The following is a 72,089-nucleotide window of genomic DNA, read 5'->3' as shown; positions in this document are numbered from 1 at the left end:
CACCCATCGCTCCCATTCCGCCAGGTCAAATCAAAGATAGACCCGGAATCAGATTCATAATGTTATGGAGGCACATTGAACAGACAGAATTATGCATCATGAACTCCTACTTCCCCAACAACAACATACCGGCCCACTTGAACTCAATGTATCCCAGAATTACGTAACACAGAAGCGGCCTATTCATCTGGGGGGGGAGACCTCAATTGTGTACACGATCCAACACTGGACAGGTCCATACCCCATTCGAAAGGCCCACCGGCAGCAACAACAGCGCTGACCGCAATGATAGACAGGCTGGATCTGGCAGATGTATGGCGAGAAACACATCCAGCAACAAGAGGCTACTCATACTACGCGTCCCCGCATAATCTACACACAAGATTAGACTACATACTTATAGGCAGGGAACACTTACCCCAAGTGGAAAATGCCTGTAGATGCCCTGACGGACCCAGCCTTTAGAGAGGGATTACAAGAATATATAGACAACTACATAGAAGTTAACACGGGCAGCGTGGAACTCCGAAGTACAGAATGGGATGCTCTAAAAACAGTGATAAGGGGGGAAACCATTGCAAAGGCCGGAGGAATCAGGAAAATACTCAGGAAAGAATTAGACCAGGTGGAGAAGGAGATTGAAAGGCTGGAGGCCACCCCCACAGGCACTCAGCAGGGAGAAATTGAACTCCAGAAACTCAGGGAGAAGAATGCAACCGCTTGGAGCAGGCTAGAAAAGTTTGACTACTCTGCCAAAACAAACAGGGCACATGTAGAGGCAGACAGACCGGGTAGGCTACTGGCCTGCCTCATCCAAAAGGAACATCCCAGACACTCCACCACTACACTGCGGGACGAAGAGGGGAACACGGATCACATACAGCAGGACATAAATAACACCTTTAAATGCTTCTACGAGCACCTATACTCCCACAAAGAACAGGTTTCCCAAGAACAGATAATGGACACACTGGACGAGATAGGGCTCCCCAAGATGTCTCCGGAACAGGCCAACACACTAGAAACAGACATCACACCCGAAGACATAACGGAGGCCATTAGGTCCCTGGCCACGCGCAAGGCACCTGGCACAGACGGATTGCCCTCAGAATTTTATAAAGCTTATGAGCCCTCCCTGATGCCCCTTTTACATGAGGTATACCAGGAAGCATACGAGAGGGGGATACTACCTGAGAGCATGAGAGAAACACTGGTGGTCCCGATCCTCAAGCCCAATAAACCGGCGGACCGGTGTGACTCCTACCGCCAACTAGCGATGCTTAATTATGATGTGAAAATCTTAACCACAATATTAGCTAAGCGGCTGTCCAGAATTATAGGAGACATAATACACACTGACCAGTGCGGCTTTGTACCGGGCCGCAATACATCCATGAACTTGCGTAGGCTGCAACACATTATAACGCACACCGACAACGATAAGGACTCGTGTGCGCTACTATCCCTGGGTGCCATAAAGGCATTCGATTCCATATATTGGGAGTGGCTAGTGGCTGTACTCAAGGAATTTGGCTTTGGACTAGGGTTTATTAGATGAATAACAATACTATACACTAAGCCGAGAGCAAGGGTGAAATCTGGGAAACACGTGTCAGAGGCCTGGGGCATACAAAGGTGGACCAGGCAGGGATGCCCACTGTCCCCAATGTTGTACATACTGGGACTGGAGCCCATAGCCATTTACTTCAGAAAGCAATTTTTCGATGCCGGTATAAGGCTGGGAGGAATAGATCACGTCATCTCACTTTACGCAGATGATGTACTCATATACGTTAGGAACCCACAACACAATGTGCCCACCATGCTAGATGTTTTGGATAATTACTCCAGGGTCTCAGGAATTCAATTCAGCAAGCCAAAATCCTGACTGTTCCCCCTAGCGGCCCTGAGACATGAGGACATGGAGGCACTCCCGGCAGTGGGGATAAGATGGCAGACCACCTCGTTCCGATATCTCGGAATCCAAATAATGCACACCCCTGCACTGATGCACGAGCACAACACAAAAGCAGAACTCCCAGCTCTGCATAAATCAATGAACTTCTGGGTGAAACTCCCCCTGTCAATGATGGGACGGGCCTTAATAGTCAAGATGATTGTACTACCAAGGTTCTTGTACGGGTTCCAGAATGTGCATTACTATAATAACAAACCCTTCTTCCGACTGCTTGAGACTTAATAAAAGAGTTCCTATGGGGGAAAAACAGACACAGACTAGCGCTGTCGACGTTAGACCTATCACACAGCCAGGGAGGAATCCAACTTCTCGAATCTGGAAAAATATTACCTCGCAGCCCATCTAAGCTTTGTGACAAAATGGCTAGCCGATGAGCCCACATCCGAAACGCCCCTGCTGCAAGAAATGATCCTTCCGTACCAACTGGAAGAACTGGTCTGGACACCCTCACAACTATTGGGAAATGTACCCCCCCTAGCCGCCCTGGGGAAAAGGATATGGCACAGAATGAAAATGTTCACCCACTCACGGAACACCTATGCACCAGAAGTACCAATGCTCGCAGACCTTTGCAAAACGGCCACAGACCTGAAACAAATCGGATTATGGGAAAGAGAATGGGTCTACACCTGAGGAGACCTCTACGAAGAGGGCACCTTCAAAGAGTTTGCCTCACTACAAGAAATAGACGGCATACACACAGGCCAGTTCCTATGGTATCAAAGGGTTCGCACTACAGCACGACACAAATGGGATACGTGGCCTAAAGAACCGGACTCTGACCCATTCTTAACGATGCTATATAACCTGGGGGAGGGCAACAGACCAATATCCCAAATATATGGCCATTTGAGTGACATACCCAACCCCCGGAGCATGGAAATGAAAATCAAATGGGAAAGGGACATAGGCAGAGACATGACAGAGGGGGAGTGGAGCAGAGCGCTCACATTTCCCAAAGAAGTCTCAAGAAACCACAGATTCAGACAGATACAGCTGAACGTACTGCAACGAATTTACCTGACCCCACACTGAAGCCAAATTTAACAAGCAAGCTCAGCCGAACTGCATGGGGGAAGAGGCCAACCTGATACATATGCTGTGGGAATGCCCCAAAACAAGGTCGCTGTGGGGCAAAGTAAAACAGACGTGCGAGAAGGCAGGCATGACCAAATACAAATGGACACCAGAGGAGTGCCTATTAGGAATTTACCCCAGATTGGCCAAGCTTAAGCACACGGTACGACTCATGGACTTGGCATGCATGCTGGCCAAAAGAACCATTGCCATGTCCTGGAAAAAACCAGCGGGACCACAATACAAAATATGGCACAGTGAAACGGAGCGGTGGGTGTTAGCTGAGACCAAAACTTGGAAGGATTGCATCGCCAGATCCACTGATGAATCCAGCAGGGTGCTCGAGGCATGGAGAGAACTCACCAGACATATGTTCTACCCCTCTGACGATAAGCCCCCATGAACTAAAGGCCCCAGGCTAAGCATACCCGCAGGATAAAAAAGGGCAACCTAGGCGAGGCCACTGGAGATAAAGCTAGCCCTCTGAGGACATCCCCCTGCCCGCTTTAAACCGTCTGACTACCCCCCCCACCTCCTCCCAAGTCAAGAGACACGGAACTGTAAGAACAGAACATGGAGACAGTTGTTCTTTATAATAATGTTTAATGTTAAGTTAAAATGCATTGCGATCACATATGTGCACAGCACTTTTGAATGTCATGTAACTGATATCACTGAAAAATGCCAATAAACAAATTTAAAAATAAATACAAATGGGTTGGAGCAAAAATGCCTTTGAGTGTTTCCTGTCATTGAAACAATAAAGACACGATTTGAAACTCCCATCTGTCTGATTTTTCCTGCCTCTACCTGAAGGATGAGAATCCATGGATGCCTGATGAGGGGGGGGGAGGGTGAGGGCCCCCTGTACAACTCTCTTAATCAATTTTGCTGATTTCACAGCTGTCCTTACTTCAAAGTTCATTCACAGGTCTGCCTTTCTTTGCGTCTCATTCACATGCGTGTAGACTTCACTTGCGATATAATGTTGCCACTTCAACCTTTCTTTAACACACACCGGTCTCAGGTGGCTTGCCAACTCACCAGCTGTGTGCGTTTCTTTCTTGGTTTTACGACTTCCAATTCTCAAGTCAAGATTAGTACCACAGACATAGCCTCGTCTCCCCAACTCTGCCGTTCACCCAGGAGGGTCGCTGGCATCCTTGAAACACAATGCAGTTTTCGGGTGTGAGATCTGGCCTTCTCCACGTGTCTTTTGTGGCCTTTTGGAAGCAACAACCTCTAGTAGGGAACTCTTGGGGATTTTAACCGTCCACTCTGCTCCAGTAGGTTTGCCTTTGCCCCGAAAGTTCTACTTGTACTCGTGTTCTGCCTTGCTCAGTGTCTCTTATTTGTGTGAAGAGAGCTAATGGCTATCAGGTGTATGCACTTAAAGGCTAGTGCTTGACTTTGTCTGACCCAATTAGTGGGACATATCCAGTACGACATATGAGTGTTTGTGTCGTCACTCTCAGTCACCCTCTTCCTCAGCCCAATGTTTGTATAAAAAGGGAAGAGGGGATTTGGGACCTCGAGAATCCTAAAAAATAGGACGGGTTAGATTAACCAAAAAAGGGAGAATACCGCATCTCACCATTGATTGTCCCACCCCCAGCCCCCGAAGACCGCTCACCCATGTGATTCTCCCGCACTGGTCCACCCCCAGGGTCTGGATCCAAAGGCAATGGCCGTGCCCTAACCACCTGAGAGAGAGATACCCAGGGACTAATGGGTGAGACACCCTCTGAGTTCTCACACAACCTTCCCCTATGCGATGTAGCCACATCTGTTTCACAGGGAAACCAGGAAAGGAAATCGATGTTCCCTGAACTTTTCAGTGTTCCAAAGTGAAACAGTAGAGTTGCAGGTATAAGAACCATCGCAAAACTCGAGTGTTAGAGTCCTTTCGTTGACTTATCCATACTAAAGGTTAGTGGTTGGTGACAAGTGTGAACTTTCTCCCTAGAAGGTAGTACCTTAGATGGACAATTGCCCATTTGATGACAAGGGCCTCCAATTCCAACACTCACGTGGGCAGGGTTTATGACTAGTGGATAGGATGAGGTGTTCTTATCCATCGTAGATTTGTGATAAAGCTGCTCCTAGCCCTGTCAGGGAGGCATCAGGTTGTAACACAAATTCTTTTGAAAAGTCTACTACTGTTAGGATTGGGTTCTGACACAAGGTTTGTTTTAGGTTGTTATAACATGCATCATCCTCATCAGTCCACTGAATCTTCTGGGGTCCAGCATTTTCTCATAATAGTAGAAAGATGAAAAATATGGTATTCCCAAGTTTTACTATAAATGACCATCTCATCAAAACAGGCCCGCAGAAATCAGAGTATGGCTCTAATAACCTGTCCATAATTAATTGGAAAACGTGTGGGGCCCCATGCAGTCCCAAAGGGAGGACTTTGAATTAAAATGGTCCCATTGGTGTTGTGAAAGCGGTCTTTTCAAAATCAGGTCCATGTACAGGGACCTTGCAATATCCCTTGGTTAAATCTAGGGTTGGTAGGAATGTGAATTTCCCAGTTTATCTATTAACCTTCCCTTTGGGGAGCTCAAACAGAACTCACCTCAACAAAGGAGAATGGGGGTGCAAACTGTCCTTTTTATTTTAGTTTAGCTCTACATCAGTACAAAGCACAAAAACAAATTAACATCATATGTTCAATAAACAAAACTTTTCATGTAAATACAAATTATAAGGATTAAACATAACTCATTTTACTCTATTTTACTCCACTTAATGAAAAACGGACAACAATATGGACAATAGGGACAGACGTCCATTTAAATCTCTTCCAAAAAACCACTTCCCTCAAGTCCATGGAAAGTAAATACTAATAAGCTGCACTACAATTTAAAAGATCAACATTCTTCAGCATACTCATATTTAGCATTTTCGTATACTCAGCCAATTTCTTCCATAAGGCTCTCGCCAAGGTGTTAATTAGCATACACGTGTTGCGTAATCATAGAACAGCTATACAAATGGGTTGGAGGGGGCGTGGCCGGCGCGCATGGCGTAAAGACGAGACTTATAAAACAGGTAGTGGTGCCAGAATCAAGAGAGAAACTGAAGGATAAGGCAAGAGGTATCACATTAAATCATCAATTTCTTTTTATTATAAATTGAAGAAAAAAGTCATTTTATACATCTTTAATTAATTCATTTTTGTAAAAAGCATCCTAAATCACATGCATTCATACATTCATTCAGCTAATACAACTCTAAAAATAATGCATTTAAATTATCTTAAGGAAATGTGAGACAATGCAACAACAATCCCAAAAGTGAAAATAAAAAGATTATTTTGTTCATTCAAAAAGACAATTAGTATTGTCTAAAGCATTCGATTTGTATTTTTACGGATATAATTCATATGTAAAAGAGAATACAAATACATTTCCTGTATTAAATGGTTCACTTCAGACAGAAAATATCAACTATTAGTGCCCAGACTATTAGTGCCCATAAACATGAGTCTTCTTAATTGAACAGGCTTCTTATTAAATAGTTTCGACTTGATTGGTAATCTATGTCTTCCTCAGGATAGGGATGAACCTAACAACACTTCTAGAAGAAAAACAGGATAGAATAAAACAATTAAAATATAATAAAAATACACAATACCTAAATACCTTCGTTCTCTCAGTTGCTCTCTTTTAATAACAATAGTCCAAATGAGGGGAGAGGACAAATAAAATCTCACTCTACAACCCATTCAAAATTTGGCTAAATGAAGGGAGCTGACTCCTATTCATTTTGGCTCTACTGCCAGAGAAGCCGTATAGAGCCCGCAGGCCTTGCATGCACTCCGGACCTCCATCTCCCTCCAAGCATAAAAGGAAGATAGAAACAATTCACTACACAGGAAAAGAACAATAATTTTCCAAAAGTGGAACACTATAATTTCGTGTCACTGTGTTTCACCCAATCTAACACTCCACTCCCTCCATGTCTGCATTTAGGTATTGACTAGAATCATAACTGGAACCGATATAGAAAAAGGTTAGAAATGGTTGGATGGTCCTAAATCGACCAGCGTCTCTTCTGAATTCAAGGTACTGGGTCAGAAAGAGGTTTGCGTCATAACGCAGCACGTTCCTATATGCATAAACGATTTCTACAAAACAAAAATAGAAATGAGAATAAATATAAAGTGCCCATATATTTTTTTATATTTTTTATTCTTCGATTTTTGCATTGTGTTTGCCATTTTACTAAGAATGCTGAAAATCAAAAGTAACCAGTAGTTACATGCAGATCAAATGAGGGAGGAATTGACCTTTTGATTTTTTCTTCTTTTTGTAAGTTCCTGGCTGCATACGCGACATTTGTCCTTTGTTTGTGTCATTTGAGTTAGGCTTGTGGCATTGGTCCTTCGTTTGTGTCGTTGAGACTTCCGACACAAAAGAGGCACTAGCGTATCACGCTTGGTCTCCTCTACCAGCCGGAAGTCATCGCGGGCGGCGTCCTTTCTGTCTAGATTGTGTGAGGTAAGCATTTTGCGAGCAGAGATTATTTCATTGTAACATGGTCATGGTGGCATGCATGGAATTGCTTTCCGAAGTAACATTAGTATTACTTGGTTGACTTTGACTCTTCTAGGAAAATAGCCACGCATATAGAATAGTAACGGTCGCATTGAAGGCGACATGACCCGCTGGATGTCGTCAGTCTGTCTAAACGGTGTACACGGATGATATCTTGAAGAGCTGAAGATATTCATACGGTGTAAGAAGATCCGGTCTCGTCTTCATATAACGGCCTTTTCCTTTCTTTTCTTTTCTTTTCTTTTCTTTCATCTCTAATTCTTTCCTTTTGGGGCACAGCTATAGCCATTCTTCTAATAGAAAAGGCACTTAAAGTGATATACTGCCTTATATCTGTCTTTCAGAGAAAGAGCGAGTCTATTGCCTGAGGTTTATGAAATTGATGACAAACCTGGTGACCACAAGTAGAGACAGATTGTGTTTTTAATCTGCATAATCTATGTAAACAAAGCCAAGGAAACTTATCTGTTCGACACTGAGGTAACTCTGGCAATAGTTTTTCGCGGCACCGGCCGTGGCATCTTTTCCATCACAGCCTAATATATTTAAAGCCAGAGGCTGACCCAGTGGCTATATGGGCACTTTATATTTATTCTCATTTCTGTTTTTGTTTTGTAGAAATCGTTTATGCATATAGGAACGTGCTGCGTTATGACGCGAACCTCTTTCTGACCCAGTTCCTTGAATTCAGAAGAGACGCTGGTCGATTTAGGACCATCCAACCATTTCTAACCTTTTTCTATATGGGTTCCAGGTATGATTCTAGTCCATACCTAAATGCAGACATGGAGGGAGTGGAGTGTTAGATTGAGTGAAACACAGTGGCACGAAATTATAGTGTTCCACTTTTGGAAAATTATTGTTCTTTTCCTGTGTAGCGAATTGTTTCTATCTTCCTTTTATGCTTGGAGGGAGATGGAGGTCCGGAGTGCATGCAAGGCCTGCGGGCTCTATACGGCTTCTCTGGCAGTAGAGCCAAAATGAGTAGGAGTCTGCTCCCTTCATTTAGCCAAATTTTGAATGGGTTGTAGAGTGAGATTTTATTTGTCCTCTCCCCTCATTTGGACTATTGTTATTAAAAGAGAGCAACTGAGAGAACGAAGGTATTTAGGTATTTGTGTATTTTTATTATATTTTAATTGTTTTATTCTATCCTGTTTTTCTTCTAGAAGTGTTGTTAGGTTCATCCCTATCCTGATGAAGACATAGATTACCAATCAAGTCGAAACTATTTCATAAGAAGCCTGTTCAATTAAAAAGACTCATGTTTATGGGCACTAATAGTCTGGGCACTAATAGTTGATATTTTCTGTCTGGAGTGAACCATTTAATACGGGAAATGTATTTGTATTCTCTTTTACATATGAATTATATCCGTAAAAATACAAATCGAATGCTTTAGACAATACTAATTGTCTTTTTGAATGAACGAAATAATCTTTTTATTTTCACTTTTGGGATTGTTATTGCATTGTCTCACATTTCCTTAAGATCATTTAAATGCATTATTTTTAGAGTTGTATTAGCTGAATGAATGTATGAATGCATGTGATTTAGGATGCTTTTTACAAAAATGAATTAATTAAAGATGTATAAAATGACTTTTTTACTTCAATTTATAATAAAAAGAAATTGATGATTTAATGTGATACCTCTTGCCTTATCCTTCAGTTGCTCTCTTGATTCTGGCACCACTACCTGTTTTATATGTATTGCTTTACCTCCAGGTGCCAGATGTGGGAGGTTCCCACCATTTTTTGTTGGTTTACTAGGTGCAGCACTTTGCGGTGTGGGAAACATTAGTTTAGGTGGAGTCTTGGCTCAGTATTCTTGCGATACTTAGCAGTTTTTCCTCTTGGGCAGTGGAGTACAGTTGCTCCATTGCTTTTTTTCCACTGACCTTATACTGAAGCTCCACCATGTCTGCATTGGATTCAGTCTCTTTTAGTGAAGAGCAATTGGCAGAGATCACTAGGGTCCCGTCTTTCTTTGACAAATTACAGTTAGATAATGTCACGGGTGATTTTCTCAACATTTGTAGTGACAGCATTTTACGTCTTAAGAAAAAGAAGTGTAGAACGGAAATGCATAGTCACCTCCTTAAGAATATTATTCCCACAGGACTATTGGTCCGTAATGAGCCTTGTTTGTTCATAGACGATGTGGAATATAAAAATGCTTTCTCTGGAATAGGCACTAAGTGCAGCAGGGACTGGATGCTGCTCACTATAAATACAGCCTTGAAAAAAAGTACAGCAGTTGGAGAAGAGATCGAAAAGGCAGAAGCAGCCTTTAAGGCTGATACTACCATTATGAATATAAAAGAAAAACTAGAGACTATTGAAAATCTAGTTACTGACTTCATCAAAATCACTACAGCGAAAAAAATGGAAAAACGTATTAAAGATGTAAAACAATTTTCCAAAGAAACTGCATATCCGTACCTTAGTACGGACTACCAGGGCCTGGCCAATTTAAGGGACCCCGATAGTAAGATAGGAGGCATACCCCCTTGTAAGAAGGTTACTTTTTCAGATACCTCCTCTGATGAGGGAGACGGATATCAAAAAGGTAGGAGAGGTACTCAGCAAAATCAGAGACAACGGGGCAGAGGCATGCAAAGGGGAGGAAGACAAAATATCTTTTTTTAATACCCTCCCTATTTTTACCCGCAAGGGTTTGCCCCTCAGGGGCAGATGCAGCCTTATCCACCCCCAGAACTTCCTTTTCCTCCACCTCAGACAGGCCCTCCTCCGTTGGGAAACTGTAACGCTCACCTGATTCTCGCAGAGGCGCCGGTCTTGACTGGGCGACTACCGTATCTTCAAAAGTGATGTGTAGCACCCGGTTGGCTCTTTGGGCTGGACCTCTGTGCACTGTATGCCTGACTCGAAGAGTAAGATGTCTGCAGATAGAAAATATGGGATTAATGAACTGGGGTTATTGGGGTGTCCCTATCTCTTTCCCTTTTCTCCTCTCCTGTAGAACCCCAAAGGTTAACGCTCTCACCTTAGGTAAGTGAACGCCGAGCTCTCCATCTGCCTCGGGGCAGGGTGCTGTAACCAGTTTCTTCACTGGATAGGTAGCGCAGGCCTCTTGACTTCAGAGGACTGCTGTCCGTCGTTTACTTCACGAACGGTGAGTTCCGAATATTTCAAATGTCTTTAAAAGTCTTTTGTAATGCTGTCTCTTATTTTGCAGGGTTCCTGCGATGGCTGTTGACTGGCTGAAGTGAGTTGAGGATGGACCCGTATGCGGAATAGAAGCGCCTGGAAGCGCGTAAGTAAGTGCTTGTTGCTTCGTCACGATGCGCACTAACTGTCCTTTTATTTTGCAGGTACCAGTTCGGAGCTGCTGAAGGATGCCGGAATGCCCACTGAGTTCGGCGTGGATGGAGTAATGGCACGTGAGTATTTAACGTTACCCAATGTCTTTAAACGCACCTTCTTTTGTTTTACAGATGCGGGATGCAGCGCCGAAGGCCTCCGGAGCGTGCAAAGAGTTGGTAAGCTTTTGTCTTTCAGATGCCGGAATGCAGTGCGATGACCTCCGGAGCGCGTGAAGAGTAGGTAAGCCTTTGTCTTTCAGATGCAGGAATGCTGCGCGATGCGTTGATGACAGCCGATGGACCAGGTAAGAGATGAGCTGTCACTGAAGACCGTAGTGCTAACCTGTTCTTTCTTGTCTTTATAGATGTTGCTGAAGACCGGATTCAGGATGGTAAGCCTCTTTCCTTTAGGCCCAGGATCAGATGCAGAAGACACGATGAGCGTTCTGCTGCAGAGGATGCAGAATAACGCAAAGCAAGATTCATCCATCGGGTGTGGTTTAAATAGCCTCCTGTAGTGCTTAGGTGTCTCCTTCCACAGCCACGCCTAAGAAAAGAGTTCCTGCTTTCCAGAAGAGTTCCAGTGTTCTGAACCTAGGGAGTGGCTCCTGCCTCACCCAACAGGAAAAGTAGTCCCAAACAGAAGAGGATCAGGGGTTCAACTGGCAAGTAAGTAAGCAGCATGGTCTGCTGCAGGTAAGTCCACCCAAGCATTATGAGCCCGGCGCTTGCAGCGCTGGGACTGGGCATATTTATGAGCCTGGCGCCACTGGCGCCAGGACAGGGTCCAAAAGGTCCCAATTGGGACTGGCTGGCACTCGGAACCTGGGTTATGGGTCTGCTTCCAAGGGAGTTGGGTAAGTCCTGGCCTTTTGGAAGCAGAGATCATGACAGAAACTTATTCGAGACAAGAAGGAGGGTGTACAGAAGATAAGCCCTCCTTCTGCTGTATACAATTTGTCGGATAAGATTCTAACACCCAACGAAGTTTCTATACTAGAAAAAGATTTTTCTTTCATTCCAATGAAAGATCCCAGCAAAATGGAAGTAGAAGTTGAATTAAGGAGCCTGTGCCGCAAGATTAGGCTTAAAGACTTCTTTGGTAACATCCAGATTCCTCTTTTGGAACCTAGTCCCAATACACCTTTTAAACATCCTTCCAAATTTACTCCGTCATTGAATATGATTTCAAAAGAAACAGCCACCTTTGAGAAAGCGGTGCTCAGAGATTTTCATGCTATTTATGAGAGCAAGGATAAGAATAAGCCTGCTAAAAAATGCTTCAATTTTACCAAGCAAGATTGGGCAGTACTTAAGCAATTACAGTCGGATAGAACGATTGTGATAAAAAAAGCTGATAAGGGCGGAGAAGTCGTAGTCTGGGATGCCATGAAATATGACCAAGAAGTTATGCGACAGCTTGAAAATAAAGAGGTCTATGTTAAACTACAAGGAGATCCCTCGCTTAAGATCCAGAAGGAAATTGAAATATTGGGTAAAGACGCATTGGAAAGAGGGATTATCACTCAAAAAGAATTTAATTTCCTATTACCCACTAACACTCGGACCCCCCTTATCTATATGTTACCTAAGATACATAAAAGCATGAGCGTGCCTCCAGGCCGACCCATTGTGTCCTTGAGCGGTTCCATTTTGGAACCTATCAGCCAATACTTAGACTTTTTCCTAAAACCTTTGGCGAAGATCACCCCTACTTATCTTTCGGTCTCATGTAGGGGAGGATTGGTCCAAAAGACCCCCCTTGCCTACATCCCTTCCCCAGGTGAGGGCCATGGCTCATCGGGCGTCCCCTCATACCACCAGGGCCCAGGTGGTGGAGGGCTCACCTGCTGAAGACATTGCCCACACGTATTGAATTTAGCTAGGCCTCAGAAACCATCTTGTCTAATAAAGACGGTGTGAGCTCAGTGCACTGTAGCGCGGCCCCCACCCTCGGAGAGTTTCAATTATCCCTGTGGCCGCAGCTCCCTGGCAGATCCGCTGTGAGCCCGTTCCCACGAACAAGACGGACATGAGCTAGTGTAAGATACTAACACTGTAACATTTCACCTTCCGCAGTGTATCACTGCTCCCAGCATGACCCGGCCAGCGAGGCCGGGGTGAAAAAGAGAACTGTAAAACGGTCCTCGGATAAAAGCAAAAGTTCCTAAATACCAATGCCAAAACTACCTGCAATATGCGCATTTTCCTCACAACACCTCTTCTATTAAAGAAACCTGTAAAATGTATAAATATGGTAGAATGCATGCTTACATGACATTAGCAATGAAGAACCCACACCACTGCAGTTGTGTGCTAACAATAAAAAAGCGTTCCAGAGGACTATTCGTTATGTGTATCATTGAAAAGCTTACACCCCATGGTCCCGCGCCATAACCGGACTAATGCTGCTAGGGTGCAAGGAAAAGACAGATGTAACCACACAGAGGGCTCATGTGAAGGACGCGTGAGAATGCATCCTTCATGTGTGTATATCTAAATCCCTTATGTGCCACTACCGTCACGGATGGCAGCGAGTCATTTTCTTTGTGCTCCACCAACCTCACTACTACCTCACTTACTGTAAATGTATATGCATATAACTCAATGTTGCAGTTGTTAAAACATAGTGTACAAATAAACATGCTCAGACTGGCTATATTTGAGAGACATTTAGCAAAGTTAAAATGTATGTCTTCATATGATTCAAATGAGTATTGTATAGTAGTTGAATGTTTATGATGTTTTCACCTAAAATTGGCAACACGCGAGAAAGATACCTTTATGAATATGCGCAAGGCCATTCGCCCTCCCTCCCTGCGAAGACTGCCAAACAAGAGAGCAGAGGCCCGCGCCACGCTGCTCCACCTCCCCCAACTAGGCTGGAGCCGCTTCAAAGATTTGTAGTCCCTTCTGCAGCATCCAAGGCCATGGCCCGCCACCTGCATTATTTACAGCCCAGCAGTAAACCTCCGCCTGAATACACAAATCCAAAGGCACCCCCTCTTAAACCCCACAACCCACTGGATCACCTTAGACTTATGGCCCCTGTACAATTAGGACACACAATACTGTGGCAACATACAGCGGCACATTCATAACGACTTCTAACAAGACAGAAAGACATGTACCGCCCGTCCCATGCCCTGAGACTTAGCCCCCCGACCTATGGTACCGGTCAACAGGACACTGGTAACCATGCACTGATGAGTCACCATCAAACCCCTCTCAAGGTGCATTCCTCCTGTGTTGCATTAACCTGTAGAATAACCTATTGAAAGATTTACTAAAAAAGATAATATTGCCATAACTGAATGACTGCGGTGTGCATGGCCTAGGGCAAATAAGTCAGGAAAAGACATTCAGCTCTGACACTGGCCACAATGGCACAACAACACCGCCCGGATGAACTCAGCTGACCTGCCAAGCCCAGCCCAACCCACGAGGCTGATCAGTGACATCCTCCAGCCAAGGCCAACCACATCGCAGCAGCGCCTATAGCTAGTCATCGCCACCCAATCCCATTGAACTTGTGCCCCTTATAGTATGTAGGTTCTGATGACGTGTTTTGTAAATATATACGCCTGTCTTTGCTATTGTCAGACAGAGTGCTCTCGGAGTTTGCAGAGTTCTTTGCATGCCCTATTCTGATTGATAAACTCCCATTTACGCTCACCCGCACTCTGTCTTGGCCTTATTCCCATTTTGGGAGAGTCCTTCATTGTCTCTCATTGCGGGGAGGATCGTGCTGGTTGGGGACGCTTGCCTTCACTCAACGGATGTCATAAGGATGGTAGAGTCCTTCCCTTTTAGTAAGGACAATGACATACTGATCACATTAGATGTTGAGTCATTGTACTCCAATATCCCACAAGGGGATTCCCTTGGGATCATGAAGAGATTCCTTCAAACCAGGACGGATATTATCTCTGTGCCTAGTGAGTTTCTGGTAGAACTTTTGGAAATTGCCCTTACCAAGAATTTTTTCAGATTCAAAAACACATATTACATGCAAATAAAGGGGACTGCAATGGGGGCATCCTTTGCCCCAAATTATGCCACCCTATATATGTGGGACTTTGAAGAATCTAATATCCTCACAGAATCCAATCCATTCAAATCGGCTCTGAAAATCTACAAGAGGTATATTGATGACATTCTCATCATTTGGGACTGTTCGAGAGGGGATAATAACGCCTTTTTCGACGGGATTAACAATTTAAATCCCAATTTGAAATTTACGATCCAGACTAGTAACCAAGAGATTGCGTTCTTGGATTTGTTGATAAAGGTGGACGATAGGAGATTGGCAGTGGACCTGTAAAGAAAGGATTCCGATAGGAATAAAATACTGCACCATCAGAGTTTTCACTCCCAGTCTCTGAAATCTAACATCCCCTATGGGCAGTTCCTTAGAGCCCGTAGGAATTGTACCAAAATAGAAGATTATACCAAGCAAGCCTCCATTATAGAAGGGAGACTATTGGAAAGAGGATACCCCAAACAACTCCTTAGACGCTGTAAAAAATGAGCATGCCACCAGCACAGAGAAACCCTTTTGGAAAAAGACACAAAAGAAGACAAAAAGTTGAAGGATGACCAAATAGTTTGTGCACTTACATTTAATACCCAGCATAACCAAATCAAGAAAATTATTTCCAGCCATTGGCATTTACTTCAATTAAATATGCATAATTTACCCAGACCGATTTATGCCTTTAAGAAAGGCAAGAATATCAAAAACTGGGTATCCAAAGCAGATAGGAATCATCTACAAGAGACCCAAACTTCTATCACGACATCTTGGGGTATGCCCCCAATTTTTGGGCATTTTCCATGTGGGAATTGTTGTAATTGTTCTAGTACCTCAGCCACCTCTATTGTGAACATTCACGGGAGGGACTGGAAACTTAGACAACACACCACGTGTCTCAGTACCAATGTAATTTACGTTATAATTTGTCCTTGTAAAAAGGCGTACATAGGTAAGACCACTAGAGCAGTTAAATTACGTATAGGGGAACATCGTTCTAAGATTAGAACAAAACAACACAATGCCCCTCTGACCACGCATTTTCTGGAACTCAACCATAGCTTTGAAGATCTGCAATGGTGGGTGGTAGAAAAAGTAGTTGGCACAGATAGGGCTAATGTGGCGGCTCGCCTTACGCAAAAAGAACAGTGGTGGATATACCACACTAATAGTCTTACTATAGGATTGAACCAGCAGGAGGAATGGAGTTAGATCCATCATTATTCCATTTTTTTCATCGCTTTTTCCTCGTGCTTGATCACTCTATTTTTTAGACCCCACAAGTCGTGAATGGCTATGGGAAGTGTCGGATTCTTATATATACAACTGCTTCGGGAGCCCTTTGATTGGGCTATAGGATATACATATCTATTCCAGTATCCGCTTTGCCCTAAAATGTGAAATGCCCCCGTTTTCATTCGCATTTCCGTTAGGGTACAGGACACATGTGCCTCCATTTTTTAATATTTTTTACCATTTTTTCATAATATTCATTTGTTCTCCTGCATTTTTCCGCATTGGGCTTTTTCGTTTTTTCATTTTTTTCATTTTCATATATTTTTTTATATTTTTTATTCTTCGATTTTCGCATTGTGTTTGCCATTTTACTAAGAATGTGGAAAATCAAAAGTAACCAGTAGTTACATGCAGATCAAAGGAGGGAGGAATTGACCTTTTGATTTTTTGTTCTTTTTGTAAGTTCCTGGCCGCATACGCGACATTTGTCCTTTGTTTGTATCATTTGAGTTAGGCTTGTGGCATTGGTCCTTCGTTTGTGTCGTTGAGACTTCCGACACAAAAGAGGCACTAGCGTATCATGCTTGGTCTCCTCTACCAGCCGGAAGTCATCGCGGGCGGCGTCCGTTCTGTCTAGTTTGTGCGAGGTAAGCATTTTGCGAGCAGAGATTATTTCATTGTAACATGGTCATGGTGGCACGCATGGAATTGCTTTCCAAAGTAACATTAGTATTACTTGGTTGACTTTGACTCTTCTAGGAAAATAGCCACGCATATAGAATAGTAATGGTCGCATTGAAGGCGACATGACCCGCGGGATGCCGTCAGTCTGTCTAAACGGTGTACACGGATGATATCTTGAAGAGCTGAAGATATTCATACGGGGTAAGAAGATCCGGTCTCGTCTTCATATAACGGCCTTTTCCTTTCTTTTCTTTTCTTTTCTTTTCTTTCATCTCTAATTCTTTCCCTTTGGGGCACAGCTATAGTCATTCTTAAAGTGATATACTGCCTTATATCTGTCTTTCAGAGAAAGAGCGAGTCTATTGCCTGAGGTTTATGAAATTGATGACAAACCTGGTGACCACAAGTAGAGACAGATTGTGTTTTTAATCTGCATAATCTGTGTAAACAAAGCCAAGGAAACTGATCTGTTCGACACTGAGGTAACTCTGGCAATAGTTTTTCGCGGCACCGACCGTGGCATCTTTTCCATCACAGCCTAATATATTTAAAGCCAGAGGCTGACCCAGTGGCTATTTGGGCACTTTATATTTATTCTCATTTCTGTTTTTGTTTTGTAGAAATCGTTTATGCATATAGGAACGTGCTGCGTTATGACGTGAACCTCTTTCTGACCCAGTACCTTGAATTCAGAAGAGACGTTGGTCGATTTAGGACCATCCAACCATTTCTAACCTTTTTCTATATGGGTTCCAGGTATGATTCTAGTCAATACCTAAATGCAGACATGGAGGGAGTGGAGTGTTAGATTGGGTGAAACACAGTGGCACGAAATTATAGTGTTCCACTTTTGGAAAATGATTGTTCTTTTCCTGTGTAGCAAATTGTTTCTATCTTCCTTTTATGCTTGGAGGGAGATGGAGGTCCGGAGTGCATGCAAGGCCTGCGGGCTCTATACGGCTTCTCTGGCAGTAGAGCCAAAATGAATAGGAGTCAGCTCCCTTCATTTAGCCAAATTTTGAATGGGTTGTAGAGTGAGATTTTATTTGTCCTCTCCCCTCATTTGGACTATTGTTATTAAAAGAGAGCAACTGAGAGAACGAAGGTATTTAGGTATTTGTGTATTTTTATTATATTTTAATTGTTTTATTCTATCGTGTTTTTCTTCTAGAAGTGTTGTTAGGTTCATCCCTATCCTGATGAAGACATAGACTACCAATCAAGTCGAAACTATTTAATAAGAAGCCTGTTCAATTAAGAAGACTCATGTTTATGGGCACTAATAGTCTGGGCACTAATAGTTGATATTTTCTGTCTGGAGTGAACCATTTAATACGGGAAATGTATTTCTATTCTCTTTAACATATGAATTATATCCGTAAAAATACAAATCGAATGCTTTAGACAATACTAATTGTCTTTTTGAATGAACAAAATAATCTTTTTATTTTCACTTTTGGGATTGTTGTTGCATTGTCTCACATTTCCTTAAGATAATTTAAATGCATTATTTTTAGAGTTGTATTAGCTGAATGAATGTATGAATGCATGTGATTTAGGATGCTTTTTACAAAAATGAATTAATTAAAGATGTATAAAACGACTTTTTTACTTCAATTTATAATAAAAAGAAATTGATGATTTAATGTGATACCTCTTGCCTTATCCTTCAGTTGCTCTCTTGATTCTGGCACCACTACCTGTTTTATATGTATTGCTTTACCTCCAGGTGCCAGATGTGGGAGGTTCCCACCATTTTTTGTTGGTTTGTAAAGACGAGACTTGCCAGCGCTCCTGCCCGGGATCCTGATACGGACCGAATGGTTCGACAAATACTCGACGGACGGTCATGAAGTTAACAGCACCACAGAAAGGAACCATTTTCCAACACTCAGTGCTGTTTTCATGAAAAATTGGACTACCAGAACAGGCGGTTGGAGAAAGCAAAGTGGAGCCCCCCCGAACCGTAAGATGGCGGCGCCCAAGGCTCTGCTGTAGACTGCAGCGACGTGGAGCAGGCAGCCCGCGGGGGAGGGAGCGCGGGCGGCTACCCTCAAGCTCACCCAACAAGGGCTCCCTGAGAAGCACCAACGACCACCGTAGGTCACATCCTGTGACCCTGCACCCTGCCACAAGGGCCGAACCAGAGACGGAAGAAGGCGTCAGCGGCGAGTGGCTGCGAGGAACGGACACCGCCCAGCGGGACCCCTGCTGACGAGGCATGGAGGGAGAGTCGGTGCTGCAAACGCCCGGAGCGGGCTAGAAGAAGAAACCCGCCGGGACGACAGGCCCGACGGACCTGCAGAAGAGGCAGATCGACCTCCAGGGACCGCAGGAGGTATGGGCGGAGACCGAAGAGGACTGCAGCCCAACACAGAACGGTGAGCCTGGGTACGGCTGCATCCTGCTAGGAAACGATGAGGCCAATAGAGCGACGGAACGGAGGGGCCCGGGCGTAATCCGGAGAGCCCAGGGGGGGCACTGCAACAACGCAGCAGCGCACAGGCAGAAGGTAGGCCCCACACGAGGATTAACCTGTATGTTGCATGAACTCCGGCAGCCCGCGCCCATATCCCAAAGAACATGACCACCATCCAACTGATGGCTCAGCAACACTAGCGCTGCGACGGCTTGGAAGTAGGAAGGCACAGGCACCATACCTACCACCATGGGAACGGAAGGAAAGTGGCACCGTAGGGGGCAAGACACTGAGAAAATCAAACCTCTTCAGAGGGCTCTGGGCTCAGAAGGTTAGCACACCCCAGGCCCACAGTAGCAAAGGCTGAGACAGCAAGGGCCTGAAGCCACAACTGTCCAGCTACAGAAAGCAATCGCGGCTCCCGCCAATCCGGAATAACACTGCTATGGGCACGCACAATAGTGTGGAGAAGCCACACACTTCAGCGGCCAATAACACAATGACCACCTGATCCTGAAGCGATACCTGTTGAAATCGCAGCCAGTGGACGGGCGAGCACCACCGACACGAGGTAGCGAACTGAATGCCCAGAGACAGGAGATGTCACTCCCTAAGGGCAAAGCGAAAACTGCAACAATGGACTCCTACACAACGGTTAGACCCAAACAACAGAAGGAAGCAAGGACTGCAGAGGAGCTACCGACCCAGGAAGAAGAACCTACGAATGCGCAAGTACTGCGGGCCATAGCAGCGTTACGCACCTCTATTGAAACTAGAATAGATGAAGTAAAATCGGACATGAAGTTGATAAGGCAGGATGCCCGCAATCTTACCGAGAGAGTGACCACAGCGGAGGCTGCCCTATACGACAATGTAGAAAGCACGACGGATCTCAAATCTAAGGTCCAGGACCTGCAACTAAAGGTAGCACGGCTGGAGGCAAGGTCGGAGGATGCGAAGAGCGAGCCCGCCGCAACAACATTCGAATCCTGGGGGTCCCGGAGGGAATGGAGGGCCCGGACCCAACAGAATTTATTGAGACAATGCTACAACAGGAAATTGGGGCTGGCAACCTGACCCAGGGTTTCTCGATAGAACGAGCCCACAGATCTCTGCAAAAAAGACCTCCCCCAGGCTCGTACCCGTGCCCAATGATCGCAAAAGTCCTAAATTTCCGTGACAGAGAGACAATACTGCGATTCTCAAGAGAAGGAGGGGAAATCAAGAGACAGGATGCTAAGATAGTCATCTATCCGGTCTACACTCCCATAGTGCAAAGGGCAAGGAACTCATTCATCCCGGTGAAAGCAAGACTACGAGAACTCAACCTCAAGTACATGCTAATGTACCTGTCGCGCCTCAAGGTAATATACAAATGAAAAGCCATCTTCCTAGAAACTCCCGCGGCGGCGAATATGTGGCTCGAGCACAACAACCTCGCAGATGACAAAGAAGGGGCAACGAAGGAGATCACAGGCCACTGAACAATCAAAAGCAACAGGAAACGACCGATGCTCGCACAATGCAGGAAAAACCGCGGCACCACACCAAGAACCACAGTAATATGAAAGCAACATCGGGCAGGAGCGCACTGGCACACACGAGCGCCGATGATGTCGACACACCCCTTCAGGAAACGTGGAGGCCGACCGCCAACACACAACCCGCACCGGGAGGCCTGGAAAGGCCCAAAAGGCTTGGGAGCCCCTGAGGGCTGCAAGTTCGAAGCAACTGCTGGGGGCAGTTCAAAGTTGCATAGTTTGTTGTTCTCATTCACTAGAATGAATGTTACTATTGTTGGTAAGTCTCCAGATAGACCAGGGGGAGAGGGGGAATCGAATGGAAGACGGGGGGGCCTGGGCTCTAACCCATGTACAGAAAGGGGCTTCAACACCAGAGCCGCAATCACAAATGAGGCAGAGGGGGATGCAGGACAAACATAATATCCCTTTTGAAACACCATGACCTCAAGAGCAATTAAAATAATGACATGGAATGTGAGGGGTCTGAGAACATACCTTCGCAGAAACAGAATTAAGACGTACCTATATAGAAAAGGGGTGATGATAGCACTGCTACAGGAGACCCACTGCATGGCAGACTCTGTGACTAAACTCCAATCTCACTGGGGGGGACAGGGATTTGGCACCACTTATTCCAAATATGCAAGAGGAGTTTACACCTGGATACACCCATCGCTCCCATTCCGCCAGGTCAAATCAGAGATAGACCTGGAATCAGATTCATAATGTTATGGAGGCACATTGAACAGACGGAATTATGCATCATGAACTCCTACTTCCCCAACAACAACATACCGACCCACTTGAACTCAATGTATCCCAGAATTACGTAACACAGAAGCGGCCTATTCATCTGGGGGGGGAGACCTCAATTGTGTACACGATCCAACACTGGACAGGTCCATACCCCATTCGAAAGGCCCACCGGCAGCAACAACAGCGCTGACCGCAATGATAGACAGGCTGGATCTGGCAGATGTATGGCGAGAAACACATCCAGCAACGAGAGGCTACTCATACTACTCGTCCCCGCATAATCTACACACAAGATTAGACTACATATTTATAGGCAGGGAACACTTACCCCAAGTAGAAGAGGCACAGTACCTAGAGAGAACCATCTCTGACGGACCCAGCCTTTTAGAGAGGGATTACAAGAATATATAGACAACTACATAGAAGTTAACACGGGCAGCGTGGAACTCCGAAGTACAGAATGGGACGCTCTAAAAACAGTGATAAGGGGGGAAACCATTGCAAAGGCCGGGGGAATCAGGAAAATACTCAGGAAAGAATTAGACCAGGTGAAGAAGGAGATTGAAAGGCTGGAGGCCACCCCCACAGGCACTCAGCAGGGAGAAATTGAACTCCAGAAACTCAGGGAGAAGAATGCAACCGCTTGGAGCAGGCTAGAAAAGTTTGACTACTCTGCCAAAACAAACAGGGCACATGTAGAGGCAGACAGACCGGGTAGGCTACTGGCCTGCCTCTGCCAAAAGGAACATCCCAGACACTCCACCACTACACTGCGGGACGAAGAGGGGAACACGGATCACATACAGCAGGACATAAATAACACCTTTAAATGCTTCTACGAGCACCTATACTCCCACAAAGAACAGGTTTCCCAAGAACAGATAATGGACACACTGGACGAGATAGGGCTCCCAAAGATGTCTCCGGAACAGGCCAACACACTAGAAACAGACATCACACCCGAAGACATAACGGAGGCCATTAGGTCCCTGGCCACGCGCAAGGCACCTGGCACAGACGGATTGCCCTCAGAATTTTATAAAGCTTATGAGCCCTCCCTGATGCCCCTTTTACATGAGGTATACCAGGAAGCATACGAGAGGGGGATACTACCTGAGAGCATGAGAGAAACACTGGTGGTCCCGATCCTCAAGCCCAGAAAACCGGCGGACCAGTGTGACTCCTACCGCCAACTAGCGATGCTTAATTATGATGTGAAAATCTTAACCACAATATTAGCTAAGCGGCTGTCCAGAATTATAGGAGACGTAATACACACTGACCAGTGCGGCTTTGTACCGGGCCGCAATACATCCATGAACTTGCGTAGGCTGCAACACATTATAACGCACACCGACAACGATAAGGACTCGTGTGCGCTACTATCCCTGGGTGCCATAAAGGCATTCGATTCCATATATTGGGAGTGGCTAGTGGCTGTACTCAAGGAATTTGGCTTTGAACTAGGGTTTATTAGATGAATAACAATACTATACACTAAGCCGAGAGCAAGGGTGAAATCTGGGAAACACGTGTCAGAGGCCTGGGGCATACAAAGGTAGACCAGGCAGGGATGCCCACTGTCCCCAATGTTGTACATACTGGGACTGGAGCCCATAGCCATTTACTTCAGAAAGCAATTTTTCGATGCCGGTATAAGGCTGGGAGGAATAGATCACGTCATCTCACTTTACGCAGATGATGTACTCATATACGTTAGGAACCCACAACACAATGTGCCCACCATGCTAGATGTTTTGGATAATTACTCCAGGGTCTCAGGAATTCAATTCAGCAAGCCAAAATCCTGACTGTTCCCCCTAGCGGCCCTGAGACATGAGGACATGGAGGCACTCCCGGCAGTGGGGATAAGATGGCAGACCACCTCGTTCCGATATCTCGGAATCCAAATAATGCACACCCCTGCACTGATGCACGAGCACAACACAAAAGCAGAACTCCCAGCTCTGCATAAATCAATGAACTTCTGGGTGAAACTCCCCCTGTCAATGATGGGACGGGCCTTAATAGTCAAGATGATTGTACTACCAAGGTTCTTGTACGGGTTCCAGAATGTGCATTACTATAATAACAAACCCTTCTTCCGACTGCTTGAGACTTAATAAAAGAGTTCGTATGGGGGAAAAACAGACACAGACTAGCGCTGTCGACGTTAGACCTATCACACAGCCAGGGAGGAATCCAACTTCTCGAATCTGGAAAAATATTACCTCGCAGCCCATCTAAGCTTTGTGACAAAATGGCTAGCCGATGAGCCCACATCCGAAACGCCCCTGCTGCAAGAAATGATCCTTCCGTACCAACTGGAAGAACTGGTCTGGACACCCTCACAACTATTGGGAAATGTACCCCCCCTAGCCGCCCTGGGGAAAAGGATATGGCACAGAATGAAAATGTTCACCCACTCACGGAACACCTATGCACCAGAAGTACCAATGCTCGCAGACCTTTGCAAAACGGCCACAGACCTGAAACAAATCGGATTATGGGAAAGAGAATGGGTCTACACCTGAGGAGACCTCTACGAAGAGGGCACCTTCAAAGAGTTTGCCTCACTACAAGAAATAGACGGCATACACACAGGCCAGTTCCTATGGTATCAAAGGGTTCGCACTACAGCACGACACAAATGGGATACGTGGCATAAAGAACCGGAATCTGACCCATTCTTAACGATGCTATATAACCTGGGGGAGGGCAACAGACCAATATCCCAAATATATGGCCATTTGAGTGACATACCCAACCCCCGGAGCATGGAAATGAAAATCAAATGGGAAAGGGACATAGGCAGAGACATGACAGAGGGGGAGTGGAGCAGAGCGCTCACATTTCCCAAAGAAGTCTCAAGAAACCACAGATTCAGACAGATACAGCTGAACGTACTGCAACGAACTTACCTGACCCCACACTGAAGCCAAATTTAACAAGCAAGCTCAGCCGAACTGCATGGGGGAAGAGGCCAACCTGATACATATGCTGTGGGAATGCCCCAAAACAAGGTCGCTGTGGGGCAAAGTAAAACAGACGTGCGAGAAGGCAGGCATGACCAAATACAAATGGACACCAGAGGAGTGCCTATTAGGAATTTACCCAAGATTGGCCAAGCTTAAGCACACGGTACGACTCATGGACTTGGCATGCATGCTGGCCAAAAGAACCATTGCCATGTCATGGAAAAAACCAGCGGGACCACAATACAAAATATGGCACAGTGAAACGGAGCGGTGGGTGTTAGCTGAGACCAAAACTTGGAAGGATTGCATCGCCAGATCCACTGATGAATCCAGCAGGGTGCTCGAGGCATGGAGAGAACTCACCAGACATATGTTCTACCCCTCTGACGATAAGCCCCCATTAACTAAAGGCCCCAGGCTAAGCATACCCGCAGGATAAAAAAGGGCAACCTAGGCGAGGCCACTGGAGATAAAGCTAGCCCTCTGAGGACATCCCCCTGCCCGCTTTAAACCGTCTGACTACCCCCCCCCCCCACCTCCTCCCAAGTCCCAAGTCAAGAGACACGGAACTGTAAGAACAGAACATGGAGACAGTTGTTGTTTATAATAATGTTTAATGTTAAGTTAAAATGCATTGCGATAACATATGTGCACGGCACTTTTGAATGTCATGTAACTGATATCACTGAAAAATGCCAATAAACAAATTTAAAAATAAATACAAATGGGTTGGAGCAAAAATGCCTTTGAGTGTTTCCTGTCATTGAAACAATAAAGACACGATTTGAAACTCCCATCTGTCTGATTTTTCCTGCCTCTGCCTGAAGGATGAGAATCCATGGATGCCTGATGAGGGGGGGGAGGGTGAGGCCCCCTGTACAACTCTCTTAATCAATGTTGCTGATTTCACAGCTGTCCTTACTTCAAAGTTCATTCACAGGTCTGCCTTTCTTTGCGTCTCATCCACATGCGTGTAGACTTCACTTGCGATATAATGTTGCCACTTCAACCTTTCTTTAACACACACCGGTCTCAGGTGGCTTGCCAACTCACCAGCTGTGTGCGTTTCTTTCTTGGTTTTACGACTTCCAATTCTCAAGTCAAGATTAGTACCACAGACATAGCCTCGTCTCCCCAACTCTGCCGTTCACCCAGGAGGGTCGCTGGCATCCTTGAAACGCAATGCAGTTTTCGGGTGTGAGATCTGGCCTTCTCCACGTGTCTTTTGTGGCCTGTTGGAAGCAACAACCTCTAGTAGGGAACTCTTGGGGATTTTGACCGTCCACTCTGCTCCAGTAGGTTTGCCTTTGCCCCGAAAGTTCTACTTGTACTCGTGTTCTGCCTTGCTCAGTGTCTCTTATTTGTGTGAAGAGAGCTAATGGGTATCAGGTGTATGCACTTAAAGTCAAGTGCTTGACTTTGTCTGAACCAGTTAGTGGGACATATCCAGTACGACATATGAGTGTTTGTGTCGTTACTCTCAGTCACCCTCTTCCTCAGCCCAATGTTTGTATAAAAAGGGAAGAGGGGATTTGGGAACTCGAGAATCCTAAAAAATAGGACGGGTTAGATTAACCAAAAAAGGGAGAATACCGCATCTCACCATTGATTGTCCCACCCCCAGCCCCCGAAACCGCTCACCCATGTGATTCTCCCGCACTGGTCCACCCCCAGGGTCTGGATCCAAAGGCAATGGCCGTGCCCTAACCACCTGAGAGAGAGATACCCAGGGACTAATGGGTGAGACACCCTCTGAGTTCTCACACAACCTTCCCCTATGCGATGTAGCCACATCTGTTTCACAGGGAAACCAGGAAAGGAAATCGATGTTCCCTGAACTTTTCAGTGTTCCAAAGTGAAACAATAGAGTTGCAGGTATAAGAACCATCGCAAAACTCGAGTGTTAGAGTCCTTTCGTTGACTTATCCATACTAAAGGTTAGTGGTTGGTGACAAGTGTGAACTTTCTCCCTAGAAGGTAGTACCTTAGATGGACAATTGCCCATTTGATGACAAGGGCCTCCAATTCCAACACTCACGTGGGCAGGGTTTATGACTAGTGGATAGGATGAGGTGTTCTTATCCATCGTAGATTTGTGATAAAGCTGCTCCTAGCCCTATCAGGGAGGCATCAGGTTGTAACACAAATTCTTTTGAAAAGTCTACTACTGTTAGGATTGGGTTCTGACACAAGGTTTGTTTTAGGTTGTTATAACATGCATCATCCTCATCAGTCCACTGAATCTTCTGGGGTCCAGCATTTTCTCATAATAGTAGAAAGATGAAAAATATGGTATTCCCAAGTTTTACTATAAATGACCATCTCATCAAAACAGGCCCGCAGAAATCAGAGTAAGGCTCTAATAACCTGTCCATAATTAATTGGAAAACGTGTGGGGCCCCATGCAGTCCCAAAGGGAGGACTTTGAATTAAAATGGTCCCATTGGTGTTGTGAAAGCGGTCTTTTCAAAATCAGGTCCATGTACAGGGACCTTGCAATATCCCTTGGTTAAATCTAGGGTTGGTAGGAATGTGAATTTCCCAGTTTATCTATTAACCTTCCCTTTGGGGAGCTCAAACAGAACTCACCTCAACAAAGGAGAATGGGGGTGCAAACTGTCCTTTTTATTTTAGTTTAGCTCTACATCAGTACAAAGTACAAAAACAAATTAACATCATATGTTCAATAAACAAAACTTTTCATGTGAATACAAATTATAAGGATTAAACATAACTCATTTTACTCTATTTTACTCCACTTAATGAAAAACGGACAACAATATGGACAATAGGGACAGACGTCCATTTAAATCTCTTCCAAAAAACCACTTCCCTCAAGTCCATGGAAAGTAAATACTAATAAGCTGCACTACAATTTAAAAGATCAACATTCTTCAGCATACTCATATTTAGCATTTTCGTATACTCAGCCAATTTCTTCCATAAGGCTCTCGCCAAGGTGTTAATTAGCATACACGTGTTGCGTAATCATAGAACAGCTATACAAATGGGTTGGAGGGGGCGTGGCCGGCGCGCATGGCGTAAAGACGAGACTTATAAAACAGGTAGTGGTGCCAGAATCAAGAGAGAAACTGAAGGATAAGGCAAGAGGTATCACATTAAATCATCAATTTCTTTTTATTATAAATTGAAGAAAAAAAGTCATTTTATACATCTTTAATTAATTCATTTTTGTAAAAAGCATCCTAAATCACATGCATTCATACATTCATTCAGCTAATACAACTCTAAAAATAATGCATTTAAATTATCTTAAGGAAATGTGAGACAATGCAACAACAATCCCAAAAGTGAAAATAAAAAGATTATTTTGTTCATTCAAAAAGACAATTAGTATTGTCTAAAGCATTCGATTTGTATTTTTACGGATATAATTCATATGTAAAAGAGAATACAAATACATTTCCTGTATTAAATGGTTCACTTCAGACACAAAATATCAACTATTAGTGCCCAGACTATTAGTGCCCATAAACATGAGTCTTCTTAATAGAACAGGCTTCTTATTAAATAGTTTCGACTTGATTGGTAATCTATGTCTTCCTCAGGATAGGGATGAACCTAACAACACTTCTAGAAGAAAAACAGGATAGAATAAAACAATTAAAATATAATAAAAATACACAATACCTAAATACATTCGTTCTCTCAGTTGCTCTCTTTTAATAACAATAGTCCAAATGAGGGGAGAGGACAAATAAAATCTCACTCTACAACCCATTCAAAATTTGGCTAAATGAAGGGAGCTGACTCCTATTCATTTTGGCTCTACTGCCAGAGAAGCCGTATAGAGCCCGCAGGCCTTGCATGCACTCCGGACCTCCATCTCCCTCCAAGCATAAAAGGAAGATAGAAACAATTCGCTACACAGGAAAAGAACAATAATTTTCCAAAAGTGGAACACTATAATTTCGTGTCACTGTGTTTCACCCAATCTAACACTCCACTCCCTCCATGTCTGCATTTAGGTATTGACTAGAATCATAACTGGAACCGATATAGAAAAAGGTTAGAAATGGTTGGATGGTCCTAAATCGACCAGCGTCTCTTCTGAATTCAAGGTACTGGGTCAGAAAGAGGTTTGCGTCATAACGCAGCACGTTCCTATATGCATAAACGATTTCTACAAAACAAAAACAGAAATGAGAATAAATATAAAGTGCCCCTATATTTTTTTATATTTTTTATTCTTCGATTTTCGCATTGTGTTTGCCATTTTACTAAGAATGCGGAAAATCAAAAGTAACCAGTAGTTACATGCAGATCAAATGAGGGAGGAATTGACCTTTTGATTTTTTCTTCTTTTTGTAAGTTCCTGGCTGCATACGCGACATTTGTCCTTTGTTTGTGTCATTTGAGTTAGGCTTGTGGCATTGGTCCTTCGTTTGTGTCGTTGAGACTTCCGACACAAAAGAGGCACTAGCGTATCACGCTTGGTCTCCTCTACCAGCCGGAAGTCATCGCGGGCGGCGTCCTTTCTGTCTAGATTGTGCGAGGTAAGCATTTTGCGAGCAGAGATTATTTCATTGTAACATGGTCATGGTGGCATGCATGGAATTGCTTTCCGAAGTAACATTAGTATTACTTGGTTGACTTTGACTCTTCTAGGAAAATAGCCACGCATATAGAATAGTAACGGTCGCATTGAAGGCGACATGACCCGCTGGATGCCGTCAGTCTGTCTAAACGGTGTACACGGATGATATCTTGAAGAGCTGAAGATATTCATACGGTGTAAGAAGATCCGGTCTCGTCTTCATATAACGGCCTTTTCCTTTCTTTTCTTTTCTTTTCTTTCATCTCTAATTCTTTCCTTTTGGGGCACAGCTATAGCCATTCTTCTAATAGAAAAGGCACTTAAAGTGATATACTGCCTTATATCTGTCTTTCAGAGAAAGAGCGAGTCTATTGCCTGAGGTTTATGAAATTGATGACAAACCTGGTGACCACAAGTAGAGACAGATTGTGTTTTTAATCTGCATAATCTATGTAAACAAAGCCAAGGAAACTTATCTGTTCGACACTGAGGTAACTCTGACAATAGTTTTTCGCGGCATCGGCCGTGGCATCTTTTCCATCACAGCCTAATATATTTAAAGCCAGAGGCTGACCCAGTGGCTATATGGGCACTTTATATTTATTCTCATTTCTGTTTTTGTTTTGTAGAAATCGTTTATGCATATAGGAACGTGCTGCGTTATGACGCGAACCTCTTTCTGACCCAGTTCCTTGAATTCAGAAGAGACGCTGGTCGATTTAGGACCATCCAACCATTTCTAACCTTTTTCTATATGGGTTCCAGGTATGATTCTAGTCAATACCTAAATGCAGACATGGAGGGAGTGGAGTGTTAGATTGAGTGAAACACAGTGGCACGAAATTATAGTGTTCCACTTTTGGAAAATTATTGTTCTTTTCCTGTGTAGCGAATTGTTTCTATCTTCCTTTTATGCTTGGAGGGAGATGGAGGTCCGGAGTGCATGCAAGGCCTGCGGGCTCTATACGGCTTCTCTGGCAGTAGAGCCAAAATGAGTAGGAGTCTGCTCCCTTCATTTAGCCAAATTTTGAATGGGTTGTAGAGTGAGATTTTATTTGTCCTCTCCCCTCATTTGGACTATTGTTATTAAAAGAGAGCAACTGAGAGAACGAAGGTATTTAGGTATTTGTGTATTTTTATTATATTTTAATTGTTTTATTCTATCCTGTTTTTCTTCTAGAAGTGTTGTTAGGTTCATCCCTATCCTGATGAAGACATAGATTACCAATCAAGTCGAAACTATTTCATAAGAAGCCTGTTCAATTAAAAAGACTCATGTTTATGGGCACTAATAGTCTGGGCACTAATAGTTGATATTTTCTGTCTGGAGTGAACCATTTAATACGGGAAATGTATTTGTATTCTCTTTTACATATGAATTATATCCGTAAAAATACAAATCGAATGCTTTAGACAATACTAATTGTCTTTTTGAATGAACGAAATAATCTTTTTATTTTCACTTTTGGGATTGTTGTTGCATTGTCTCACATTTCCTTAAGATCATTTAAATGCATTATTTTTAGAGTTGTATTAGCTGAATGAATGTATGAATGCATGTGATTTAGGATGCTTTTTACAAAAATGAATTAATTAAAGATGTATAAAATGACTTTTTTACTTCAATTTATAATAAAAAGAAATTGATGATTTAATGTGATACCTCTTGCCTTATCCTTCAGTTGCTCTCTTGATTCTGGCACCACTACCTGTTTTATATGTATTGCTTTACCTCCAGGTGCCAGATGTGGGAGGTTCCCACCATTTTTTGTTGGTTTACTAGGTGCAGCACTTTGCGGTGTGGGAAACATTAGTTTAGGTGGAGTCTTGTCTCAGTATTCTTGCGATACTTAGCAGTTTTTCCTCTTGGGCAGTGGAGTACAGTTGCTCCATTGCTTTTTTTCCACTGATCTTATACTGAAGTCTGCATTGGATTCAGTCTCTTTTAGTGAAGAGCAATTGGCAGAGATCACTAGGGTCCCGTCTTTCTTTGACAAATTACAGTTAGATAATGTCACGGGTGATTTTCTCAACATTTGTAGTGACAGCATTTTACGTCTTAAGAAAAAGAAGTTTAGAACGGAAATGCATAGTCACCTCCTTAAGAATATTATTCCCACAGGACTATTGGTCCGTAATGAGCCTTGTTTGTTCATAGACGATGTGGAATATAAAAATGCTTTCTCTGGAATAGGCACTAAGTGCAGCAGGGACTGGATGCTGCTCACTATAAATACAGCCTTGAAAAAAAGTACAGCAGTTGGAGAAGAGATCGAAAAAGCAGAAGCAGCCTTTAAGGCTGATACTACCATTATGAATATAAAAGAAAAACTAGAGACTATTGAAAATCTAGTTACTGACTTCATCAAAATCACTACAGCGAAAAAAATGGAAAAACGTATTAAAGATGTAAAACAATTTTCCAAAGAAACTGCATATCCGTACCTTAGTACGGACTACCAGGGCCTGGCCAATTTAAGGGACCCCGATAGTAAGATAGGAGGCATACCCCCTTGTAAGAAGGTTACTTTTTCAGATACCTCCTCTGATGAGGGAGACGGATATCAAAAAGGTAGGAGAGGTACTCAGCAAAATCAGAGACAACAGGGCAGAAGCATGCAAAGGGGAGGAAGACAAAATATCTTTTTTCAATACCCTCCCTATTTTTACCCGCAAGGGTTTGCCCCTCAGGGGCAGATGCAGCCTTATCCACCCCCAGAACTTCCTTTTCCTCCACCTCAGACAGGCCCTCCTCCGTTGGGAAACTGTAACGCTCACCTGATTCTCGCAGAGGCGCCGGTCTTGACTGGGCGACTACCGTATCTTCAAAAGTGATGTGTAGCACCCGGTTGGCTCTTTGGGCTGGACCTCTGTGCACTGTATGCCTGACTCGAAGAGTAAGATGTCTGCAGATAGAAAATATGGGATTAATGAACTGGGGTTATTGGGGTGTCCCTATCTCTTTCCCTTTTCTCCTCTCCTGTAGAACCCCAAAGGTTAACGCTCTCACCTTAGGTAAGTGAACGCCGAGCTCTCCATCTGCCTCGGGGCAGGGTGCTGTAACCAGTTTCTTCACTGGATAGGTAGCGCAGGCCTCTTGACTTCAGAGGACTGCTGTCCGTCGTTTACTTCACGAACGGTGAGTTCTGAATATTTCAAATGTCTTTAAAAGTCTTTTGTAATGCTGTCTCTTATTTTGCAGGGTTCCGGCGATGGCGGTTGACTGGCTGAAGTGAGTTGAGGATGGACCTGTATGCGGAATAGAAGCGCATGGAAGCACGTAAGTAAGCGCTTGTTGCTTGCTTCACAATGCGCACTAACTGTCCTTTTATTTTGCAGGTACCAGTTCGGAGCTGCTGAAGGATGCCGGAATGCCCACTAAGTTCGGCGTGGATGGAGTAATGGCACGTGAGTATTTAACGTTACCCAATGTCTTTAAACGCACCTTCTTTTGTCTTACAGATGCGGGATGCAGCGCCGAAGGCCTCCGGAGCGTGCGAAGAGTTGGTAAGCTTTTGTCTTTCAGATGCCGGAATGCAGTGCGATGACCTCCGGAGCGCGTGAAGAGTAGGTAAGCCTTTGTCTTTCAGATGCAGGAATTCTGCGCGAGGCGTTGATGACAGCCGATGGACCAGGTAAGAGATGAGCTGTCACTGAAGACCGTAGTGCTAACCTGTTCTTTCTTGTCTTTATAGATGTTGCTGAAGACTGGATTCAGGATGGTAAGCCTCTTTCCTTTAGGCCCAGGATCAGATGCAGAAGACACGATGAGCGTTCTGCTGCAGAGGATGCAGAATAACGCAAAACAAGATTCATCCATCGGGTGTGGTTTAAATAGCCTCCTGTAGTGCTTAGGTATCTCCTTCCACAGCCACGCCTAAGAAAAGAGTTCCTGCTTTCCAGAAGAGTTCCAGTGTTCTGAACCTAGGGAGTGGCTCCTGCCTCACCCAACAGGAAAAGTAGTCCCAAACAGAAGAGGATCAGGGGTTCAACTGGCAGGTAAGTAAGCAGCATGGTCTGCTGCAGGTAAGTCCACCCAAGCATTATGAGCCCGGCGCTTGCAGCGCTGGGACTGGACATATTTATGAGCCTGGCGCCACTGGCGCCAGGAAAGGGTCCAAAAGGTCCCAATTGGGACTGGCTGGCACTCGGAACCTGGGTTATGGGTCTGCTTCCAAGGGAGTTGGGTAAGTCCTGGCCTTTTGGAAGCAGAGATCATGACAGTACCCCCCCTCAAGGCCCCTCCCAAACCGGGCTTCCCCGGGGGTTTTGGCTTGTCAGGAAATGTTTGATGAAATCTTTTGATTAGACGAGGAGCGTGGACATATTCTGCAGGTTCCCAGGATCTTTCTTGAGGGCCGTAGCCTTTCCAGTCAATTAGATAAAATAGCTTAGATTTGGAGATCTTGGAGTCCAGGATGCTTTTGACTTCAAACTTGAGTTCTCCATCAACTAGGATAGGTTCTGGGGATTTAGTTAGTCGGGTTTGAGGTTGCACGGGTTTTAAAAGAGAGACGTGGAAGACCGGATGTATCTTCATGTGAGGGGGCAAGTCCAACTTGACCGCTACTGGGTTTACTATGGTAGTGATGGAATAGGGACCAAGGTAACTTGGGTTGAATGTGCGTGGTCCTTTTAGAGGTAGATATTTGGTGGATAACCAGACTTGATCTCCTACTTGATATTGGGGGGCTTCCTTCCGATGTTGATCTGCTCCTTTCTTGTATTGTTCCTTAGCCCTTTGAAGATGAGAAACGGCTTCCTTAAAAGCTTGGGTGATAGTAGAGTGCAGGTAGTCTACTGCTGGTGTTCCAAGATCTTGGGGTGGATCCAACTCTGAGGTTCGAGGGTGACAGCCATATAAAAGAAAAAACGGGGTTTTCCCAGTTCCTGAGTGGACAGAGTTGTTGTAGGCATATTCGGCTATCCAAAGGATATCTTTCCAAGTTTTTTCAGTTTGTTGCAGCATGCAGCGTAAATACTGTTCCAGAGTTTGATTGTGTCAGGGTCCGGCTTGACTGAATTCCACAGGAGCTGATGCTGGCCCCACAGACCCTCACTAGGAGTTCACCTCTCAACCCTTAATTATAAGCTGATCTGAAAACCCCAAGAAAGGGAAAGGGGAATTTGGATAAAATAACAACGGAGACACTGCAGCCCTGCAACCGTCTGGTAGGCTCTGGTATCTGTGGTAAACAAATACACCTGGTTATTTATGTAATAAGAAAATTCTGTTTTCTAAAAGTATTCTAAATAAACTCTAAACTCATTACCTCTTAACCTCAGTAAAAGACTTAGAGGCTATTAATCTGTGTGTGATATCTTGTAAATGTCTCTTGTGTTGTGCATACAGTTCAAACCACTTAGTCTCTCTAGAATTTTAAAGTGATGGTTTTTTGCAAACACCATTTCTGGATTAAACTTTCCTCTTGCTTCAGAGTTTTCTTTAACCTTATGTAATTTTCAATGTTTTCATAGTGGCAGTCTTTCTCTGAAATATTGAATTCCATTTGCATAAATTACATTAAGAAAATAAGCATTCTTCAACTTCCTGGAATGTTGCTTCCTTATGCGTGTGAATAGTTTTCTTTATTTACATAAGAACGTATAGTTTTTTCATTTAATAGCGTGTGCGATAAACACGTAAAAATCAGAAGACGTGAAGAATTGTCCTCGCGTTAAAATACACACGCGATACCTAGCAACACACGCGCTCGCGTTTAAAAATCCACACGCGATTTTTAGCAAACACACGCGCACGCTTTTAAAATCCACACGCGATTCTTAACAAACACACGCGCATGAAAAAATACGTACACGCGATAAAAATCACACGTGCTGGTTAAAAATGGACTCGCGCTCTATCGCTACCGAACTCACGCGGAGAGACGAAATGGATTTCACGTAAAACAGTTCACGCGCTTAAAACCACTCGCGCTTCACCAAAATGGACTTGCGCTCTATCGCAAACCCACACGCGCTTTTCCATGAGACGTCATTTACGTTAAAATGGACACGCGCTAAAATTCACTCGCGCAATCTTTTGGACACGCGCTCTATTGCTCCGAATACCTGCGCGTCTTCAAAAAACACGTAAACAACAACTTGCGAGCTCGCGCACACATTTAACAGTCTTTAAGAGCATTACACGCAATTAATTTCATTTAAACTCCTACGCATATCTTCAAACTTGTCTTCCTTAATAATAACTTCAACTGTAAATGTCTCTTTTCTCAAAATGACTTTGAAATTTGGTTAACCTTTTAAATGTTCTTAAAAAAATGAAAGTTCACTGTGACAATTTTAAATCTTTAAAGAAACGATCCCACCTGATGACTTCTTGTTTCAAATGGATCAGCAAACGAAATTCTTACTTCTTTAGTTGATCTTCTGAGCTCTGAAAAGGCCTTACTTAAGGAGCTTAACTAAAACACAACCAGCCACTGAATTTCTCTGGATGAAAGGCAGTTTAGAATCTTGCTCACCTCCCAAGAATCAAACCCATTGTTCTCTCCACCAATCAGGCAAACCAAACATATCATTGTTCCTTTAACCAATCAGATTGAGATTCTTTCGCTCCATCTTGACTTGGGCAAGCACAATGTGAATCCTATGAACAAACTCTTCCTGTTACTAACCCAGCCAGTTCTAAAAGCATAAGTAACCCAACCAGCTCTGAAGGCACAATGTTAATCTTGTTACTCTTCCTGTTCCTAACCCAGCCAGTCCTGACAGTATCCCCCTCTTCAAAGCCCTGTCCCAGGGCCTGGCTTAGTAGGGAACCTCCTGTGAAACTTTTTTATCAATTGAGGGGCATGTACATCTACTTGATCCTCCCAAGATCTTTCCTCCGGACCGTATCCCTTCCAGTCAATAAGATACTGCAAGGTACCTCTAACAATCCTGTAATCTAAGATTTTCTTAACTTCAAACTCTTCTTCATTTTCTTCTGTGTATACTGCTGGTGGTGGTTTCCCCAATCTAGTTCCTGACACACAAGGTTTCACTAAGCTGACATGAAATGTAGGATGACTTTTGATACTTGCGGGTAATTTTAATTTGATTGCTACGGGATTTATTATTCTTTCTATTTCAAATGGACCAATAAATCTCGGACTAAATTTAGTTCTTCCCTTTAAACGTAGGTTTTTTGTGGACAGCCAAACTTTTTGACCCACCTGATAATGTGGTGCTTTACGACGTTTCTTATCAGCAAATGTCTTGAATCTTAACTTGCTTTTTTCTAAAGTTTCTTTAGCTTTTACTAAACCATCTCTAATACAAGTCAATCGCTGCTCAACCTCTGGATTAGAATACTCAGATGGCAACACTTCTTTCAAAAATCGTGGGTGAAAACCTTAATTGCTAAAAAATGGAGAATACTTAGTAGAATCCTTGACAGAATTATTATAACTAAACTCTGCTAGCCAAAGAAGATCTACCCAACTTCCTCTTTCTTGCCAAAAAGCTCTAATATATTTTTCCAATTCCTGATTTACTCGCTCTGTTTGGCCATTGGTCTGTGGGTGATAACCTGAAGAAAGTTTTACCACAATTCCCAACTCTGTACAGAAAGCTCGCCAAAACTTAGAAATGAACTGAGACCCTCGATCTGATACAATTTGTGTTGGTAGACCATGTAATCGTACCACTTCTTGCAAAAAACGTTTTGCCAGATTCCTTGCAGAAGCCTCTCCTTTCATGGGAATGAAATGCCCAGCTTTAGTGAGTAAATCCACAACTACTAATACTGTAGTGTAACCTTGATTTTTGGGAAGATCTACAATATAATCCATAGAGATTGTAAACCAAGGACTAGGGGGTACTGGTAATGGATTTAATAACCCAGATGGTTTTCCTCCTCCTGACTTTACTCGAGCACAGACTTCACATGTTTTCACATAGTCTTCAATATCTTTTTTCATTTCTTTCCACCAAAATTTTCTCTCAACCAGTTCAATAGTCTTACGAATTCCAGGATGACCTACCAACTTGGATTCATGACATTCTTGTATAATTTCCTTTTGCAGTTCCTTGCTTGGAAGATAAATTTTAGAATGGACACATGGAAATCCTTCAATTAAATGTCTTCCAGAATCCTCCGCTAACCAAGATTGAATTTCATCTTCTGGTAATTCCTTTAGAATCTTTTTAAGAAGCTGATTCTCTTCCTTTGTAGTACTTAGGATAAATTTTTCTTCTGCAATCACTGGTTCTGGTAATAATTGATTTTCAACTTCTCCGGAAGATCCTTGTCGTGATAAAGCATCCGCTTTACCGTTTAACCGCCCAGGCTTGAATGTTATCACAAAATCGTATTCTGAAAAGAAAAGTGACCACCTAAGTTGTCGAGGTGATAGTGTTCGAGCAGATTTCAAAAACAGAAGATTTCTATGATCGGTTAAAACGGTTACTGTGAATCTTGCTCCCAACAGATAATGTCTCCATTCCTGAAATGCCTTCTTGATTGCCAAGAGTTCTCTGTCTGTAATTGTGTAGTTCACTTCTGCTGGAAGCAATTTCTTAGATAGATAGGCCACAGGATGCAACTGTCCAGTTTCAGGGTGCCTTTGAGAAAGCAATGCTCCAATTGCAACATTAGAAGCATCTGCCTCCACAAAAAATGGTTGTGAAGGATCTGGGTGTAATAAGATCGGTCCAGATGTAAAACAGTTCTTCAATGTTTTGAAAGCTTGATCCGCCTCATCTTTCCACTCAAATTTCATTCCTTTCTTCAATAATTTGGTGATAGGAGCAACAGTTTGAGAGAAATTTTTAATGAATCTCCTGTAAAAATTTGCAAAGCCCAGGAAGCTTTGGATATCTTTAACACAAGTTGGAGTTGGCCACTGTTCAACTGCCTTAATTTTCTTCATATCCATTTCCAAACCTTTGGGAGAAATCATAAAACCTAAAAATTCCACTTCCTTGGTGTGAAATTGGCTCTTTTCTAACTTAGCAAATAGTTTATTCTCCCTTAGTCGTTGTAACACTTTCTTTACATGTTCTTCATGTTGCATTATATCCTTAGAATAAATGAGAATGTCATCTATGTACACTACTACAAAGATGTCAATAAAGTCTCTTAATACCTCATTTATAAAAAATTGAAAAGCCGCAGGAGCGTTACACAATCCGAATGGCATTACTTGATATTCAAAAAGACCAAATTTTGTTCTAAATGCTGTTTTCCATTCATCACCTTGACGTACTCGCACCAAATGATATGCTCCACGAAGATCTAGTTTGGTAAATACTGAGGCTCCTTGAATTTGGTCTAACATTACTGAGATTAAAGGTAGCGGATATCTGTTTTTAATTGTTATCTTGTTTAATGCCCTATAATCTATGCATGTTCGTAAGGTGCCTTCTTTTTTAGGAACAAAAAATAATGGAGAAGCTGCTGGCGACTGAGAGTGCCTGATGAACCCCTTATTCAAATTTTCTTGGATGTAATCTTTCAAATGTTGATTTTCTTTTTCTGTTAAGGCATAGATGCGACTGCAAGGAATGTGGGCCCCTGGTTCTAAGTCAATTTTACAATCATACTCTCTATGAGGAGGTAATTCATTAGCTTCCTTTTCACTAAATACATCATTGAAATCATGGTAACATTTTGGTAATTCTCCCATTACAGCCCCTATAGAATGTACTATAGTTCCCAAATTCACCAAACCTTCCACTACTTCTGAACAATTACCACTAGAAACATTTTCCTGAATTATTTCTCTACAACAATTTGTAACACAAAAAGTAGAATCCAATTTCACCACTCTTTTTCCCCAATCAATCTGAGGGTTATGATACGTCAACCAAGGCATTCCCAAAATGATTTTCAACTGTGGAGTGTCAATCAATTCAAACACAATTTCCTCCCAGTGTCCTCCAATTTCCATTTCCAATGTGATTGTTTCGTGTGTAATTAAACCTGATGTCAGTTGAGACCCATCCACCGCTCTCACATACTCTGGTATACTTTTTACCACATAAGGCACATTCATATCTTTAACCACATTCCAATCCATGAAGTTACCAGTGGCCCCTGAATCTATTACTACTGGACCACTTCCCTTTAATTCCTCTTTAATATATAAGGATACATTCAAAGTAATATGTGGTACCGCTGCCTGAATAGTATTTGCCACTTGTTGATTTCTGGAACTGTTAGGAGAAGCGGAAGTCTTTGGACACCAAGGGCAATTTCCAACAAAGTGTCCTGATTTCCCACAATATAAACATAAATTATTCTGTCTTCGTCTATCCTTCTCCTCCTTAGTTAAAGGACCTCTCACCTTATTTACTCTCTCTACATTCCCAGTTCTCAATTCTTTATTTACAAATTCTAATCTTCCTTTATCAATTCTAGGGAAAACTCTGGGTTGCTCAACTCCTCCTCTTCTACGCTCAGCCTTATGTTCCCCTAATCTATAGTCAATTTGTATGACAAGATTAATTAAATCCTCACATGAAGTAGGTCTATTAACAATTGTAGAGAATGCATCTTTCAATTCCTCCTTCAAGCCTCTATAGAATAAAGAAGATTGCTTCTCTTCTGGCCAATTGCTCTCTAATACTAAAGATCTGAACTGTGTAATGTAATACACCAAATCTTTGGTTCCCTGTTTTAACTCTAATAATTCTCCATCTACTTCTTGAGATAATTGGCGTCTATCAAACATCTTTTTAAATTCTAACTTGAAGGCTAACAAGTTCTTTAGTATAGGATTCTCTTGACCAACTAATAATACTGACCAAGTTGCCGCCTCACCAGTAAGGTAAGACAGTATAAAAGCTATTTTAGAAGCGTCTGTATTAAAAGCTTCAGGTCTACAAAGGAAATGAAGTTCACACTGGGTAAGGAAAATCTGGCATTTCTTGACATCTCCCCCAAAACGCTCTGGAGGTGCTAAGGGGACTGGACCTATAGGTACATTCAAACTTCCCCGACTTCTTCCCTGAGAACTCGTTCCTTCACCCAAATCCTCTCTGATTAACACTGGTAATTCCCTACTAGTATTTTCTGAATCTCTTGACTCCAAAGAAATTTCTTCACCCTTACGGGTAACCTTGGAGTTTAACTCTTCAAACTTAACTTGTAATTCCTGGTTTTCTTTTCGCACAGCCCTCATTTCCTCCCTTAACTCTGGAAACATGTCCCTTATGGAACTTGCTAGTGCCTCTGTGGGATCTATATCAGCTCAGGTGGAAAATATTATCGTGGGCCTTTCATCCTGTCAGGGTCCGGCTTGACTGAATTCCACAGGAGCTGATGCTGGCCCCACAGACCCTCACTAGGAGTTCACCTCTCAACCCTTAATTATAAGCTGAGCTGAAAACCCCAAGAAAGGGAAAGGGGAATTTGGATAAAATAACAACGGAGACACTGCAGCCCTGCAACCGTCTGGTAGGCTCTGGTATCTGTGGTAAACAAATACACCTGGTTATTTATGTAATAAGAAAATTCTGTTTTCTAAAAGTATTCTAAATAAACTCTAAACTCATTACCTCTTAACCTCAGTAAAAGACTTAGAGGCTATTAATCTGTGTGTGATATCTTGTAAATGTCTCTTGTGTTGTGCATACAGTTCAAACCACTTAGTCTCTCTAGAATTCTAAAGTGATGTTTTTTTGCAAACACCATTTCTGGATTAAACTTTCCTCTTGCTTCAGAGTTTTCTTTAACCTTATGTAATTTTCAATGTTTTCATAGTGGCAGTCTTTCTCTGAAATATTGAATTCCATTTGCATAAATTACATTAAGAAAATAAGCATTCTTCAACTTCCTGGAATATTGCTTCGTTATGCGTGTGAATAGTTTTCTTTATTTACATAAGAACGTATAGTTTCTTCATTTAATAGCGTGTGCGATAAACATGTAAAAATCAGAAGACGTGAAGAATTGTCCTCGCGTTAAAAATACACACGCGATACCTAGCAACACACGCGCTCGCGTTTAAAAATCCACACGCGATTTTTATCAAACACACGCGCACGCTTTTAAAATCCACACGCGATTCTTAACAAACACACGCGCATGAAAAAATACGTACACGCGATAAAAATCACACGCGCTGGTTAAAAATGGACTCGCGCTCTATCGCTACCGAACTCACGCGGAGAGACGAAATGGATTTCACGTAAAACAGTTCACGCGCTTAAAACCACTCGCGCTTCACCAAAATGGACTCGCGCTCTATCGCAAACCCACACACGCTTTTCCATGAGACGGCATTTACGTTAAAATGGACACGCGCTAAAATTCACTCGCGCAATCTTTTGGACACGCGCTCTATCGCTCCGAATACCCGCGCGTCTTTAAAAAACACGTAAACAACAACTTGCGAGCTCGCGCACACATTTAACAGTCTTTAAGAGCATTACACGCAATTAATTTCATTTAAACTCCTACGCATATCTTCAAACTTGTCTTCCTTAATAATAACTTCAACTGTAAATGTCTCTTTTCTCAAAATGACTTTGAAATTTGGTTAACCTTTTAAATGTTCTTAAAAAAATGAAAGTTCACTATGACAATTTTAAATCTTTAAAGAAACGATCCCACCTGATGACTTCTTGTTTCAAATGGATCAGCAAACGAAATTCTTACTTCTTTAGTTGATCTTCTGAGCTCTGAAAAGGCCTTACTTAAGGAGCTTAACTAAAACACAACCAGCCACTGAATTTCTCTGGATGAAAGGCAGTTTAGAATCTTGCTCACCTCCCAAGAATCAAACCCATTGTTCACTCCACCAATCAGGCAAACCAAACATATCATTGTTCCTTTAACCAATCAGATTGAGTTTCTTTCGCTCCATCTTGACTTGGGCAAGCACAATGTGAATCCTATGAACAAACTCTTCCTGTTACTAACCCAGCCAGTTCTAAAAGCATAACTAACCCAACCAGCTCTGAAGGCACAATGTTAATCTTGTTACTCTTCCTGTTCCTAACCCAGCCAGTCCTGACAGATTGGTCCTCTCGGTTTGTCCGTCGGTTTGAGGGTGGTGACTGGTCGATAATCTCACATCAATTTGAGCCGACCGACAACAACTTCGCCAAAAAGGAGAAATAAATTGACTACCTGGATCCGAAATTAGCACTGAAGGAAACCCGTGCAGTCGGACGATGTTTTCGAGAAATTCTCGGGCCAGAGTTGTTGCTGTTGGCAAGCCTTTGAGTGGAATGAAATGCGCCATCTTGGAGAATAAGTCCACGATTACCAGGATCGTATTGTATCCGGAGCATGGAGGTAGGTCGGTGATGAAGTCCATAGAAAGCGTATGCCAAGGGCGAGGTGGGATGTCAATAGGGCGTAAGAGGCTGGCTGGTCTTTCCTTTTGACTCTTGTTTTGGGCGCATACTCCACAGGACATTATAAAGTCTCTGATATCTTTTTTCCAAGACGGCCACCAGAAGTAGCGCTTGATCTTTTCTTAGGTTTTGGCCATACCGGGATGTCCTTCCATTAGAGACTCGTGATAACAAGAGATCACTTTTTTCTGTAAATCTGTGCTGGGCAGGTATAATCGTTCTTGGAAATACAATAAGTTGTCCTTTACTGCAAAGTCCTTTCCCTGCAGATGCCAATTCTGTATTTCTGCTGGAGTTATAAGTTGCCAGGTTTTATCCTTAATTTCCTCTATGGATTGTGTGGTTATTACACCCAGAATTCTTTGTTCGGGAATGATAGGTACAGGTTTAGGGTTGGTCAACTGTTCCTCCACTCCCATCCGAGAAAGGGCATCAGCTTTACCGTTTTTTGTACCAGGTCGATAGGTAATTATGAAGTGAAACTCGGCAAAGAATAGTGCCCAACGGAGTTGTCTAGAGGATTGGGCTTTTGCGGTTTTCAAATATTGCAGGTTTCGGTGATCCGTAATCACAGTAACGGTGTGTCGGGCCCCCAGAAGATAATGCCGCCAAGCCTTAAAGGCAGACTTGATAGCCAGAAGTTCCTTATCAGAAATAGTGTAATTGATCTCAGGAGGCAAGAATTTGCGAGACCAGAATGCCACGGGATGTAACTGATTGGTTACTGGGTCCTTCTGTGATAGAACTGCCCTCATGGCAATGCTCGAAGCATCAGTTTCAACGATGTAGGGGAGTTCGGGGCGAGGATGTTTTAGAATTGGTGCAGAGATAAATTTTGGCTTCAAATTCTGGAAAGCTTGTTCCGCCTCGGTAGACCATTCAAAACGTTTGTTTTTCTTTAACAAGGCGGTGATGGGCTGGACTATTCGAGAGAATTCGGGGATAAATCTGCGGTAAAAGTTGGCGAAGCCTAACATGCTTTGAACCCCTTTTACGGAGGATGGTGATGGCCATTTGAGAATTGCATCGACCTTCCTTGAATCCATACGCACTAGGTGATAATATGAATCCCAAGAATTCAACTTCAGTCACGTTGAAAACACATTTTTCCAACTTAGCGAAAAGTCTGTGTTGACGCAACCTCTCGAGGACCATTTTCACGTGTTTCCGATGTTCAGATTCCGATGAAGAATAAACGAGGATGTCGTCAATGTAAACGACAACACATACATCTATGAGTTCTCTGAGGACATCGTTCATAAAATATTGAAAGGCGGCCGGGGCATTGCAAAGTCCGAAGGGCATGACCTGATATTCAAATAGCCCATACTTGGTGCGGAAGGCCGTCTTCCATTCATCACCCTCTTAAACTCGTACCAAGTGGTAGGCTCCTCTAAGATCCAGCTTTGTATATATGCATGCTCTTCTGACTTGGTCCAGGAGTTCAGGGATTAAAGGTAACGGATATCTATTCTTAACAGTGATCTGGTTCAGGGCGCGGTAATCTATACAAGTTCTAAGGTCCCCTTCTTTTTTTGGAACGAAGAACAAAGCTGAAGAAGCAGGGGACTTAGAAGGACGAATAAACCCATTCGCTAGGTATTGATCCAGGTATTGTCGGAGGTGAAGGTTCTCAGGCTCGGTGAGGGCATAAATTCTGCTACACGGAGGAGTAGATCCAGGTATCAGGTCTATCTGGCAGTCATAGGACCTATGAGGAGGTAGAGAATTAGCCTGATCCTTCCGGAAAACATCTTGGAATTCTAGGTATTCGGGAGGTAACTGGGGAGTCTCCGAAGAAATTGCTGCTAGAGCAACACCAGGTGGAGGGTGACAAGTAGAGACACATTCTGGGAACTGAACCGTTCTTGCTCGCCAATCGATCCGAGGATTGTGTTTCTCTAACCAAGGTATCCCTAGAATAATCTGGAACTGAGGGGCCTTGATCATATCGAACACGATCTTCTCATGGTGTCCATCTTGGCTTACTAGAGTCACTTCTTGAGTGGTATGCGTTACTGGTCCGGATGCTATCTCCGTACCATCCACCGTAGTAATGACGTCCTTTACAGCCTTGGGACAAAGAGTTAGATTCATCCTCAAAACCATTTCCTGATCCACATAATTGCCGATGGCACCGTTGTCGACGTAAGCTTCAATCGCATGTAATCGATCCGGATGATCAGGGCTAATGAGGACCATAGGTATCACGAAATGCGAGGTCACGGAACTGGTTTTAACGCTCGGCAAGAGGACCTCTATTCTTGTCGGGCGAGGTCGTTTCCCTGCTCAGAGTTTGTGACCTTGGTAACTGCAGCTCCTACCGCCTTCTTGGCTGGTTTCACCGGACAGTCTCGAAGAAAGTGCCCTGAGTTTCCGCAATAGAGGCATAATTGCAACTGTTTTCTCCTTTCCCGCTCCTTTTGTGTTAGTGGTCCTTTCAGGCCCCCTATTTGCATGGGTTCCACGGAGTCTACTCCTTTGAAAGGAGTTGGTGGTTTGGAAAATACTCGAGCATCAAACTTGGAACGATCGGACTTCCTGTTCTGCAGTCTGTGATCTATTTGAACGACTAAGTCTATATAATCCGAACAGTCTTGTGGGGGATTCACTACTTGGGCTAAAACGTCTTTGAGCTCTCCACGTAGACCTCTATAAAACAGCGTAATCCTTTTGTCCTCAGGCCATTGAGTTTCCACTATTAGTCTGTTGAAAGATGCAATATAAGCCAAACGGTCTTGATTACCCTGTCGCAACGAAAGAAGCTCATTGTCCAAGGCCTGCCCCTGTGAATGTCTTGCGAACAGTTTTTCCATACTAAGCTGAAAGGCTTGAAAATCATGGAGAACCGGATCATCTTGATTAACTAGAGGGATCGACCAGTCTGCCGCATTGCCACTAAGGTACGAAAGCACAAAAGCTACTTTAGCTTGATCAGTTGGAAAGGCTGCTGGCCGGCATAAAAAATGCAACCGGCACTGATTGATAAATACTGCAAACCTCTTTGGGTCTCCAGAAAATCGTTCGGGCGGAGCCAGAGGTACATTCCCAGGTAGGTTGATCTGCACTGGATTCATAGGGGATGTTGAAGGAAGATTTGCCCCTGATGCGGGTAACGGGGTCTGTCCGGCTTGTGACTGTAGCAGTTGTCTAGTAAGATCGTCTGTTCGCTCCTTGGAAATAATTAGTTCCCTTCTTAGAGCATTCGTTTCCTGACGAGCTGCATGCACTTCTGCCCTTAGTTCCCCAAGTAACCGGGCTAGGTGGTCGGTATCCGAGGTTTCCATAGCGCCTGGGCGAGAGTTTTGCGGTAGGCTTTGCGTTCTGTAACGCTCACCTGATTCTCGCAGAGGCGCCGGTCTTGACTGGGCGACTACCGTATCTTCAAAAGTGATGTGTAGCACCCGGTTGGCTCTTTGGGCTGGACCTCTGTGCACTGTATGCCTGACTCGAAGAGTACGATGTCTGCAGATAGAAAATATGGGATTAATGAACTGGGGTTATTGGGGTGTCCCTATCTCTTTCCCTTTTCTCCTCTCCTGTAGAACCCCAAAGGTTAACGCTCTCACCTTAGGTAAGTGAACGCCGAGCTCTCCATCTGCCTCGGGGCAGGGTGCTGTAACCAGTTTCTTCACTGGATAGGTAGCGCAGGCCTCTTGACTTCAGAGGACTGCTGTCCGTCGTTTACTTCACGAACGGTGAGTTCCGAATATTTCAAATGTCTTTAAAAGTCTTTTGTAATGCTGTCTCTTATTTTGCAGGGTTCCTGCGATGGCTGTTGACTGGCTGAAGTGAGTTGAGGATGGACCCGTATGCGGAATAGAAGCGCCTGGAAGCGCGTAAGTAAGTGCTTGTTGCTTCGTCACGATGCGCACTAACTGTCCTTTTATTTTGCAGGTACCAGTTCGGAGCTGCTGAAGGATGCCGGAATGCCCACTGAGTTCGGCGTGGATGGAGTAATGGCACGTGAGTATTTAACATTACCCAATGTCTTTAAACGCACCTTCTTTTGTCTTACAGATGCGGGATGCAGCGCCGAAGGCCTCCGGAGCGTGCAAAGAGTTGGTAAGCTTTTGTCTTTCAGATGCCGGAATGCAGTGCGATGACCTCCGGAGCGCGTGAAGAGTAGGTAAGCCTTTGTCTTTCAGATGCAGGAATGCTGCGCGATGCGTTGATGACAGCCGATGGACCAGGTAAGAGATGAGCTGTCACTGAAGACCGTAGTGCTAACCTGTTCTTGTCTTTATAGATGTTGCTGAAGACCGGATTCAGGATGGTAAGCCTCTTTCCTTTAGGCCCAGGATCAGATGCAGAAGACACGATGAGCGTTCTGCTGCAGAGGATGCAGAATAACGCAAAGCAAGATTCATCCATCGGGTGTGGTTTAAATAGCCTCCTATAGTGCTTAGGTATCTCCTTCCACAGCCACTCCTAAGAAAAGAGTTCCTGCTTTCCAGAAGAGTTCCAGTGTTCTGAACCTAGGGAGTGGCTCCTGCCTCACCCAACAGGAAAAGTAGTCCCAAACAGAAGAGGATCAGGGGTTCAACTGGCAAGTAAGTAAGCAGCATGGTCTGCTGCAGGTAAGTCCACCCAAGCATTATGAGCCCGGCGCTTGCAGCGCTGAGACTGGGCATATTTATGAGCCTGGCGCCACTGGCGCCAGGACAGGGTCCAAAAGGTCCCAATTGGGACTGGCTGGCACTCGGAACCTGGGTTATGGGTCTGCTTCCAAGGGAGTTGGGTAAGTCCTGGCCTTTTGGAAGCAGAGATCATGACAGAAACTTATTCGAGACAAGAAGGAGGGCGTACAGAAGATAAGCCCTCCTTCTGCTGTATACAATTTGTCGGATAAGATTCTAACACCCAACGAAGTTTCTATACTAGAAAAAGATTTTTCTTTCATTCCAATGAAAGATCCCAGCAAAATGGAAATAGAAGTTGAATTAAGGAGCCTGTTCCGCAAGATTAGGCTTAAAGACTTCTTTGGTAACATCCAGATTCCTCTTTTGGAACCTAGTCCCAATACACCTTTTAAACCTCCTTCCAAATTTACTCCGTCATTGAATATGATTTCAAAAGAAACAGCCACCTTTGAGAAAGCGGTGCTCAGAGATTTTCATGCTATTTATGAGAGCAAGGATAAGAATAAGCCTGCTAAAAAATGCTTCAATTTTACCAACCAAGATTGGGCAGTACTTAAGCAATTACAGTCAGATAGAACGATTGTGATAAAAAAAGCCGATAAGGGCGGAGAAGTCGTAGTCTGGGATGCCATGAAATATGACCAAGAAGTTATGCGACAGCTTGAAAATAAAGAGGTCTATGTTAAACTACAAGGAGATCCCTCGCTTAAGATCCAGAAGGAAATTGAAATATTGGGTAAAGACGCATTGGAAAGAGGGATTATCACTCAAAAAGAATTTAATTTCCTATTACCCACTAACACTCGGACCCCCCTTATCTATATGTTACCTAAGATACATAAAAGCATGAGCGTGCCTCCAGGCCGACCCATTGTGTCCTTGAGCGGTTCCATTTTGGAACCTATCAGCCAATACTTAGACTTTTTCCTAAAACCTTTGGCGAAGATCACCCCTACTTATCTTTCGGTCTCATGTAGGGGAGGATTGGTCCAAAAGACCCCCCTTGCCTACATCCCTTCCCCAGGTGAGGGCCATGGCTCATCGGGCGTCCCCTCATACCACCAGGGCCCAGGTGGTGGAGGGCTCACCTGCTGAAGACATTGCCCACACGTATTGAATTTAGCTAGGCCTCAGAAACCATCTTGTCTAATAAAGACGGTGTGAGCTCAGTGCACTGTAGCGCGGCCCCCACCCTCGGAGAGTTTCAATTATCCCTGTGGCCGCAGCTCCCTGGCAGATCCGCTGTGAGCCCGTTCCCACGAACAAGACGGACATGAGCTAGTGTAAGATACTAACACTGTAACATTTCACCTTCCGCAGTGTATCACTGCTCCCAGCATGACCCGGCCAGCGAGGCCGGGGTGAAAAAGAGAACTGTAAAACGGTCCTCGGATAAAAGCAAAAGTTCCTAAATACCAATGCCAAAACTACCTGCAATATGCGCATTTTCCTCACAACACCTCTTCTATTAAAGAAACCTGTAAAATGTATAAATATGGTAGAATGCATGCTTACATGACATTAGCAATGAAGAACCCACACCACTGCAGTTGTGTGCTAACAATAAAAAAGCGTTCCAGAGGACTATTCGTTATGTGTATCATTGAAAAGCTTACACCCCATGGTCCCGCGCCATAACCGGACTAATGCTGCTAGGGTGCAAGGAAAAGACAGATGTAACCACACAGAGGGCTCATGTGAAGGACGCGTGAGAATGCATCCTTCATGTGTGTATATCTAAATCCCTTATGTGCCACTACCGTCACGGATGGCGGCGAGTCATTTTCTTTGTGCTCCACCAACCTCACTACTACCTCACTTACTGTAAATGTATATGCATATAACTCAATGTTGCAGTTGTTAAAACATAGTGTACAAATAAACATGCTCAGACTGACTATATTTGAGAGACATTTAAATGTATGTCTTCATATGATTCAAATGAGTATTGTATAGTAGTTGAATGTTTATGATGTTTTCACCTAAAATTGGCAACACGTGAGAAAGATACCTTTATGAATATGCGCAAGGCCATTCGCCCTCCCTCCCTGCGAAGACTGCCAAACAAGAGAGCAGAGGCCCGCGCCACGCTGCTCCACCTCCCCCAACTAGGCTGGAGCCGCTTCAAAGATTTGTAGTCCCTTCTGCAGCATCCAAGGCCATGGCCCGCCACCTGCATTATTTACAGCCCAGCAGTAAACCTCCGCCTGAATCCACAAATCCAAAGGCACCCCCTCTTAAACCCCACAACCCACTGGATCACTTTAGACTTATGGCCCCTGTACAATTAGGACACCCAATACTGTGGCAACATACAGCGGCACATTCATAACGACTTCTAACAAGACAGAAAGACATGTACCGCCCGTCCCATGCCCTGAGACTTAGCCCCCCGACCTATGGTAACGGTCAACAGGACACTGGTAACCATGCACTGATGAGTCACCATCAAACCCCTCTCAAGGTGCATTCCTCCTGTGTTGCATTAACCTGCAGAATAACCTATTGAAAGATTTACTAAAAAAGATAATATTGCCATAACTGAATGACTGCGGTGTGCATGGCCTAGGGCAAATAAGTCAGGAAAAGACATTCAGCTCTGACACTGGCCACAATGGCACAACAACACCGCCCGGATGAACTCAGCTGACCTGCCAAGCCCAGCCCAACCCACGAGGCTGATCAGTGACATCCTCCAGCCAAGGCCAACCACATCGCAGCAGCGCCTATAGCTAGTCATCGCCACCCAATCCCATTGAACTTGTGCCCCTTATAGTATGTAGGTTCTGATGACGTGTTTTGTAAATATATACGCCTGTCTTTGCTATTGTCAGACAGAGTGCTCTCGGAGTTTGCAGAGTTCTTTGCATGCCCTATTCTGATTGATAAACTCCCATTTACGCTCACCCGCACTCTGTCTTGGCCTTATTCCCATTTTGGGAGAGTCCTTCATTGTCTCTCATTGCGGGGAGGATCGTGCTGGTTGGGGACGCTTGCCTTCACTCAACGGATGTCATAAGGATGGTAGAGTCCTTCCCTTTTAGTAAGGACAATGACATACTGATCACATTAGATATTGAGTCATTGTACTCCAATATCCCACAAGGGGATTCCCTTGGGATCATGAAGAGATTCCTTCAAACCAGGACGGATATTATCACTGTGCCTAGTGAGTTTCTGGTAGAACTTTTGGAAATTGCCCTTACCAAGAATTTTTTCAGATTCAAAAACACATATTACATGCAAATAAAGGGGACTGCAATGGGGGCATCCTTTGCCCCAAATTATGCCACCCTATATATGTGGGACTTTGAAGAATCTAATATCCTCACAGAATCCAATCCATTCAAATCGGCTCTGAAAATCTACAAGAGGTATATTGACGACATTCTCATCATTTGGGACTGTTCGAGAGGGGATAATAACGCCTTTTTCGACAGGATTAACAATTTAAATCCCAATTTGAAATTTACGATCCAGACTAGTAACCAAGAGATTGCGTTCTTGGATTTGTTGATAAAGGTGGACGATAGGAGATTGGCAGTGGACCTGTAAAGAAAGGATTCCGATAGGAATAAAATACTGCACCATCAGAGTTTTCACTCCCAGTCTCTGAAATCTAACATCCCCTATGGGCAGTTCCTTAGAGCCCGTAGGAATTGTACCAAAATAGAAGATTATACCAAGCAAGCCTCCATTATAGAAGGGAGACTATTGGAAAGAGGATACCCCAAACAACTCCTTAGACGCTGTAAAAAATGAGCATGCCACCAGCACAGAGAAACCCTTTTGGAAAAAGACACAAAAGAAGACAAAAAGTTGAAGGATGACCAAATAGTTTGTGCACTTACATTTAATACCCAGCATAACCAAATCAAGAAAATTATTTCCAGCCATTGGCATTTACTTCAATTAAATATGCATAATTTACCCAGACCGATTTATGCCTTTAAGAAAGGCAAGAATATCAAAAACTGGGTATCCAAAGCAGATAGGAATCATCTACAAGAGACCCAAACTTCTATCACGACATCTTGGGGTATGCCCCCAATTGTTGGGCATTTTCCATGTGGGAATTGTTGTAATTGTTCTAGTACCTCAGCCACCTCTATTGTGAACATTCACGGGAGGGACTGGAAACTTAGACAACACACCACGTGTCTCAGTACCAATGTAATTTACGTTATAATTTGTCCTTGTAAAAAGGCGTACATAGGTAAGACCACTAGAGCAGTTAAATTACGTATAGGGGAACATCGTTCTAAGATTAGAACAAAACAACACAATGCCCCTCTGACCACGCATTTTCTGGAACTCAACCATAGCTTTGAAGATCTGCAATGGTGGGTGGTAGAAAAAGTAGTTGGCACAGATAGGGCTAATGTGGCGGCTCGCCTTACGCAAAAAGAACAGTGGTGGATATACCACACTAATAGTCTTACTATAGGATTGAACCAGCAGGAGGAATGGAGTTAGATCCATCATTATTCCATTTTTTTCATCGCTTTTTCCTCGTGCTTGATCACTCTATTTTTTAGACCCCACAAGTCGTGAATGGCTATGGGAAGTCTCGGATTCTTATATATACAACTGCTTCGGGAGCCCTTTGATTATTATTATTATTATTGGGCTATAGGATATACATATCTATTCCAGTATCCGCTTTGCCCTAAAATGTGAAATGCCCCCGTTTTCATTCGCATTTCCGTTAGGGTACAGGACACATGTGCCTCCATTTTTTAATATTTTTTACCATTTTTTCATAATATTCATTTGTTCTCCTGCATTTTTCCGCATTGGGCTTTTTCGTTTTTTCATTTTTTTCATTTTCATATATTTTTTTATATTTTTTATTCTTCGATTTTCGCATTGTGTTTGCCATTTTACTAAGAATGTGGAAAATCAAAAGTAACCAGTAGTTACATGCAGATCAAAGGAGGGAGGAATTGACCTTTTGATTTTTTGTTCTTTTTGTAAGTTCCTGGCCGCATACGCGACATTTGTCCTTTGTTTGTATCATTTGAGTTAGGCTTGTGACATTGGTCCTTCGTTTGTGTCGTTGAGACTTCCGACACAAAAGAGGCACTAGCGTATCATGCTTGGTCTCCTCTACCAGCCGGAAGTCATCGCGGGCGGCGTCCGTTCTGTCTAGTTTGTGCGAGGTAAGCATTTTGCGAGCAGAGATTATTTCATTGTAACATGGTCATGGTGGCACGCATGGAATTGCTTTCCAAAGTAACATTAGTATTACTTGGTTGACTTTGACTCTTCTAGGAAAATAGCCACGCATATAGAATAGTAATGGTCGCATTGAAGGCGACATGACCCGCGGGATGCCGTCAGTCTGTCTAAACGGTGTACACGGATGATATCTTGAAGAGCTGAAGATATTCATACGGGGTAAGAAGATCCGGTCTCGTCTTCATATAACGGCCTTTTCCTTTCTTTTCTTTTCTTTTCTTTTCTTTTCTTTTCTTTTCTTTCATCTCTAATTCTTTCCCTTTGGGGCACAGCTATAGCCATTCTTAAAGTGATATACTGCCTTATATCTGTCTTTCAGAGAAAGAGCGAGTCTATTGCCTGAGGTTTATGAAATTGATGACAAACCTGGTGACCACAAGTAGAGACAGATTGTGTTTTAATCTGCATAATCTGTGTAAACAAAGCCAAGGAAATGTATCTGTTCGACACTGAGGTAACTCTGGCAATAGTTTTTCGCGGCACCGACCGTGGCATCTTTTCCATCACAGCCTAATATATTTAAAGCCAGAGGCTGACCCAGTGGCTATTTGGGCACTTTATATTTATTCTCATTTCTGTTTTTGTTTTGTAGAAATCGTTTATGCATATAGGAATGTGCTGCGTTATGACGTGAACCTCTTTCTGACCCAGTACCTTGAATTCAGAAGAGACGCTGGTCGATTTAGGACCATCCAACCATTTCTAACCTTTTTCTATATGGGTTCCAGGTATGATTCTAGTCAATACCTAAATGCAGACATGGAGGGAGTGGAGTGTTAGATTGGGTGAAACACAGTGGCACGAAATTATAGTGTTCCACTTTTGGAAAATGATTGTTCTTTTCCTGTGTAGCAAATTGTTTCTATCTTCCTTTTATGCTTGGAGGGAGATGGAGGTCCGGAGTGCATGCAAGGCCTGCGGGCTCTATACCGCTTCTCTGGCAGTAGAGCCAAAATGAATAGGAGTCAGCTCCCTTCATTTAGCCAAATTTTGAATGGGTTGTCGAGTGAGATTTTATTTGTCCTCTCCCCTCATTTGGACTATTGTTATTAAAAGAGAGCAACTGAGAGAACGAAGGTATTTAGGTATTTGTGTATTGTATTTTTATTATATTTTAATTGTTTTATTCTATCGTGTTTTTCTTCTAGAAGTGTTGTTAGGTTCATCCCTATCCTGATGAAGACATAGACTACCAATCAAGTCGAAACTATTTAATAAGAAGCATGTTCAATTAAGAAGACTCATGTTTATGGGCACTAATAGTCTGGGCACTAATAGTTGATATTTTCTGTCTGGAGTGAACCATTTAATACGGGAAATGTATTTGTATTCTCTTTAACATATGAATTATATCCGTAAAAATACAAATCGAATGCTTTAGACAATACTAATTGTCTTTTTGAATGAACAAAATAATCTTTTTATTTTCACTTTTGGGATTGTTGTTGCATTGTCTCACATTTCCTTAAGATAATTTAAATGCATTATTTTTAGAGTTGTATTAGCTGAATGAATGTATGAATGCATGTGATTTAGGATGCTTTTTACAAAAATGAATTAATTAAAGATGTATAAAACGACTTTTTTACTTCAATTTATAATAAAAAGAAATTGATGATTTAATGTGATACCTCTTGCCTTATCCTTCAGTCGCTCTCTTGATTCTGGCACCACTACCTGTTTTATATGTATTGCTTTACCTCCAGGTGCCAGATGTGGGAGGTTCCCACCATTTTTTGTTGGTTTGTAAAGACGAGACTTGCCAGCGCTCCTGCCCGGGATCCTGATACGGACCGAATGGTTCGACAAATACTCGACGGACGGTCATGAAGTTAACAGCACCACAGAAAGGAACCATTTTCCAACACTCGGTGCTGTTTTCATGAAAAATTGGACTACCAGAACAGGCGGTTGGAGAAAGCAAAGTGGAGCCCCCCCGAACCGCAAGATGGCGGCGCCCAAGGCTCTGCTGTAGACTGCAGCGACGTGGAGCAGGCAGCCCGCGGGGGGGAGGGAGCGCGGGTGGCTACCCTCAAGCTCACCCAACAAGGGCTCCCTGAGAAGCACCAACGACCACCGTAGGACACATCCTGTGACCCTGCACCCTGCCACAAGAGCCGAACCAGAGACGGTTTCGGCGGGCTCGAAGCCCAGAGGTGGAAGAAGGCGTCAGCGGCGAGTGGCTGTGAGGAACGGACACCGCCCAGCGGGACCCCTGCTGACGAGGCATGGAGGGAGAGTCGGTGCTGCAAACGCCCGGAGCGGGCTAGAAGAAGAAACACGCCGGGATGACAGGCCCGACGGACCTGCAGAAGAGGCAGATCGACCTCCAGGGACCGCAGGAGGTATGGGCGGAGACCGAAGAGGACTGCAGCCCAACACAGAACGGTGAGCCTGGGTACGGCTGCATCCTGCTAGGAAACGATGAGGCCAATAGAGCGACGGAACGGAGGGGCCCGGGCGTAATCCGGAGAGCCCAGGGGGGGCACTGCAACAACGCAGCAGCGCACAGGCAGAAGGTAGGCCCCACACGAGGATTAAACTGTATGTTGCATGAACTCCGGCAGCCCGCGCCCATATCCCAAAGAACATGACCACCATCCAACTGATGGCTCAGCAACACTAGCGCTGCGACGGCTTGGAAGTAGGAAGGCACAGGCACCATACCAACCACCATGGGAATGGAAGGAAAGTGGCACCGTAGGGGGCAAGACACTGAGAAAATCAAACCTCTTCAGAGGGCTCTGGGCTCAGAAGGTTAGCACACCCCAGGCCCACAGTAGCAAAGGCTGAGACAGCAAGGGCCTGAAGCCACAACTGTCCAGCTACAGAAAGCAATCGCGGCTCCCGCCAATCCGGAATAACACTGCTCTGGGCACGCACAATAGTGTGGAGAAGCCACACACTTCAGCGGCCAATAACACAATGACCACCTGATCCTGAAGCGATACCTGTTGAAATCGCAGCCAGTGGACGGGCGAGCACCACCGACACGAGGTAGCAAACTGAATGCCCAGAGACAGGAGATGTCACTCCCTAAGGGCAAAGCGAAAACTGCAACAATGGACTCCTACACAACGGTTAGACCCAAACAACAGAAGGAAGCAAGGACTGCAGAGGAGCTACCGACCCAGGAAGAAGAACCTACGAATGCGCAAGTACTGCGGGCCATAGCAGCGTTACGCACCTCTATTGAAACTAGAATAGATGAAGTAAAATCGGACACGAAGTTGATAAGGCAGGATGCCCGCAATCTTACCGAGAGAGTGACCACAGCGGAGGCTGCCCTATACGACAATGTAGAAAGCACGACGGATCTCAAATCTAAGGTCCAGGACCTGCAACTAAAGGTAGCACGGCTGGAGGCAAGGTCGGAGGATGCGAAGAGCGAGCCCGCCGCAACAACATTCGAATCCTGGGGGTCCCGGAGGGAATGGAGGGCCCGGACCCAACAGAATTTATTGAGACAATGCTACAACAGGAAATTGGGGCTGGCAACCTGACCCAGGGTTTCTCGATAGAACGAGCCCACAGATCTCTGCAAAAAAGACCTCCCCCAGGCTCGTACCCGTGCCCAATGATCGCAAAAGTCCTAAATTTCCGCGACAGAGAGACAATACTGCGATTCTCAAGAGAAGGAGGGGAAATCAAGAGACAGGATGCTAAGATAGTCATCTATCCGGTCTACACTCCCATAGTGCAAAGGGCAAGGAACTCATTCATCCCGGTGAAAGCAAGACTACGAGAACTGAACCTCAAGTACATGCTAATGTACCTGTCGCGCCTCAAGGTAATATACAAATGAAAAGCCATCTTCCTAGAAACTCCCGCGGCGGCGAATATGTGGCTCGAGCACAACAACCTCGCAGATGACAAAGAAGGGGCAACGAAGGAGATCACAGGCCACTGAACAATCAAAAGCAACAGGAAACGACCGATGCTCGCACAATGCAGGAAAAACCGCGGCACCACACCAAGAACCACAGTAATATGAAAGCAACATCGGGCAGGAGCGCACTGGCACACACGAGCGCCGATGATGTCGACACACCCCTTCAGGAAACGTGGAGGCCGACCGCCAACACACAACCCGTACCGGGAGGCCTGGAAAGGCCCAAAAGGCTTGGGAGCCCCTGAGGGCTGCAAGTTCGAAGCAACTGCTGGGGGCAGTTCAATGTTGCATAGTTTGTTGTTCTCATTCACTAGAATGAATGTTACTATTGTTGGTAAGTCTCCAGATAGACCAGGGGGAGGGGGGGAATCGAATGGAAGACGGGGGGGCCTGGGCTCTAACCTATGTACAGAAAGGGGCTTCAACACCAGAGCCGCAATCACAAATGAGGCAGAGGGGGATGCAGGACAAACATAATATCCCTTTTGAAACACCATGACCTCAAGAGCAATTAAAATAATGACATGGAATGTGAGGGGTCTGAGAACATACCTTCGCAGAAACAGAATTAAGACGTACCTATATAGAAAAGGGGTGATGATAGCACTGCTACAGGAGACCCACTGCATGGCAGACTCTGTGACTAAACTCCAAACTCACTGGGGGGGATAGGGATTTGGCACCATTTATTCCAAATATGCAAGAGGAGTTTACACCTGGATACACCCATCGCTCCCATTCCGCCAGGTCAAATCAGAGATAGACCTGGAATCAGATTCATAATGTTATGGAGGCACATTGAACAGACGGAATTATGCATCATGAACTCCTACTTCCCCAACAACAACATACCGACCCACTTGAACTCAATGTATCCCAGAATTACGTAACACAGAAGCGGCCTATTCATCTGGGGGGGAGACCTCAATTGTGTACACAATCCAACACTGGACAGGTCCATACCCCATTCGAAAGGCCCACCGGCAGCAACAACAGCGCTGACCGCAATGATAGACAGGCTGGATCTGGCAGATGTATGGCGAGAAACACATCCAGCAACGAGAGGCTACTCATACTACTCGTCCCCGCATAATCTACACACAAGATTAGACTACATATTTATAGGCAGGGAACACTTACCCCAAGTAGAAGAGGCACAGTACCTAGAGAGAACCATCTCTGACCACTCCCCACTTTTAGTGACATGGAACCACAATGGCCCAAGACCCCCGATCCCCATGTGGAAAATGCCTGTAGATGCCCTGACGGACCCAGCCTTTTAGAGAGGGATTACAAGAATATATAGACAACTACATAGAAGTTAACACGGGCAGCGTGGAACTCCGAAGTACAGAATGGGACGCTCTAAAAACAGTGATAAGGGGGGAAACCATTGCAAAGGCCGGGGGAATCAGGAAAATACTCAGGAAAGAATTAGACCAGGTGAAGAAGGAGATTGAAAGGCTGGAGGCCACCCCCACAGGCACTCAGCAGGGAGAAATTGAACTCCAGAAACTCAGGGAGAAGAATGCAACCGCTTGGAGCAGGCTAGAAAAGTTTGACTACTCTGCCAAAACAAACAGGGCACGTGTAGAGGCGGACAGACCGGGCAGGCTACTGGCCTGGCTCTGCCAAAAGGAACATCCCAGACACTCCACCACTACACTGCGGGACGAAGAGGGGAACACGCATCACATACAGCAGGACATAAATAACACCTTTAAATGCTTCTACGAGCACCTATACTCCCACAAAGAACAGGTTTCCCAAGAACAGATAATGGACACACTGGACGAGATAGGGCTCCCCAAGATGTCTCCGGAACAGGCCAACACACTAGAAACAGACATCACACCCGAAGACATAACGGAGGCCATTAGGTCCCTGGCCACGCGCAAGGCACCTGGCACAGACGGATTGCCCTCAGAATTTTATAAAGCTTATGAGCCCTCCCTGATGCCCCTTTTACATGAGGTATACCAGGAAGCATACGAGAGGGGGATACTACCTGAGAGCATGAGAGAAACACTGGTGGTCCCGATCCTCAAGCCCAATAAACCGGGGGACCGGTGTGACTCCTACCGCCAACTAGCGATGCTTAATTATGATGTGAAAATCTTAACCACAATATTAGCTAAGCGGCTGTCCAGAATTATAGGAGACATAATACACACTGACCAGTGCGGCTTTGTACCGGGCCGCAATACATCCATGAACTTGCGTAGGCTGCAACACATTATAACGCACACCAACAACGATAAGGACTCGTGTGCGCTACTATCCCTGGATGCCATAAATGCATTTGATTCCATATATTGGGAGTGGCTAGTGGCGGTACTCAAGGAATTTGGCTTTGGACCAGGGTTTATTAGATGAATAACAATACTATACGCTAAGCCGAGAGCAAGGGTGAAATCTGGGAAACACGTGTCAGAGGCCTGGGGCATACAAAGGCAGACCAGGCAGGAACGCCCACTGTCCCCAATGTTGTACATACTGGTAGTGGAGCCCATAGCCATTTACTTCAGAAAGCAATTTTTCGATGCCGGTATAAGGCTGGGAGGAATAGATCACGGCATCTCACTTTACGCAGATGATGTACTCATATACGTTAGGAACCCACAACACAATGTGCCCACCATGCTAGATGTTTTGGATAATTACTCCAGGGTCTCAGGAATTCAATTCAGCAAGCCAAAATCCTGACTGTTCCCCCTAGCGGCCCTGAGACAAGAGGACATGGAGGCACTCCCGGCAGTGGGGATAAGATGGCAGACCACCTCGTTCCGATATCTCGGAATCCAAATAATGCACACCCTGCACTGATGCACAAGCACAACACAAAAGCAGCACTCCCAGCTCTGCATAAATCAATGAACTTCTGGGCGAAACTCCCCCCGTCAATGATGGGACGGGCCTTGATAGTCAAGATGATTGTACTACCAAGGTTCTTGTACGGGTTCCAGAATGTGCATTACTATAATAACAAACCCTTCTTCCGACTGCTTGAGACTTAATAAAAGAGTTCCTATGGGGGAAAAACAGACAGACTAGCGCTGTCGACGTTAGCCCTATCACACAGCCAGGGAGGAATCCAACTTCTCGAATCTGGAAAAATATTACCTCGCAGCCCATCTAAGCTTTGTGACAAAATGGCTAGCCGATGAGCCCACATCCGAAACGCCCCTGCTGCAAGAAATGATCCTTCCGTACCAACTGAAAGAACTGGTCTGGACACCCTCACAACTATTGGGAAATGTACCCCCCCTAGCCGCCCTGGGGAAAAGGATATGGCACAGAATGAAAATGCTCACCCACTCACTATGCACTAGAAGTACCAATGCTCGCAGACCTTTGCAAAACGACCACAGACCTGAAACAAATCAGATTATGGGAAAGAGAATGGGTCTATACCTGAGGAGACCTCTACGAAGAGGACACCTTCAAAGAGTTTGCCTCACTACAAGAAATAGATGACATCCACACAGGCCAGTTCCTATGGTATCAAAGGGTTCGCACTACAGCACGACACAAATGGGATACGTGGCCTAAAGAACCGGACTCTGACCCATTCATAACGATGCTATATAACCTGGGGGAGGGCAGCAGACCAATATCCCAAATATATGGCCATTTGAGTGACATACCCAACCCCCGGAGCATGGAAATGAAAAACAAATGGGAAAGGGACATAGGCAGAGACATGACAGAGGGGGAGTGGAGCAGAGCGCTCACATTTCCCAAAGACGTCTCAAGAAACCACAGATTCAGACAGACACAGCTGAACGTACTGCACCGAACTTACCTGACCCCACACTGAAGCCAAATTTAACAAGCAAGCTCAGCCGAACTGCATGGGGGAAGAGGCCAACCTGATACATATGCTGTGGGAATGCCCCAAAACAAGGTCGCTGTGGGGCAAAGTAAAACAGACGTGCGAGAAGGCAGGCATGACCAAATACAAATGGACACCAGAGGATTGCCTATTAGGAACTTACCCCAGATTGGCCAAGCTTAAGCACACGGTACGACTCATGGACTTGGCATGCATGCTGGCCAAAAGAACCATTGCCATGTCCTGGAAAAAACCAGCGGGACCACAATACAAAATATGGCACAGTGAAACGGAGCGGTGGGTGTTAGCTGAGACCAAAGCTTGGGAGGATTGCATCGCCAGATCCATTGATGAATCCAGCAGGGTGCTCGAGGCATGGAGAGAACTCACCAGACATATGTTCTACCCCTCTGACGATAAGCCCCCATGAACTAAAGGCCCCAGGCTAAGCATACCCGCAGGATAAAAAAGGGCAACCCAGGCGAGGCCACTGGAGATAAAGCTGGCCCTCTAAGGACATTCCCCTGCCCCCTTTAAACCGTCTGACTACCCCCCCCTCACCTCCTCCCAAGACAAGAGACAAAGAACTGTAAGAACAGAACATGGAGACAGTTGTTGTTTATAATAATGTTTAATGTTAAGTTAAAATGCATTGCGATCACATATGTGCACAGCACTTTTGAATGTCATGTAACTGATATCACTGAAAAATGTCAATAGACAAATTTAAAAATAAATACAAATGGGTTGGAGCAAAAATGCTTTTGAGTGTTTCCTGTCATTGAAACAATAAAGACACGATTTGAAACTCCCAGCTGTCTGATTTTTCCTGCCTCTGCCTGAAGGATGAGAATCCATGGCCTGATGAGGGAGGGGGAGAACCCCCTGTACAACTTTGTTACTCAATTTTGCTGATTTCACAGCTGTCCTTACTTCAAAGTTCATTTACAGGTCTGCCTTTCTTTGCGTCTCATCCACATGCGTGCAGACTTCACTTGCGATATAATGTTGCCACTTCAAACTTTCTTTAACACACACCGGTCTCAGGTGGCTTGCCAACTCACCAGCTGTGTGCGTTTCTTTCTTGGTTTTACGACTTCCAATTCTCAAGTCAAGGTTAGTACCACAGACATAGCCTCGTCTCCCCAACTCTGCCGTTCACCCAGGAGGGTCGCTGGCATCCTTGAAACACAATGCAGTTTTCGGGTATGAGATCTGGCCTTCTCCACGTGTCTTTTGTGGCCTGTTGGAAGCAACAACCTCCAGTAGGGAACTCTTGGGGATTTTGACTGTCCGCTCTGCTCCAGTAGGTTTGCCTTTGCCCCGAAAGTTCTACTTGTACTCGTGTTCTGCCTTGCTCAGTGTCTCTTATTTGTGTGAAGAGAGCTAATGGGTATCAGGTGTATGACCTTAAAGTCAAGTGGTTGACTTTGTCTGAACCAATTAGTGGGACATATCCAGTACGACATATGAGTGTTTGTGTCGTTACTCTCAGTCACCCTCTTCCTCAGCCCAATGTTTGTATAAAAAGGGAAGAGGGGAGTTGGGACCTCGAAAATCCTAAAAAATAGGACGGGTTAGATTAACCAAAAAAGGGAGAATACCGCATCTCACCATTGATTGTCCCACCCCCACTCCCTGAAGACCGCTCACCCATGTGATTCTCCCGCACTGGTCCACCCCCAGGGTCTGGATCCAAAGGCAATGGCCGTGCCCTAACCACCTGAGAGAGAGATACCCAGGGACTAATGGGTGAGACACCCTCTGAGTTCTCACACAACCTTCCCCTATGTGATGTAGCCACATCTGTTTCACAGGGAAAACAGGAAAGGAAATCGATGTTCCCTGAACTTTTCAGTGTTCCAAAGTGAAACAGTAGAGTTGCAGGTATAAGAACCATCGCAAAACTCGAGTGTTGGAGTCCTTTCGTTGACTTATCCATACTAAAGGTTAGTGGTTGGTGACAAGTGTGAACTTTCTCCCTAGAAGGTAGTACCTTAGATGGACAATTGCCCATTTGATGACAAGGGCCTCCAATTCCAACACTCACTTGGGCAGGGTTTATGACTAGTGGATAGGATGAGGTGTTCTTATCCATCGTAGATTTGTGATAAAGCTGCTCCTAGCCCTGTCAGGGAGGCATCAGGTTGTAACACAAATTCTTTTGAAAAGTCTACTACTGTCAGGATTGGGTTCTGACACAAGGTTTGTTTTAGGTTGTTATAACATGCAACATCTTCATCAGTCCACTGAATCTTCTGGGGTCCAGCATTTCTTAGCTTATCGGTTAATCTGGCTGTTCTGTCTGAAAGATTTGTGATAAACCTACGGTAACAACCAATTAATCCTAGGAATGCAATGCGGTCTCTCTTGGTCTTGGGTGTGGGGGCATCTAAAACGGCTTTCACTTCTTGCTGGGGCAGGACACTGCCATTCCCTACAAAGAAGCCTGGGTATTTCACAGCCGATTGAACCAGCTTACTTTTTGATTGATTGGCAGCTAAGCCGGCCTCTCTGAGGGTTCTCATAATAGCAGAAAGATGAAAAATATGGTCTTCCCAAGTTTTACTATAAATGACCATCTCATCAAAACAGGCCCCGCAGAAATCAGAGTAAGGCTCTAATAATTGTCCATAATTAATTGGAAAGCGTGTGGGGCCCCATGCAGTCCCAAAGGGAGGACTTTGAATTAAAATGGTCCCATTGGTGTTGTGAAAGCGGTCTTTTCCAAATCAGGTCCATGTACAGGGACCTTGCAATATCCCTTGGTTAAATCTAGGGTTGGTAGGAATGTGAATTTCCCAGTTTATCTATTAACTCGTCGATGCATGGCATCGGATAGGCATTGAAGGCGGAGATGGCATTAACCTGCCTGAAGTCTTTGCAAAACCTCCAAGAATTATCAGGTTTAGTTAGCAAAACAATAGGGGAGGGCCATGGACTTGAAGAGGGCTTGATAATGTTTGCCTTCAGCATTTTTTTAACTTCCTCAACTACTATTTGTTTTCGTGCTTCTGGGAGTCTATATGATTTAAAATGGACCTCTTTTCCCTTTGGAGTTCTGATATAATGATAAGTACCATGTACTCTCCAGGGTTTCTCGCAGAATACAGCTGGGAATGCCTTTATAAGGTTGTTCAAATCTTCTTGTTTCTGTTTAGATAGTTCTTGGGGAATAAGTTCAGAGTTGTATATCTCCTCGGGTACCAAACAAGATAGTATAGAGGAGGTGGCGGCAGAAGGATTTTCTTTCCACTCCTTTAGGAGATTTACGTGGTAGAGGTAGGTCTTTTGATTTCTATCAGGTTGGGCTATTTTATAGGTACAGGTTCCTGTTTGCTTTAGCACCTCATAGGGCCCATGCCACTTTGAGACAAATTTATTTTCAGGGGTAGGTTAGAAGACTTATACCTTCTGTCCTACTGAAAAAGATCTTAAATTCACCTTCTTGTCATAAGTGGACCTCTGTTGGGCTTGAGCTTTCTCCATGTGAGTGTGGAACAGACTCTGGACGAGTTTCATGTGCTTTTGCAATCGAGTAGCTGTCTGTGAGAGGGGAATATGTGCCTTCCCAGGTCTCTCAGAGCATGTCTAAGACATCTCTTGGTTCTCTACCGTAGAGTAACTCAAAAGGAGAGAATCCAGTGGATGCCTGAGGGGTCTTTCTTACTGTAAATAGGACCCATGGTATTATGCGATCCCAGTCCTTCCCATCCTCATCTACCAATGTTCTCAAAATCATTTTAAGGGTTTTGTTAAATGATATAAGTCATGTATGACGTGCCTGTACACAAGTGTTTCTAGGCGCGACAAGACAAGCAGGTGGAAACAGAAGTAGGGCAAACAACAATTTTACTGGGCCTTGTGTCATTCAGGTTGTGCACGTGCGGGGATGAGGGGAGGGGAGTAGTGCCAAGGGAGGATGGGGGGGGAGAAGTGCAGGTGACTCAATAAGTGCCTCCAGAGGGTGGTGTGAGAAACCTGAAGGTGTCTCCCTAGCTAGTCCCCGGGTATCTGTCATCCAAGTGGCCAGGACACGGCCATCGCTATTGGATCCAGTTCCTGGGGGTGGATCAGTGAGTGAGGATCACCTGGATAGGGGGACCTCGGGGAGTGGAAGTGGGACACTGACACGGCAGAGGTGGTATCCCCCTTCTTCCAACACCTTTTCCCCATCCCACCACATAGGACATTCAGAAACACTGCCCCTCTTTTTCCACACAAACACTTTCGCGCATCACAAAAGACAACGGAATAACACCAGAGCCGTTTACCTGACAAGTCCCAATACAAAGGTCAGGCAAAGTCAGGCAATTGTGATAATTACATCCCCAACAAGGTCCAAATTGCAATAATATAGGAAATACACCAACCTGGAGCAGGCACCGCAGTCTGGATGATAGAAGAGCCTACCTAGTCACCCTACCCAGCTCCAAAACTGGACAGCCAGGGCTGGATGGGATTTCCAGGGAAACCCTCAAGGGGAAGAAAACCCTGTTCTTGCTGGGCGGATATGTTCTTTCAGAATGAAGGCATGAACCTCTGATGTGATGAAGAGGACCTTCTATTGGTGGAAGTCGCGGATTACTTCAGTAGGAACTAGAACGTAAAGGTAAAGGTTAGGGAGGTCAAAGATAAAGGCTGTGCTCTAATATGTAACACAGCAAAGGATTACCCAATATCTGATGTTAGATAGCTTTTAGCGAAGGAGGCTGCTTGCAGGGGTCTCGGGATGCAGAGGAACGGAGACCTGGTAAACAACTGTATGATGACAGAAGAACGGGTTGGTATGAGAATGCTAAGGAGTCAAGTGTGTACTGAGCGGGGAATGATCAAACGGAGACTACCATGACTTGGGTACGCGGGAAGTTGTGTGACGTCTCTGCCGCAGCTGGAAAGGGAGACGGGTAGCGTGCTCCAGCGAAACCACGGTTGGTCCTGGGATTTTGTGGAAGTACCAAGGTAAGTGTCTGAGTCCAAGGAAGAGAGGTAATTAACACCAGGCTGCTTTTGGGAACTACAGAAAAGTATATTGGAAGACAACCGAGAGTGGCATGGTACCGGGAGTGGCATGGTCTCCGGTTCATACACAGCCTGACACAATTAGGAGCGGGAGGTGAAAGACTTGTGGCTGCGAAAAGAGGTTTGTTGATAGTGAATGTGGAACAGCGTTAGTATGAAGAGATTAAGCAGTGAGAATACAGAAGTTCACGATGAGGATAATACGAACTTACGAGTGTAGTCTTGAGAGGAGTAGCAACGCACTGCTGCTCTGTACGTGCCACCTGATGAACCATTGCAGGAGCCGGGGGCAGAGCTTGATCTGTGGGTCCAAAGCAAATGCATGCAATGCTGCCTGCCGTTCCAGGCGCCATGTTGGGAAGGCTGTAGACCACAGTAGCGACCTGGCGCCACCGGTGCCAAATGGACCACCTGTGCCAGCGAGACACGACAGCAATTGACCAGAATCACACACACCTGACTGCCCTTTCCTTTCCCCACAAGGATAAAAGCTGGAGCACGAGAGCACAGTACGAGGAAGGCAGACCGCACAACGAGAGAGCTATCCACGCACAGCAGTTCAAGAGACGGTGAAAGGCAGCGAGAACCAAAGGGCCGACAAGGAGAGAAGCAACCTTGCCCTTTCCGACACAGTTCTGGCACAGTTCCACAAAGCCTCTGGAAACATAAGACCGCGAACAATAGCCCAAGTGTGTTGCATGAGATGTCAATGATACACAGAGCATGCCTACGCTGATAATCAGGACTGTGGGAGACACATGCTACCATGGTACATGCCTTGACTCCAGATATTCTGAAAAGCCAAGCGGTTCATCACAGCTGGGTGAGTCGAAGGGGAACCGATAAAGAAACCGAACTGTGTTGAATGAAAATCGCAAAGTGGCAAATTGAGGAAAGTTCAAAGAACTGTATATTGTTTAGGGAAGACCAGCTGCAGAGGGGTCCAGACCACGTGGGTGCTGACTCGAGAGACTCTGGTTGATCCTGTGTTTGAAAGAAACTGCTGATACCAGAAGGCCCTAGAGGATCTGCAAACTTAGGTCAAAGTGTTCATACAGAGGTCTTGAAAAATCCACATACAGTTGAAAGTCTCTGACCGACAACTGAGAACGCAAGGGAAGTGAATCCCACATCAGAAGAAAGTAAAGGGAATTGTGAAATGGCAAGAGTGAACTCGATGGAGGGATGCCAATAAAGAGGTGTGAAGTCTAAAGTCCCAAGAAACAGTGTGTTGACAAAAGTGAACCCGACAGAGTGATGTCCATGGAGAACTGTTTAAAAAGACATTGGGCCTCATTACGAGTCCGGCGGTAACCGTGCTGGAAATTCCGTCAGGTTACCGCCGGACTCGTATTACCATTCCACCTCCGCGATTCCCGGAATCACCAAGGCATTACAACCCGTTGACCCGGTAATTCCGGAGGCGGAATTCGGTAAATCCCCATTCCCCATTTGGGGGAGTGGAAACACCGGCGCCATGCTGTAATGGTGCCAATGTTTCCATGTCCGCCTGCAGGACTCGAGATCAGCCGGTCCGGAAACAACGGTGGCGGCAGGTTTACCGCCACCGTTATTTCCGGACCGGCTGACTCGTAATGAGGTCCATTAAGTTTTGTGAATGTCAAGGAGAAAATATCTTCGCAAAAGCCATGGTGAACCCGACGGAGGGAGGTTGAGATGCGTGAGGGGTCTGCATCCGGAAGAGGGGGGACCCAGGGGTGAAGTCATCACCCAAAGTACATGTGGAACAGAACTTCTCCTGTTTGTTATTTTTTAAAGCCATCAGGTCCTTTGGGGAACAAGAGACTTTTTGTAGAAAAGAGACTTAACCACCGAAGGTCCTGATATGTGAACCTGAACTGTGCTCTGGTGCTGGGAAATCTCGAGAGTGTGCTGCGCTCAGGACCCCTGCCTTGCCCCGTGCTCATAAATTTGGGGAAGCGAGACACCCGGCTAACACATCTTGACTTATCATTTGTGAAACCTTCTTTCTTTCTTGTGAACCCTATCCCACACTCTTTTTGTGTTTAGCGTAAGGACTGGCAATAGGTTTTTCTTAGTATAGGCCCTTTTATTTGACATGACGCCACTAGGACTGCCTTATTTTGATTTGATGGTCGTAGCTTGCTCCCATCTTAGATTTAGGTTTAGATTAGGTATTTTTCCAACCTACCTATTCAGTTTAATAAACACCCTTGAACTGTGATCACTTGTTTCTGTCTATTATTGATACCATGCCTTCCTTACAGTGGCTGTTAAGTACAAAGAGAAGGGGCTGTAGGGTTAAAGATACAGACCCTTAAGTGCTGAGAGAGCCCAGAGGCAGTGCGAGGACAACTCAACATGCAGGAGCCTGGGCCCGAGTTCAGGGGTGACCAGGTGTCCAGTGTGTTGAGCTATCAGGGACATTAGCTGGGGAGAGAAAGAGAGAAAGCGGAAGCGAAAAGGAAGGTCTTGAGTTTCTTCCGGTACTGCTCAAGTTTTGGAGAGGCAGGGAGGCTGTTCCAGAGGGAGGACCCAGCCAAGGAAAGAGATCTGCCCCCCATTCTCTGCATGGAAATGCATCTGACCCTCAGAGTATTGGAGGTGGATGAGCGGAGAGCTCGAGAAGGAAGATGTTTAGGAAGAGAAAGTTGGAGGTAGTGCGGTGCCAGCGCCCAGAAAGCCTTGTGGATGATGCAAAGAGTCTTGTATTTGATCCTTGCAGCCAAGGAAGCCAGTGCAGAGATTTCAGAGCTGTAGAGATATGATCCCTGGCCTTGAGGCCAGGGACAAGTCTTGCAGTCCTGTTCTGGATAAGTGGTAAAGGTCAAAGAGTAGAGACAGGCATAGCTAGAAAGAGGCTGTTGCAATAGTCCAGCCTGGAGAGAACCAGGGTTCTAGAGACAGTGAGCATCTGGGGAAAGTGGGAAAAGGCAGACTACCTCTGAGGAGGTGCAGCTGAAAGTGTGAGTTCTTAGAGATGTCGGAGATGTGATGAGAGAAGGAGAGGGTGGAGTCGAAGATGACACCAAGGTTCCCAGCCTTACAGGAGGGAGCAGGAAGAGTGCCCAGGGTGGGCGGCCAGAGAGAGAGGGGAAAGGAGGGAGCAGGTGTCCCGATGAGGAGGATCGCAGTCTTACTGGCATTAAGGTAGAGATCAATGGCGGCACAAAATTCCTGAATTGTGGCCACACAGTCTGGTATGAGAGAAGGAGCAGAGGTGGCTGAGGGGAGCCTGAAGGAGAGCTGGGTGTCATTTGCATAACGCAAAGTCAGAACAGAATGTAGCGATGCAGCGGGCCAGAGGTGCCAGGCAGTGGTTGAATAGCCAGGGAGAAAGGTTAGACCGCTGGGGAACACCACAAGTAGAGAGAGATAGAAGAGAGGAAAGACCCCAGTTGGACCTGGGAGGGTCGGTCAGTGAGAAAGGAGGTCAACCAGGACAGGGCCTGGCCAGTGATACCCAGGTTATCATGGAGGCGATTGAGCAGGATGGCATGGTTGCCCGTGTCAAAAGCCAAGGATAGATCGAGGAGCATGAAGACAGAAGGAAGATTAGAGTCAAGATTAGAGAGAAAGTCTTCACGGGTGTTCAGGAGAGCGGTTTCCATGTTTCTAGCAGCTCTGATGCCTTGCTGGTGGTCGTGTAGACAACCAACAGATTCAGTATGCAGATTAAGCTGGGATATGGGCAATTTATCCAGAAGTAAATTTGCCCAGAAAAGGAATGATAGAGATCGGGCAATAGTTAGCCGGAGAGGAAGGATTGGCCGAGGGCTTTTTAAGAAGGGGGTGCACAGGGGAGTGCTTAAGGGGGGGAAGGTCCCAGTGGCAAAGGAGTGATTGCAGAAATCGGCCATGGCTGGAGCCAGGGTGTCGATGTAGTCCTTGATGGTTCTGAATGAGCAGGGGAGAACCTGCTTCGACAAGACTTTCATAGTTCGGACTTGTCTAGAAACATTGTCAGGGGTTAATAGGGGAAAGGGGAAAAAGGAGGAAGAGCAGCGGGCGAAGACCAGGGGTGGCAGAGGAGAAGGAAGAGAGAGTGGACAGGATGTCCTGAGGTTTTGTGGCGAAATGAGAAGCCAGGACAGTGCAGAGGGCTTGGGAGGGAACGGAAGAGGTAGAGACTGCAGCAGTAAAGGTCACTCCAAGAGAGAGAAGTGGTGAGAGGGTTAGAGAGGTGGAGGTCTGATGAGATCAGAACATCCAGGGTGTGCTCTGCAGAGGGAGTCTGGCCAGAGCGAGAGAGAGAGAGAGAGAGAGAGAGAGAGAGGGAGAGAGAGAGAGGGAAAGAGAGATAGAGAGAAAGAGAGAGAGAGAGACAGTGAGGTTGTGAAATAGCCCCAAAGAGGGGTTGGTGGCATCCAGGTGGATGTTCAGGTCTCTGAGGAGAAGTTAAGAGGCAGAGGCAAGGAGGGAGGAGGAAAGGTCAGCCCACTCAGAGAGGAAGAGGGTGACCTGGCCAGGCAGCCTGTAGATAGTGGCCACAGTGATAGAGAGGCCAGGAGAGATACAGAATCTGCAGACAAGGCATTGAAAGGAGGAGTAGTCCTGCGTAGGAATGACAGAAGTAGGGACCAATTCTGGGAAAATCAAGGCTACACCCTTGCCGTGACAGTTAGTTCTGGGTTCGGAGAGGATCTTGTAGCCATCAGGAAGGAGAGTGTCAACACTTGTGACAGCTGGCCATGAACTAAGTCTCAGTAAGACCCGAGTGCATCCAAATCAAGCTCTTCCAAGAGACGGCAGATGTCAGAGGAGTGTTTGACAGCAGAGCAAGAGTTGAGAGTAGCAATGTGGAACAGGTTGCCACCTTTGAAGGACTTCTGTGGAGGGGTACAGGCCATAGGTGCACCCTGCGGAAGTGTTGGAGGTGCCCGACGATGGGCAGAGGAGGAAGGAAGAGAAGGCAGGGTAGGCGGAGAGGAAGAAAAGAGTGCCAGAGAGGTAGCTGAGTAAGGAGGCAACAGGGTGGCCAGAGAAGCAGCAGAGGGGGCTGAGAGGTGGTGGAGGAAGGAGGAAACAGAGGAGCCAGAGAGGTGTAAGTAGGAATAGCAGGAGAAGAAACTAAGTTGATAAGGTGTGGGAAGCATCTTTCGAGGAGATTGGCCGGAGGGTCCTGGACCAAAGCGGTGCCATTTAGGTAGACATTAATGATGGTCTTAGAGGAATGGAAGGGGGCCAGGCGGGCCTCCCACCGGGTGGGTGCCACCATTAATGGGAGACGAGAGAAAAGGAGAGAGAACAGAGACCATAGGGGGGTCCAAAGGCTTGGAGAGGAAACAACAAAGAGGATATCGGTGAGGGTCTGTCTGGAGAAAGCACTGGTGTAGGTATCAGCGATAGGGAGGCCTGGGTTGGAAACCAGGATGTCCCTTTTGAGCTTCTTCCTGCCAGACTTAGTGAGAGGGATATGGTAGTTGATAGAATAGCAGTTAGAGAAGAAAGGTGAGACAGAGAGCACCATAGATGGTACGGGGAAAAAAGGGGTAGAAGTGGGAGGTGAGCAAGCAGGTGGGCGGGTGTAGCGCAGGGGGAAGACAGTAGGAAGCACAAGGGGAGGAACAACAGGGAGGAGAAACGGCACAGAACAAGAAACAACGGACCTATGAAATCAGATGTATGCAAGGACCATCAACAAAGCACAAAACACAGCAAGGAAGAGGGCAGGCAATACAAATTAATGCAAAAACCAAGAGTACAACCAGGGTCAAAAACAATCGCCACAGAACAAAACCACAACAAAGAACCTAGAAGTAAGGAATTCAGGCAATGCAGGTAATGCGAAAAAGCATAGAGAACACCACAATGTCAAAATAATTGCGAAGAAAATAACAACAGCAGAATCCCAACCCACCAGGCACAGTAATCAACTGAAGAACCTAGAAGTAACGAGTGCGGGCAAAGGCAAAGGTACAGTAATGAAATAGACAGTGGAATGAGCAGGGAGCAGTGCATCTCTCTACCAATCCGTCTGTTTGGGGGTGGTAAACTGAGGTTCTTAAGGTGGTAATGTGTAGTAATAGCTTGTCTTCACACATAAGCTTACTCATGAAATTGTTTTTCAAATTTTGTACATATCCACTTGCGACATTCCATAGTGATATTTTTTATATTTTTATTTTGATGCGAGTGCCAAATGAATTTTCTTCACACTTTTGGATTGTTTCGTCAAAATGTATTCATATATTTTCAAATTTGTTCTCTTACTCTCTACACGTGTTTCACCCTTGTTTTTGTCACAAGAGGTCATCAGGAGAGATTTTAATTTTCACTTTCGTTTTCTATGGGCTTGTTTTGCCTAGCACACACAATCAACTTTCTTTCTGTGCATTTTCTGTGGGTATTTACCTTCTATTTAGAAATGATCTGCTTGTCATTTCCTGGCGTCTTACTCATAAAATTGGATCACTCATCCATCAGAATTTCCTTGGGGAAACCAACTCTAGTAAAGAATTGTCATGATTCCTGCCCCTCATGTCCCCAGCCCTCCAATATGTCAGGCTGGAGCCAGGCCACGATCACCTACATGGCCCTCAAGAGCCTCTCCATCCCTCCAAAGACCCACTTGGAGTCAGACTTGGCGCTTGTGGCACCAGACTCACTCACTCACTCCCATAGGATAACATTGGGGATTGGACTTATAGTGCATTGATGGGGACAAGACGGATGCCCCCACATATTTCGATTCCCAGAACTGCATGTGCAGTCTAGTCTTTTGGGTGTGGTTCAGCCCAGAGACACCTGGGATACCCAGAGGCTATTTAAGCCACACCCAGGCTGAGAAGCATGCTTTGCGTTTTCTGCACCTGCAGCGTGACACTCACCGTGTTCGGATCGGTCTCCAGTAGGCCTGCATCTTTCTTCTGCGCTCAGCTCCTGCATGAACAAGAACACCGTTAGGAACACCCTTACCTTGCAGCGCTTCTGCCCATCGTTCATCGCTCCTTCTGTTCAGCGGGCATCTTCGGCGCTGTCATTCCCATCCCGGCACGCCGCTTCTTAAGGAAAAGGGAAAAGAACAG

This window comes from Ambystoma mexicanum, chromosome 1p, assembly GCF_040938575.1.
Source record: "Ambystoma mexicanum isolate Mex_15411 chromosome 1p, UKY_AmexF1_1, whole genome shotgun sequence".
NCBI lineage: Eukaryota > Metazoa > Chordata > Amphibia > Caudata > Ambystomatidae > Ambystoma > Ambystoma mexicanum.
The sequence above is the reverse complement of the archived record's forward strand: the minus strand, read 5'-3'. Positions refer to the sequence as shown.